This window comes from Balaenoptera ricei, chromosome 17 (genome assembly GCF_028023285.1).
Source record: "Balaenoptera ricei isolate mBalRic1 chromosome 17, mBalRic1.hap2, whole genome shotgun sequence".
NCBI classification, from domain to species: Eukaryota; Metazoa; Chordata; class Mammalia; order Artiodactyla; family Balaenopteridae; genus Balaenoptera; species Balaenoptera ricei.
The window spans coordinates 6227129-6299217 of record NC_082655.1 but is presented as its reverse complement, the minus strand read 5'-3'; positions in this window follow the sequence as shown (position 1 = coordinate 6299217).

Here is a 72089-nt window from a genome sequence, read left to right as displayed (position 1 = left end):
AGAACTGACAAAAAGGAAGAACAGGTGTCCCCTTTCCTGGAAGGCTGCTTTGACCTGTCTCTCTCCCTTTGGGCTGAGTAGTGAGCACTTCTGTTCTCCCTCAATGCTTTGCAAATGTCTCTCTCACAGTGCATTTATGTCCTTGCGTTATCATTACGTGTCTGTGATTCTTTCCCTCTACCACCACCCTCACTGTATTATCAGGACTTAGTACTAGGGGTGTTTATTTAGTTTACAAGTCTGGTGTGTAACACAGGACTTGGCTTAAAATCACTGCCAAACTGTTTGCTGAGTGAATAGGTGTATTCACGTACTACTGGAAGAGAGAAGCAAGAGATGCATACCTCTGTTCAGTGTACTAATGTTAAAATGTACTATTACAAGAGAAAACAACAACAACAACAAAAGAAACAGAATGAGTATGAAACTGCAAAGAATAAGTCAGACACAATTATTTTAAAGCTTTGGGGGTTTCCCTCAATATGGGTAGGAAGGAGAGAGAGAGCCGTGCCAGTGAAGGCCTGTCTCTGACAAAGGCAGAAGGCATGCAGTTACATAAAGTGATTGGTTTAAAAAATTACCTGTCACCTGCTCTGGATTGACTGGTTACAGGAGAGTTGGTGCTGCCGATGGCTGAGCCCAAAGCCCATTTGTCGAGTCCAGAGAGCACAGTCAACGAGTTTATCAGTCTGTTTTTCTGCTGTTTCTGGGCAACTTAATGAAAGTCTTGGGTTTCTTGTTCCAGGGTTCTGACCACTTGGCCTACACCTGTGTGAGTAATAATCCTTTGAAGTAATCATCTTCACTTGTGTGGAGTGTTCTGCTATTTGATGCCTCTAAAGGGAAGGGCCAAGACTAATCATTAACAGGTCATTGGCCAAAGCAACCATCCCACCACCATGTATTAGAGATGCACCAATGCCCACACTCTGCTATCAGACCCATGAGTGATGCAGCACAGGTTTCTATTAAAGCGGTGACCCCCTCACTTCACATGGTACCGATAAAGCTGGATGGAGTCGGGGTGGGAGGTGCCTGAGTCACCCTAGCTCTGTGCCTCCTTTTGCTTACTGCCTGGGTCCAAGGAACCCTGGAAGCCCATGGGTCTGTCCAGCACAGTTTGGAAACCAGCCCTGTGTGGCTCCTTCATATCCTCTGGCATTTTGTACAGCTCTGTCGACTTGACTGGAAAATAATCCCAGGTCAAAATCCAAGACTTATTAAGTTTAACTGTGCATGACTTGAGTCTTTTCAATTAACTTTTTTTTCCTGATAATCTTATTGTTTAGTAGATTACATTTAAAAAATCTGAAATAGCACAAAGAAGGCACATGTTAGAATAATCTAATATATATATATATATATATGTACCAAAGATAGGACAAAACTGAGAGGAAGCATAAAAATGTCCCTTAGAAACTGGACCTTGCAAATACAATACAGTGATCTTGTCTTCCTTGTTGAAATATCCAGTGGAGGTGCCTTTGCACTAATGGAGGGTTAGAGAAGCAAGTGGCAAACTGGAAGGTCTCAGACTTTAGAATCGGTTATCATTCTGAATTTTTGTTCTGCCATTGATTAGCTGTGTGATTTGGGCAAGATTTTGTTTATTCATTGATTTAAACATCCAAGCCTCAGTTTTCTCATATGCAAATTAAGAATGCAATATAGTATATTGTGTATATTTATTTCACATCCTTCCTTGGACAACACTCCTACCATCTCCATTTTGTCCTGATCATGACCCTACTTCCTTCCCACCCTTAGATGCCATGCTCACCACAGTAGAGAATGATCTCATCACCCTGACCATGAGAAAGTGTTAAAATAAAGTCACCTGCTCTAAGCAGGGCTCTGTCTCAGTGTCCTCCTTGAGATTGGTCTATGGACACTGGAAAAGAAAACAATTCTTTAATTTTGGATTATGAGTCATGAGGGTCTTGGGAATCCAGTGATGATGATTCTTCTCCTAGAAAGAGCTTGCCTAATGACAAAGCCAACACAGAAGGATAAAAGGCAGAAATATTGAAAGGCAAGCAAACGCTAAAGTCAAATTCAAAGCCTCATTTGAGCTTCTGAATCCAACCATGCCTGGTTTTGGTCCCAACCTTACACTTCACAAAATCGTCTCTTTTTGTGAGTTAGATTTGAGATCCTGTCATTTGCAATGGCTGGAGTCCCAATAAAAATACTTAACTTTCAGGGTTATTTTAATGATTTGAGGTATAACATGCTCAAGGCACATAATTATCATTCCCAAAATGGCAGGTCCTTTTATTGTTTCTTTAGATAAATGAAGTGGAATGCTCCCTTGACCAATTTGCCTTGGATTAATCTTGATTTTTTTTTTTCTCTATTTGTTGCCATTATTAATCCTCCAGGCCCATGGAAATGGGTATATTTTAGCAGACTACTCACACATTGAGATGTGTTTGTTTTTAATTTACACATTTAAATACATTTAATAGAAGTTCACATATTGTGATATTCAAGTTTCTATTCATACTCTATTACACTAATAAAAAGTATTTCCCTTAATTGGAAGCAAGAGGGTTATGAAGTTAATAATAGCTCTAATAATACTTCTGTTTATAATAGTCTTCAGCCTCTTTAATGAGGAAGGGGAATAACCAATATTTATTAGGTGAACATTATGTCTCAGAAAACTTACTAAATTTTAATGAATGTTTATCTCATTTGGGTCTCACTCTAAATCTCTAAAGTTGAGCTTTTCATCCTTATTACACAGATGAGGAGACTGAAGCTGAGAGATTTTCAGTAGTTTGACTAAGTTGATGGAAATAAAGAGAGATCAAGTTGATAGTCAAACCTAAGTATGTCTTCCTCCAAAGCCTGGGTTCTTTCTAATGTGCCAAAATGTTTCTCTAAAGAATAAAAAGAGAGGCATCTACTGGGAAATTAAGAAGCAGTAATGTTCTTCCAGAACATAATTTTGGAAACAGGATCTAGCTTCTACACGGCTGTCCAAGACAAATTTACCACGGGTTCCTTGCATTTAGCTAGGCTTGTTCTCACCTTGGAGTGTCTGCATCAGCTGCCCTCTCTGGCTAAAAGGCTTTTCCTACTGACCTTCTCAGGAAGCAGGGCGACCCCTGCTACATTCCTATCTCAACTCAAATGCCCCTGCTCAGCGAGGCCTTCCCTAACCACTCTCCCCCACTGCCCTTTATCTCTCCTTTTTTAAATTGAAGTATAGTTGATTTACAATGTTGTGTTGATTTCTGTCATACAGCAAAGTGATACAGTTTTATATATATATGTATGTATATATATATATTCTTTTCCATTATGGTTTATCACAGGATATTGAATATAGTTCTCTGTGCTACACAGTAAGACCTTGTTGTTTACCCATTCTGTATATAATAGTTTGCATCTGCTAACCCCAAACTCCTCTACCTCCCCTCCCCCTTGGCAATCTACAGATTTAATGTGATCCGTGTCAAATTACCCATGATGTTTTTCACAGAGCTAGAACAAATAATCCTAAAATTTAATATGGAACCATAAAAGACCCCAAATTGCCAAAACCCTCTATCTCTTTAGGCTGTTTTATTTTCTTCATAGAACTTAGCACTAACTGAACTTTTTGTTCATTCATGTCCATCTCCCCTCCACTAAAATTTTAATTTCATGACCAAAAGAAACCTTTTCGTCCTCTCTCCTCTGAATTTTCAGCTCCTTAAACAGCATCTGGTACATAGCATGTGCAAAGCACATATCTGTTGCATGTTGAACAAACCACATTTGTTGTGAGGATTCAGTGAGACAGCATGTGATACAGATGTTATTATTCTGCCCTTCCGGTGCCTCATCCATGGGGCACAGGTACATGGATGTGAGCGTCACTCTCCCGGTACCCACAGGGCTCATGGACACCTCCGGAGCAGGGATGGGTTGCGGGCTCTGCCGGGGCAGCTGAGCAGATTAGGTCCTGAAAACTTCCCTCTGAGCTATGTGGTCTCCAAGAGAAGTGATCATCCCCTAGTCTTCAGGGAAGACGGAGCAAACACAGGCCATTTGGGACCTTAACACTGTGCACAATTCTGGCCAGAGTCACTCAGTTGAGTCTGGGAGGCTGGCTGGTGGGCTGGAATCGGGCACCCCTGGATCCTGAGTGCCAGCTAGATAAGACATCTCATCTGAGGCAGTTCAAAGCAGGGAGGAAGAATGGGTTATCCCACCTGGGGTCACTGGGTAGAGGCAGAGTCAGAAGGCAGAGAGAACAGAAGCAACCATGGAGTCTGAGAGGGCAGGATGAGATTGGGACCATGAGATGGAGCCCAGGATCTGGAAGCTGCTTGGGACCCCAGATCCGTGGGTGAGCACGTTGTGAGCAAGTACAGAGGGTCATGCGTGATAGGCCACGTCACTGACCTGATCTGGTCACTATGCAGAACCTGGCCAGTGCAGGGCAGAGGTCAAGGGACAGTGGCAGGTGGGTCCTGACATTCACACGCAACCTGCTGGGGACCAGTACATTAGGGTTCTACACGTGGCACAAGAACACCATTGCCCTGCATACCTCTCTCCCTCTCAACACCCTTCACCCCAATGTTATCATTAAGTGTCAAGATCAACCTCTTAAAAATTTTAATCTTCTTTCCCAAATTTCCACTGTCTCTGTCTTGGCTAGGCCTGCCCTCCCGGGTTGCTGCAAAAATCTGTTAATTTCCTTGCTTCCTATAACAGCCTCCTCCAACAATCTTACAGTTTCCAGAGTGATAGTCTCTAAAAACTTTGAACTTATTCCTCCATGACCCCACATAAATGCCGTCAATAGCTTACCACTGCCCACAGGATAAAAACTAAGCCTCTTACTTTGGCATAAAAGATCCTTTATGATCCTTTATGGCCAGGATCCTCCCGCTTGTGCTATGCCCCTCTCCCCACTGAATAATAAATTGCTCGCAGCTCTGTGAGCACATTGTATTTCGCCCTTGTGATTTTCTATGCACTATTTCTTCTATGGGATATTCACTTCCCTCCACTGTCTGCCTGGTAAATTACTAGCACTCATCTGGCTCAGTACAGACATTACTTCCTCTCGGGCATCTTTTCTCTTCCCTCACTACCCTGGTTTACAGACTCCTGCCTGGTCTTTCCAGAGCACCCTGTACCTACCTCGATCACAGCCCTTCTCACTTTCTTCCATTAATGCTGTTTCCGTGTCAATAGACCTCACCAGCCTGTAGTCCACAGCTGGCAAGAGGCAGGGGCTCAGAAGAGCGTGGCTGAGTAAATGGGTGCTTATTCCACTTGAGAGGGTGGGGAAGATAGGGAAGTCATGAGCAAGATGTGAATAGGAAGCTCCCCAAGTCCAAAGTTCTCCATGGGAACTCAAGTCGTTACCAACAGAAAGGGCGCTCCGAAATCCCACACTAGGGAGTTTCGTTAGTTTCATGAATTCAGTGTCATTAGTTTCATTAGTCGAGAGCCATGCTGCTCAAAAGGCTTGTCCTCCAGCTGCTGGTTCCAGGGCGGTGATGGGAGCATGGGTCTGCGTCAGCATCCATGACACACACCCCCTCCTTGATCAACTAAGCCTTGCCAAGAAAAAATATGCCATCTGCAGTGTGCAATTGATTGCATTCAGACACAAACCCTTTTCTCACTGCAGAGTGAAAACACACTGTTTGGGGCTAGCAGAGGTCCTTGGGTCATGCTTCTAGAATCTTCTGACTGAGTTTGGGGGACCAGGCAGGATTTTAGGAGTCAGTTTTCACCTGGTATGAAAGCTTGGCATAAACATAAAACTATCATTTGTTTACTTACTTCTTCCCATGGCCCAAATTAATATCTACCTCCAGGCTTTAAAAAAGTAAAAAAGAGGGGCCATGCCTAAAAATAAAAGGAATAACTCAAAGTTTCAGCCAGCTCTGCCCCTCCCTGTCTTTGTGACCTTGGCCAAATTACATCCTCTCCTTTTTGCATTAGGAGGACTGATTAATCCCTGTCCCGTGGCATTTGTGAAGATTAAATGTGATAATGGTTGGAAAAGTGCTTGAAGAACTGTAAATTGATGTACAAATGGAAGGGATTAAGGGATTAGCTTCAATCCGGTAAAGATTTTCTCTTCTATAGAACAACCCACTAAACATCGGTCCCTATGAGTTGCCGGCACACACACGTAACACACACCCGAGCGATGTGTGCCCTAATGTTCCTTCCTGTCTCCCTAAGTGGTTTTCTCAAGCTTCCCCCTACAACACCCTTCTGCAACACATCAAGATCTTTATCCAACATGACTTTAGGGAAACTGTATAACGTTAAAGGCTTCTCATGCCTGAGGACAACGTGTATGATGAAATGTTGTGTGTGTGTGTGTGTGTGTGTGTCTGCAAGTGTTTGTGTTTTCTTTCATTTCTTGGTTGTTTGGATTGTTCAGTGGAAGAAGAAATCCCCAAAGGAAAAGTCTGAGAGAAACAGGAAAAGTTGCTCTTTTATTCTTCTTGACTAAGATTGTTTATAAACAGAAGGCTGATTACAAAATAGTATCCCCATCCTAAGCTATTTTGTCATATTCCTCATCTTTTTCAGAAGATGGTTATTGTCTGACTCTTTTTAAAATTTTAACAATTTTCCTCCAAGCATCTTGCAAATTATCCCTCTTGAGAGAGGATTGCTACTCCAACCCATCCGTTTGACAATTAAAGAATGGGCGATGACTTTCCCACTGATTAGCTGTTTGACCTCAGACATGAACTGGTCTAATACTGCCAAGAAAATGAACTGGTCTAATACTGCCAAGAAACTTGGGGGCCCCGATGTATTTGCAGACACTCTGAGATAACCCTTAAAATAGTGTATATCTTGTATGTGTCCATTTTTGTGCTTATCTCCCTTCCTAAAGGTGAGCTTCTTAAGGGCAGGGACTGTGTCTCTTCATCTCTATACCCCACACCTAACCCTGCTTAACATAGAAGCCCTCCTGTTTATTAAATGACTGAAGAAATATATGTACCTGTATGTTTACATACACCTAGCCTGTCCTTGTTCTCACATTTTCAGTGTTTATTTTTTATATTATATATGAAAAATTTACTCCTTTGTAATAATAAATAATTCTATCAGTATTTTTCTATAGAAATGCATACTCGATGCATAATTTAGAGATTATTCCTATTTACTCACATATGTATCTTTGAATTTTTATAGCAAAATATGCATTAGCTACAAGAAATGAAAAGCAAGAACAATGCAATTTCATTCTTATATGTTTTCAATTTAACTCCCATGGAGTAGACACAAATTGATTGCAAAGTGGATCCTGAGAAAGAACTCATTTTATGATTCTGTGTGACTTCACGTTCTATCTGCTACAGTTGGGCTGGGTAAGATGGGGAGGCTAGAGGTAGAAGATGAGATGAGAGGAGGAAAAATACTTGAAGGCAGCAGATAGGAAATCAACAAAATGAAAAGGTATGTTAGTTATGGGGTGTGCATTCCGGGCAGTAATCAGCCAGGAAAATGATTTTTTTTCCCTTGAAAACCCGGGGAGGGTAATTAAACTCCTCCCACTACAGTTACATAGCATTTCATAGAGGGTATTGTGATGCTTTTGCATTCAAGGAGAGCCACACGTTGAATTTTGTCATTTTCATGGATTTACAAAATAGCTGTTTGGGACAAAAATAACTAAAGACCTAGGCAGACTGTTTATAAATTCTGGGTAATCAAGGCACGATTCCTTTAAAGGCTAACGTTTGAGGAAATGTATCCTCAAAACCTAGCATTTTATTTAAAGCTAAGCCCAACTAATGTGCACTGTAAATAAATATAATATCAGTATTGGATTACACAGATCCAATACTGCCTTTACCATTCTAAGGGAATAATCAGTGTCACAGCAAGGTGAAACTGGTAAATAGTATGAGACCTACAGTTAGGTGATTCTTATACATTACTTTTAAATAACAGAGATTTGACCTAATATTTATTAAAGCCTATATAGACAAACTCTTACTACATTTGTGTGCGTTTGTGGACAACATTCGTATTCAATATATGGTTAAGTGGTATGTGGATCGTACTAATAAACATTTGTTGAATACCTCCATAAATCACAAGTTTGGGCAGAATATACTTTGTCCTATAGACTGGGTTCACTCTTGTTATCGTTAAAATTTTTCAAGGAAAAAACAACTTAATGTAAGCAACGCAATGCTGTTGGTATTTGTCACACTGTTTTTCAGATTCTATAGAGGAGTTGAGGAAACAATTCTCCTTGGTGTGTTGTAGGCTCTTCCAGGCTGAGTACCGGGACAATTTCTGCATTTCATTCAGAAGACTGAGCCCAGGTTTCACCCCATTACCAACTATGTGAGGTTGGCCAAGTCACAGATTTCTTTAGTCTTTATTTTCTTACATGTGTAAAGTAAGATCACATGTGAGGATTCCATTAAGAAATTTTTAAGTGTATTGTCTTTCTGTATATACGTGACGACTTATCTGAAGCTCCAGCAAACCCAATACCAAAACTGTCTTATGCACCAGTAAGCACTTTATATGAATTATCATATGTCATCCTCACAGACACACCTTATTTCTCCCAGGTATAAGACGGGAAGCTAAAGACTAGAAAGGTTAAGTGATTTATCCACGCTGAGGTAGCTGTTAAGGGGCGTATTGTAGATTTACAGTAACATCTTTCGGGACCTCAGGAAATTGAACACTTGGCCATAAAGTTTGCCATGATTTCTGCATTCTGCACTTTACTAGGTGGTATATACAGTTGTCACATCACCTTCAGAGGTTGTCCCTAAAAGACAAATACACGGTGTCTGCGTTTCAGATGACCAAGCTGAGAGTGAGTCAGCTCTGGAGAGAAGCGCGTGGCTCCCACTCCACTGGCCGCTGTGGTCTCATCGGAGTGGCTGGACTTGCAGGGGAAGGGATGGCTTCGCCCTTGAAGTCTGCAGAGCTCTTCCCTTCTGCTTACGTTAGTGTCACGCTCAGGGTCACTGACTCAGGCACGTCATTTATGTGTTTTGAGTCAGAGAAGCAAATAGAAACATGAATAGAAACACACATAGGGAAAGTCACAGATTTTATATATGTATATATTTAAAGTCCTAATAGTTGTTCCGCGGTGATGCGCAAACTACCATTACATCGACAGCCTCAGTCAAGTCTAGTTTTAGAAATGCATTGTCACGCTTCTCCGTTATGACTTTGTGTTTGGCACAGGTAATTAGGCACAAGCTTAACTTATCACAAGCATAAATTAAAAGCAGAATTACATAAGCTTTATTTTTTCCCTCATGCTGTGCAGTTGCGTCTATACCAATAATTAGGATGGGGAAATAGGCCGCCAGAGATTGGCTTTGCAAAGGCCCCACCTGCTCTGCCTCATCATACCTGGGGCTAGACTCTCTCTAGGGGCGAAAGGAGACAGATCCAAGAATAGCAGGTGGTGTTTAAATTCATCAGTCAAGAAAGTGCTGAGGAAAAATTATAAACAATGTAATAAGTTTACTCTGTCTTCAATGTATCATCCCTAACTTTTTGTTTACTTAAAAATTTTATTATGAAATAGATCACAAATAAAGACTAATTTAAAAATGAACCTCTGAGTACTCGGCATGTATTAAGAAAATAATATCACCAGTACGTTAGAAGGCCCTGTGGGCCCCTCCCCAGTTACATCCTGTTCACTAACTACCCTCCCCCCACCCTGCCCTTGTAACTGTTATCTGTCACGGTATCTAAATTTCCTTATTATCTTTATATCATCCCTAAATTTTTAACAGCACTCTACAATGTGGCTGATGGTAAGGATCTTCATGGGTGTAAGTCCTCTCACAGCATATCCTAGGAATTCCTGTTTGCCATTTGCAGGGGAAACTGGACTTGCTCCACACAGAGAAGGAAAATACAGTTAAAATAAATATCAAAATCAGAGAAATATATTATGGTATTTAGCTGATAGAGTTTGATGTAGCCACGAATGTCATATTGTAAAATATATACAATCTATTGTGAAGTACAAAATATTATAAAACAATATTCAATCATGTATAAATCATACATAGATGAGATTTGAAAAATACACGTATAGAAGATGAACAGGTATTTAGTTAAATGCTGGGAAGTTATCAGTGGCTACCTCTGGGCTGTACTCCCTATAGATGGGCAGCAAGTCTTTATTTGAAAAGGGATTAGGACAGCACAGAGCCGTGTCTAATATGGTCCACCCCTTGTCTGCTAAATGTCCTTCTGCATATGTATTTGGGGACCAGGATATCTAACTTGAAGAGCCCATAGATACAGGGATGGGAAACATATACTTATTTGTGAGTGCCATGTATCCCCCTAGACTCCCTGACCATACATGCTTCCTATTGGGAACACAGTGCCATATTAAGATTTTTGGTTCAAAGCATAGACTGGTTCCTGGAGGACAGCACCCAGCGCTCCTCAAGTAGTGTCTCCAAACTATTGTTTTCAGTTGTGCTTCATCAAGCCAGGTCAACATTCTACCAAGTCAGAAGCTTTTAGGTGGTGTGGTGTGCTACATCCGGAGGATTCCATACCTACACACTCACTCCCCTCAGCACCTTTTCTGTAAGGTGAATTCCCTGGATTCACATGACATTATTTGGAGCCTTTTGATTGTGGATCAAGTGCTCCGTAATCCCTTGAGGCTAGGGAAAGCAGGTCTGTACCTGGAGTATGTGTCCACTACTATGAGAACAAACTGCTGGTCCTTTCAGAATAGAAGGGCGCTTGTGTGTTCGATTGTCACCCAGTGGCTTCAGGGTCTCTCTGAGAAATTGTGTCCCATTGAGAGTTCCGCATTGGTTTCTGCTGCTGGTGGGTTTAACACTTGGTAGAGGCACTAGATCAACCTTGGTGAGCCTATCTTTGCTATAGGGCTGGCGAATAGCATCCATCTCTGCCACTGTGGCCACTCCACCCACGTGCCTGTTGTGGTAGCACTTGGGTAGCCAGTGACAGAGGGCAGCTGACATCAGATGGCTGGGTCCTTTTGGTACTTGGCAGGTGCTTCTTCCATAGAAAGTGCTCTCTGATGGACATTAATACGGGATACTAAGAACTTGAGACTTCATTACCCCTCCCATCCCAGATTTCCTCATTATCAATATTCTAATATTCTCTCTTGAAGCCCCTGAACAGGCAGCCAGAGCATTCACTGCTGCCCCTGACTCCTTATTTAATCTGCGTTTGGGCTACTTCTTTTTCCATACAAATTGGGTGACCATGAGCGCCATCTGAAGCTCTGCCCACTGGGAAGGCATTCCCTCACGTTTACCGTTGTCTTTAAGACCATCTCTGAAAGATTAATTTTTACATCTTTGAGGGATTTGGTATATGAAAACGAGAGAGAGAGACAGAGAGAGAGAGAGCTGTATGTGGTCTGCAACTTATACAATATTTACAGAAATATTTTCGCAGAAAACATTTGTCAATCTCTTTTCTATATCCTTAGTATTTTTTGTTTGCTTGATTTATAATTTTCTTACCAAGATGTGTTAACATCTTTCTGTTTAGTATTCTTTAGTTAATCAAATGTCCTTTCTACTTTAACTTTTAGCATCTATGTTTTTAAGTACTCATAGGTCCAGGATTATATTATCTTTCTGGTGAATTATTCATTTTATCATTTATAAAGGTCACCTTTCTCCATATTAATGCTTCCTGCATTCGCTTAATTAGTATCTGTCTGGCCTATATTAAAAGAAAGCTGGTGTCCAAATATTGATATCAGAGTTAACATTCTCATAAGGGATATGTTTAGTTGGGGTATTTATGGGAGAACCTTAGATTTTGGAAATGTTGTCTCAGAAAAATTTTGAATTTCCTTTCCCTGGATGTTCCAGGGGTGTTCCAGGTTTGAGATAAGTTAATTCGTTAATTTATTGGTTTAGAGATCACTGAGCATTTCAGATAGAGTAAAAGCAGCACTCCACGCAGGTTTGGGTGTTTAACAGTTTCTCATGAATGAATGACCTTCCGTATTTTTTCCTCTCAGCTAGAGCTCTGGCTAGAGACAATCTTCAATGCCTCTTTCCTTGGCTGTTGAACAGTATTTCTCTGGTCCCTCTTTCACTTAGGCATTTGGTTTTCTCAGGTCCTGAATCAACACAGGAAACCCATTTCAAAATCTCTGGATACTCATTTCAAACTCTCTGGATATCCTGGCCAAATAGCAAACCTTGTTCCCTTCTACAGGGTTAACATCCCTTAGGCCCCTAGAATGTCTGTCTAATGTGTATCTCTAGGCTCCGAAGACTTCAAGAGCAGGTCATGAACTGATAGCAATGGTTTCTAGCACCTGGAAGTGCCCCTTCCCTTTTGGATTTTTATGTTCACTTACATATTTGATCTTTAAAGAATTAATTTTATCCCTTACTTCTAAGTAAGATACAAGAGTGGCATCTATGTTACAGTATTAACTCAATCCACCATATGTCAGAACTTGAATCCAGCAATCTCATTTCTTCATCCCAGCAAACTTGTACATCATTATATTTTTATCCACACATCTAATAATGGGACACTTGAGCTTAACAACATTAGGTAATATCTCCATGGTCACACAGCTATTAAACAACGAATAAAAAATCTGTGTTCTTTCCATTTTACTGTGTTGCAACTCTGACATATTGCAAGACAAGGCATCATGTTATAAGGATTTCTGAATAAACATAATAGGTAGGTAGGATTATACTCACCAGCAGTCTCTAGATTGCCTATGATAGAAATAGCTCAAACTGTTTAATGGAAAAAATGGCTTATGTATCTGAAAGATCCATTATGAAGTGGCCGCCTCTGTTCTTTTAGCCAGGCCTGATTTTCTCTGCAGTGGCTTTGCTCTTGGGCAAGCTGGTCTAACATAGTAGAGAGATGGCCATAAACTGATTTCAGTCTGCATCTACAGTTGAATAGCTAGAAAGGGTCTCTTTCTCAACATTTCCAGCAAATTCCAAGGGATGTCATTCGTAAGATCAACTTTGGCCAGTGGGCACTTTGATGGATGATAGTGGCGAGGGTAGCTTGTTCCATGGATTAATTCTGAAACCCAGACCAGTGGAGGATCCAACCTCATAACAGTTTTTGGTTTTCAAGTTTACATTGATTATCAACATTCATCTGGCAGACGAATGAGGAAGTGGGAGAAGAGAGGATCATCCAGAAGGGTGTTAAGTGGGGTCAGGGCAAGATGAGATATAAATTGCTCCCACTATCAGCCAGACCTCAATGACAAACTCTTCCCTGCCATGGAAGCTATGTCTCAGAAACACCTCTACAGCATGGAACAGAAACACAATATTTTGTCAGAGAGGTACTGATCTTGGTCACAATAAAATTCGTTGACTGAATTCATAATCTCCATAATCTCAGCACACTTTGTTCCAAGTAAGATTGAGATATGAGAAACTCTGGAGCAGATTCTAGTTCCTGCTTTTATTTTTGGTTTCTTTTTTGGTTTTTATTCTCAGAATGAAAATTTGGATAATATTTTTGGATGTGGAGGAAACTGGGAGTCTCAGAAAATGTCAGGAACAGCAGGGCACAGCCAGGGCCCCTCTGAAGAATTTGAAGACTGTCTTAGGGTTGCTACAGTAGCCGATACGTTTCTGGAATGCTTTAAAGTGGCTGGTAATGGTTTCCTGGACCAGACACTTCTTTTCATCTATCTATCATTGACATATCTTTCTACTTTTTGGAAGATATCAGAAGATAAGGGAAAGGAAGGGAAAGAAATAGAAATAGCTTTTACTGAGCTTCTACAACGTGTCTAGTCCCATAGTAGTTACAATGCATAGATTACCTCATTCAATTGTTTCAATAACCCCATGGAGGTACATTAGAAAATTGATTCACATATAAAATAAAATAAAAACTGCAACAATGAGTTAACATTTAAAGCTGGTACCGTGTACCAGCGTTTTACATGGACGTTCTCCTTTAATCTCCTTGATAACCCAGTGAATTTGGATGTACAAGAGGTTAAAAGACGTGTTCAAGGTCATTCATGTGGTCAAGAGTAGAGAACAGGGACTTCCCTGGTGGTACAGTGGTTAGGACTCCACGCTTCCATTGCAGGGGGTACGGGTTCGGTCGCTGGTTGGGGAACTAAGATCCCACGTGCCACGTGGCACAGCCGAAAAAAAAAAGAGTAGAGAACAGGCAAGAATGTAGGCACGTCTTTAAGAGAGTTAAAAACCAGACTTGAGATTCAGCCAATTCCTGCCCTCTCCAACCAGGCTGGCACCTTTGGTCTTTGGTAACCTCTTATTGTTACTTGCATGCCCCCAAGTGGAGGAAAACCGAAGGTCACGTGGCACCTGAGTGGAATTAGCTGCAACAAAAAGGAATAAATTGCAAGAAGGAGGCACAAACGATATAGGGTAGTGTGCTGGCAGGGAGGGTCCGGGTGCATTGTGCCATGTGGTGTAGGAGCTCTCAGGTGACATATGTCTTTGTCTGACTATAATTCCACAATGTCTGTTACAACTTGTTGGTGCCCTGGTTCCAGGGTGATAAATCCATGCAGACAGTTCACTAGGCAGGTAGCTTCTGTGTATTTAAAGGAAACAACATGCATCCTTATGCAATGTGACACACTCACTCTCTATCTTGGTTTCAGGGCCAAATGTATATGTACATATACAGATACAGGTGTGTGTATACATATATGCATATACATATGCACACAAATATGTGCACATACAATGTGTGCATACATATATGTGTACACGTGTGCATAAGCCTCTATGTTTACAAGTGTACATAGCTACATATGTGTGTGAATATTCATAAGTGCATGCATGCATATATGTGTGTATGCATATGTGTGTATACACACACACATACACATACACACATCTTGCATCTCTCAGCTACTCCACTGGGAAAAAAATGCTTTCTTATTCTTAGTAATAACATTCTTTCTGAGGATTGAGAGGTTTAGGTAGTTACTCTTGGCTGAATCATTTTTCCCATCACTCCCTACTTTTTAAAAAAAAATAAATTTATTTATTTATCTTTTTATTTTGGCTGCGTTGGGTCTTTGTTGCTGCGCATGGGCTTTCTCTAGTTGCTGCGAGTGGGGACTACTCTTCGTTGCGGCGTTTTCTCTTGTTGCGGAGCACGGGCTCTAGACATGCGGGCTTTACTAGTTGTGGCTCACGGGCTCTAGAGCGCAGGCTCAGTAGTTGTGGCTCGCGGGCTTTGTTGCTCTGCGGCATGTGGGATCTTCCCGGACCAGGGCTCGAACCCGTGTCCCCTGCATTGGCAGGCGGATTCTTAACCACTGTGCCACCAGGGAAGTCCCCACTCTCTACTTTTTGATCTAAAAGAGACAAATACCAGGTGATAGGCTTTTTCAGTCCTTGAGGAAGACAACAGTAATCTTACCTTCCTCCAGGCTCTCAGCTCTAGTAGTGTTGTCCTTGTAAGTATTAACATATCGTATTAATCAGGGTTCTCCAGAGAGACAGAACCAATAGGAGACAGATAGGTAGATGATAGATAGATAGATGATAGATAGATGATAGATAGATAGATGATAGATAGATGATAGATAGATAGATAGATAGATATAGATAGATTTAAAAGGAGATTTATTATAGGAACTGGCTCATGGGGTTTTGGAGGTCAAGAAGTCCCACCATCTGCCATCTGCAAGCTGGAGAAGGTGGAAACCTGGTGGTATAATTCAGTTCGAGTCTGAAAGCCAAGAATTGGGGCTAGTGGTTTAAGTGCCACTCTGAGTCAGTAAACCCAAGAATCAGGAGTACCGATGTTGATGCAGGAGAAAATGGATGGCTCACTTCAAGCACAGAGAGAGAATGGTTTGCCCTTCCTCTGCCTTTTTGTTCTATTTGCCCCCTCAAAGGATTGAATGATGCCCACCCACGCTGGGGAGGATCTTCTGCTTTACTCAATTCACCAATTCAAATGCTAATCTTTTCTGGAAACACTCTCACACACAAACCCAGAAATAATGCCTTACCAGGTACCTGGGCATCACTTAACCCAGTCAAGTAGACACAGAAAAATTAACCATCACACATATGCAGTCCTGGTCTGAGCCCAAACCCAATTAGCCAGGGAGAAAATGAAATTTTGTTGAGTTCTTACTACATGCCACACACCAGTCCTTTTAGCTCCCTTATCTTAATCGATCCTGCCAATAACTTTGAAAGAGTGATAGAATTCTTCCCATTTATATATTTGGGGAATGAGGCTCTGACAACTTAAGTAACATGTTTTACAACCTACATCCAGTATGTGATAGAGCTAGGGTTGAATCCAGCTCTCACTCTCCCAAAGGCTAGGACATTTCCGTTCAGTCTGTGGGTTTCAAACTTTGGTTAACTTCAAAATCACCCATGCAGCCCTTTGAAAATGAAACTCTCTGAGGCCCGCCTTAACCCTGCTGAATCTTACTCTTTCCATAAGGCTCCATGTCCTTTTTAGAAAAAACAAACAAACGAACAAAACAAATATTGGTCATTAAAAACTCCAGTACCTTAGGAAGGTCAACTTATATATTCTTGAAGATTCCTTGCAGTCTTCAAAATCTGTATGAGTTATCTATTGCTGTACAACAAATTGCCCCCAAATTATCAGCTTCAAACAACAAGCATGTATGATCTCACGTGTAATGTGGGTCAAGGCATAACTTCACTGAGTGCCTCTGGCTCAAAGCCTTTCATGAGGTTTCAGTCAAGCTGTCAAGCAAGGCTGTGGTCTCATTTGAAGTCTTGATTTAGAGAAGAGCATTCACTTCCAAGCTCACATACGTGGCTGTTTGTAGGCCTTGATCTCTTACCCTGTGGGCCTCTTCACAGGACGCCCACACAGCATGACAGAGAAAGAGATTTCAAAGAGTGAAAGTGCCTAAGCTAGAAGCCACTACCTTTAAAACCTAATAAGGAGCAGCACCCTGTTGGTTCAGCTTCGTTCCATTTGTTAGAAATGGGTCAACAATTCCAGCTCATAGCTAGAGGGAGGGTATTATACAAGGTCATGAACATAGGCATGATCAAGGGTCACCTTGGAGGCTGTCCATCACTCCACACCTCAGGCTTCCTTTGGTGGGGCAGGTGAAGGAAGGATGGAGGCGGGGATGGTTTGAACTCCTCTGGAGATTGCCGTGTGACCAATAAACATTTGGATGAAAATAATGTCTGATCCAAATTGTTATATCTTTGCAAAAGCAAATTTGCAACAGAACTGGAGTTGATAGTCTCTGCTTAAAATATTAAAATAATAATGAAATATTGATGATTAACTATCTACATGCTACATTCTAAACTCTTTAGAGAAACAGTAAAGATGCGGTTATGATTACTCTTATGGCTTCTCTTTCATTATTGCCCCTTTTTTTGCTGGTTTGTAGAATACCGAAAAGCATCAGACTTGGGGGTAGGAAGCTTCCAGCTCTGACTCTGCCATTTTGGGCTCATTTTCCTAAGCCTCAGCTTCCTCACATGTAAAAGGAGAATCAAATCCCTTGTTTTACCCATCTCACCGGATTGTAAAGAGGATAATAATATAAAATAAATTATCCAGTCAACTAATCTATGACAAAGGAGGCAAGGATATACAATGGAGAAAAGACAGTCTCTTCAATAAGTGGTGCTGGGAAAACTGGACAGCTACATGTAAAAGAATGAAATTAGAACACTCCCTAACACCATACACAAAAATAAACTCAAAATGGATTAGAGACCTAAATGTAAGACAGGACACTATAAAACAAGAGGAAAACATAGGAAGAACACTCTTTGACATAATTCACAGCAAGATCTTTTTTTTTAACATCTTTATTGGGTATAATTGCTTTACAATGGTGTGTTAGTTTCTGCTTTATAACAAAGTGAATCAGCTATACATACACATATATCCCCATATCTCTTCCCTCTTGCATCTCCCTCCCACCCTCCCTATCCCACCCTTCTAGGTGGTCACAAAGCACCGAGTTGATCTCCCTGTGCTATGTGGCTGCTTCCCACTAGCTATCTAGTTTACATTTGGTAGTATATATGTCCATGCCACTCTCTCAGGAGAGGGTGTGGAGAAAAGGGAACCCTCTTGCACTGTTGGTGGGAATGTAAATTGATACAGCCACTATGGAGAACATTATGGAGGTTTCTTAAAAACTAAAAATAGAACTACCATATGACCCAGCAATCCCACTACTGGGCATCTACCCAGAGAAAACCATAATTCAAAAAAGACACATGCACCCCAATGTTCTTTGCAGCACTATTTACAATAGCCACGTCATGGAAGCAAACTAAATGTCCATTGACAGACGAATGGATAAAGGAGATGTGGTACATATATACAGTGGACTATTACTCAGCCATAAAAAGGAACGAAATTGGGTCATTTGTAGAGACGTGGATGGACCTAGAGACTGTCATACAGAGTGAAGTAAGTCAGAAAGAGAAAAACAAATATCGTATATTAACGTATATATGTGGAATCTAGGAAAATGGTACAGATGAACTGGTTTGCAGGGCAGAAATAGAGACACAGAAGTAGAGAACAAACGTATGGACACCAAGGGGGGAAAGCGGTGGGCGGTAGTGGTGCTGGTGTGATGAATTGGGCTATTGGGATTGACATGTATACACTGATGTGTATAAATGGATGACTAATAAGAATCTGCTGTATAAAAATAAATAAATAAAATAAAATTATAAATAAATAAATAATCTGAAAGCGTTTTGTGAAGAATTTATCGTAGTAGAGAGAGTGGCGTGTAGTGTGTAGCGGTTGTGGTAACAGAATCAAATGTCATGTCTCTTCTGGCAGAAATATCCCTCAGATGTGTATACATCTCTCCATCCAGGAGTCTTGTGCTGGTTCCATTACCTAGAGGTTTCTTTTCTTTGTTTCGCTTCCTATTGTTACAGACCGGTTGAAAAGGGATCACCCAATCACATCCTACTCCTTGGATTAGAATTCATCTTTGAACAGCTTTACTTTGTTTAGAAGTTGCATGCTACTTTGTTCTGGCAGGCTTACATCCTGGTGTCCCGTGTTATGTCTCTACCTGATTGTGCACATCCACAGAGCAGGGGCTGTCTCTCACTCATTCTGGTATATCCGTAACCCCTGACACAATTAAATATACTCTACTTCATTTCAATAAGCTTTGGGAGTAGATAATAAAAACTGAAACCTGAGAGAGGTTAAAGGAGTCATATTAATTTCTGAATTTCTAACAAAGGTATGCACACAGGAGGCATACAATCTTTTTGTTGCTATTGTCTTGTGCAGACACAGTGATGGTCGAGATGGTTTCTATTCGGGGGAAACCCATGTTGTCCTCTCTTCTTCACCATGCCTAGCATCTTCTCTTTTTTTTTTAATTAAAAAAAATTTTTTTTTAAACTTTGGGTTTATTTTATTTATTTATTTATTTATTTATGGCTGTGTTGGGTCTTCGTTTCTGTGCGAGGGCTTTCTCTAGTTGCGGCAAGTGGGGGCCACTCTTCATCGCGGTGCGCGGGCCTCTCACTATCGTGGCCTCCCTTGTTGCAGAGCACAGGCTCCAGACGTGCAGGCTCAGCAATTGTGGCTCATGGGCCCAGTTGCTCCGCGGCATGTGGGATCTTCCCAGACCAGGGCTCGAACCCGTGTCCCCTGCATTGGCAGGCAGACTCTCAACCAGTGAGCCACCAGGAAAGCCCCCTTTTTTTTGATTTTTAAAAGATTTTTGTTTTATATTGGCGCAGAGTTGATTAACAATGTTGTGTTAGTTTCAGGTGTACAGCAAAGTGATTCAGTTATACATGTGCATGTATCTATTCTTTTTCAGATTCTTTTCCCATTTAGGTTATTACAGAATATTGAGCAGAGTACCCTGTGCTATACAGTAGGTCCTTGTTGGTTATCTATTTTTTTTAAGTTTTTTAAAAATTAATTAATTAATTAATTAATTTTGGCTGTCTTGGGTCTTCGTTGCTGTGTGCAGGCTTTCTCTAGCTGCAGCGAGCGGGGGCTACTCTTCGTTGCGGTGCGTGGGCTTCTCATTGTGGTGGCTTCTCTTGTTGTGGAGCACGGCTCTAGGCGTGTGGGCTTCAGTAGTTGCGGCACGTGGGCTCAGTGGTTGTGGCTCACAGGCTCTAGAGCGCAGGCTCAGTAGTTGTGGCACACGGGCTTAGCTGCTCTGTGGCACGTGGGACCTTCCTGGACCAGAGCTTGAACCCGTGTCCCCTGCAGGTGGATTCTTAACCACTGCGTCACCAGGGAAGTCCCTGGTTATCTATTTTAAATATAGCAGTGTATATATATGTTATTCCCAAACTCCCAATCTATCCCTGTCCCCACTCCACCCCCTTTCCCCTTTGGTAACCATAAGTTTGTTTTCTAAGTCTGTGAGTCTGTTTCTGTTTTGTAAATAAGTTTATTTATACCATTTTTTTTTTAGATTCTGCATATAAGCTATATCATATGATATTTGTCTTTCTCTGTCTGACTTACTTCACTTAGTATGATCATCTCCAGGTCCACCCATGTTGCTGCAAATGGCATTATTTCATTCTTTTTAATGGCCGAGTAATATTCCATTGTATATATGTACCACATCTTCTTTATCCATTCATCCGTCGATGGACACTTAGGTTGCTCCCATGTCCTGGCCATTGTAAACAGCACTGCAGTGAACGCTGGGGGGGGCCTAGCATCTCCCTGTTGCCTAGTGCCCCAACCTCCATGAACTGATCCTGGCAAGTACCTGGCAGTAATGTCTAGGTGTGCATCAACACACAAGCTTCTGTTTTCCTTGTACTCCAGGGCAGACAACTGAACTTGCTTCTTCATTTCAGGCTTTATTTAGGTCTGTTAATATGGCTTTGGATGCTTTCATGGATTTTGCCGTTGGAAATGCAGCCTCTGTTAATTCTCCTTTGATTGTGCATCTCCCAAGCTGCAGTTTGAGGCACCATCTCGCCTCCACCACCTGATTTCTCCACCACGTCAGGTCCTAGTCCAGCAGGAGATTCAACTACGTGCGTGGTATAGATTTTATAGAGGTACTTCTTATTAATTTGTTCTCTTTCCTCTCAACCCAGCCCTAGGAGTGGATGAAACTATTAGACTGTGAATGTTTTGAATTAACTTACTTAATTATGAAGAATCCCTTAAACTTCCCCTTTAAATCTAATTCAGGCTTCTCTTTCCAGACTGATTCAATTAAGATTCATTTTAACTGTGGAACCCTGTCTTCCTAATTGTTCTTTTCAAGTCCTTTAAAAGACATGTATCAAATTCCCAAGTGCTGTCTGCCTTCTCAGTTTTACCTCCAATTCCTTACTTAATGAAGCTGAAAAGAGTGGGTGATTGACTACATTGTTCCTTTATTTTTATTGGACCTGCCCAGGAGAATTTGTCCAATTCTGCTGAAATACTACTAATTTGAAATTTTCACAAGGACTTAAGAAATATTCTGCATATGTATAGGATGTGGGAGAGTTATGCCCAAAGATTTTTTAAATTAAAAATACATTAATGGAAAAGAATATAAAAAGATTGTATATATGTGTATAACTGAGTCACTTTGCTGTACAGCAGAAATTAGCACAACATTGTAAATCAACTATCCTTCAATTAAAAAAAAACCACCATGCCACAGTAAAAAGAAAACATATAAATAAAAAATTCCAGAGCAAGTGTTTTAGCAGTCCTAATGCAAAAACAAACAAAACAAAACAAAATATATTAAGTGCCCATTATATGTCAGACACTCCTCAACATGCTGTTGTTTCAATGGTGAAAAAGACAGCTGTGGTACTTGCCTTTGGTTCCTCATTTCAGTCCAGTGAAAAAGATGCTGGGGCAGGTGGTGGTCCTATGATGCGATACATGTTGTGCCAGAGATATGCCCAGAAGATCGTGTTGGCAAAGAGACGGGACACTTCTTTCTGCTTAGGGAAGAGGTATCATGAAAGGCTTCCTGGAGGAGGTGACACTTAAGTTCTTCCAGAAAGATGAATACAAATATAAAATATCCAGAAGGATTAATTGGACATCATTCAGTTGCTAGGTAGAAATACCAAAAAGAATAAGTTTAAGCACAAAGAAAGAATTTACTGACTGCCACAAGTGAGGGGTTCAAGGGACTGCCCAGGTATGGGTGGAAGCCCGGTCTAGACAATGTCTACAATTCTCTTGTTCTTACACATATATTTTATTTTGTTTGTTGCTTTAGAATTTTTCTCCCATTCAGGCAAGTGGAATACGTTAAGTTGATCCAGGCTTGCATGGTCCTTGTACAAATGGGTACTCTGCCAGGATCCACATCAGTTCCCCAGAAAAGGACACTGCGTGGTCCTGTTTGGGCCACATTCTTATTCTCTTACTCACTCATGTGTTCAGGCATCCACTGCAGTTAATTAGAAGCACTGTTCTCGAGTTTATCTCTGGACTCTGAAATTTGTGCACCCAGGTCAGCCTGAATCACCAGACTCCCGTGAGGTTGGGGAGACCAGCCATATCATTAGCATTCCCACCGTGCTGGAGAAAGGAATCCCTTTAAAAATATTTCTGGACAAATTAAAAATGATGCTACATGTGTTACACCATGCAACGATAAGGGGGGTCATCCTGCATGAAGTCCGAGAGTTAGAGCCATCGGGGTCCATTAGGGCAATGCCTGCACACTTCCAGATGCACAGGAATCGCCTGCGGATATTGATTCAAGGTGGATTTGGATTCAGTAGATCTGGGGTGGAGCCTGAGACTCTGCAGCTCCCTGGTGAGCTGATACAGCTGGTCTGTGGGCTATGCTTTGAGCAGCAAGGCATCAGTAATCCAAGTCATTTAATACGGTTGGAGTTTAGGTGACAAGAAAGGGTCAAGCGGTAAAGGAGACGAGAGCGATGAGGAATATTGCAAGGTAAAGAGTAAAGGCTGAACCCCAGAAGGCCTGGACCCTCAGGTCCCTTGTTCAGTTACTCTCCGTTTGCCTGATAGATCCGTTTGTCACCTTACCTGGTGCCCTGGGAGGCTGGCCTGGTGGACTACATCGTCTGTGCAGCGCTTCTAGTTTCTAGTTGCCGGTGGGAGGCACCAGCAGATGATTGGAGCAAAAGTGGCCACAGTATTTGCTCTCACTGTTCTGTCCTTGTTTGACCGGAGCCTGGGTAGCAGCTGGTGCTTCTACCTATGGCCACAGCTCCCAGGTGGAGATGGTTCCCCTGCAGCTCCCATCAGGTTCCGGAACACTGCGCCCTCGCCCTGACCCTGGATCCAGGGGTGGTGGCTGGTTCCCGCTGTGGTTGGTCCCTGGGTGAACATCACCCCTTGATGTTGTCTGAGCCCTGCTGGAGTGTGCCATCTGTTCTCTGCTGGGACTCTCTGATGCACCTCTCATTCCAAGTCTGTAAAATGGGCTAATAATGGCTCTGCTGCCCGGTTCTTGTGAGATTTATAGAAAACAGTTTATCGAATGTGCCCGCCGTGGTGCCTGGACGTGTGGACTCTTCACAATTGAACACTAGGAAGGCTCATTGCTTCTCAGTGTTCACACACTCCTTCTTAGACAGTATCATTCACCCTTCTCCTGAGAATGTGCTGTTGGGACCCTTAGACTCTGGCCTCCAGGCCACAGCTGGTCAGGCCAGAGGTAAGTCAGTAACCCAAACTAGGCCAATCGGCCTCTGCCTGCAGGGAATCTGGAGTCCAGGTCTCGGAGCCTTGTAGGACTTTGTCGGGCTCTTCATCTGGAAGACCGCGTAAAGCTATGGATGTGAGGCCTCGCTTGTTTTCAGAGCAGGTAAGGAAGTTGGGAAGAGTGAGGAGGAGAGATTAAAAGGTAAGGGGAGAGAAAGACAGGGAGAGAGGGGGAGAGAGAGAGAGGTGCCTTGGCGTCTGATTGATTTCTTACTCCTATTTCTAATCCCTCCTGAGGTCCAGCTTCCTTTGCAAGACGTGAGACTTTCCCAGCATCCTCAAGGCTTTGTGAGTGACCGTCTACACAGAGAAGTGGGTGATGTGGTCATTTTCCCTTGAACCCCGTGGCAAAGGAGTAGCCCCCTGAACAGAACCCTCTGTTGGGTTAGGAAGGAATAAGGGGTAGCTGGCAAAGCAGAAACCAAGGCTAGTTAGAGTGAAGCAAGCACGTAATTCAGTGTAATTTGAGCCCTCGAGAAACAATCACTTCCCTGGGGTTTTTCCTGGGATGTTTACTGGCCCCCTCCCGAGCAGAATGGAAAAAACAAGAACAAGCTCTCTGACTCAAAGGGACAACTTGTCATTTCTCAGCATTCCTGTGATTTTGTGTTCAGCCAGCTCCAGTTCAAAGTGAATCTGTCTTTGGGCACAAAAATTCAGCTCCAGGTTCGTGAGTGTGAAGTGTAGCTGCTCAGCCAGCCCTGACTGTCCATCACCCTTTTTTTTTTTTTAAAAGGTTTCACATTATTTATTTATTTATTTATTTATGGCTGTGTTGGGTCTTCGTTTCTGTGCGAGGGCTTTCTCCAGTTGTGGCAAGCGGGGGCCACTCTTCATCGCGGTGCGCGGGCCTCTCACTGTCGCGGCCTCTCTTGTTGCGGAGCACAGGCTCCAGACGCGCAGGCTCAGTAGTTGTGGCGCACGGGCCCAGTTGCTCCGCGGCATGTGGGATCTTCCCAGACCAGGGCTCGAACCCGTGTGCCCTGCACTGGCAGGCAGATTCTCAACCACTGCGCCACCAGGGAAGCCCCATCACCCTTAACGTCAGCGTTCTGCTCGCGTGTCTGGAGCTCCAGCCTGGTTACCGGCAAAGCCCCTCGGCTTCTCCAGCATTACTGAGGACTCTCAGGGCGGAAAGAGGGCTCATATCCTGCCTGCCGATTGTTCTCTCACGATCTTCGTTTTTCTTAATTTTGCCACCACTCTGCTTTCCATGTGGCCTTCAGAAACTGCTGTACACTCTCTGTCTTGCTTTTGTTCCAAATGGAGAATATTCACATGACTTACACTTTCCAAAATTACTAACATGAAGCCATTGTATACAACAAACTTTTCCTGAGCGCTGAGGATGTTGGAGGATGATTACGGCTCAGAATAGAACAGGTGAGACATTACAATAGGCTGGGCCAGGACGTATATGCCCCCGTGAGCTGACTCTCATTGGCTGTCTTTCTCCATATGACCTGGCTGATCTTCCTGCTACTGGTGGCAGCCTTTTACCCTTTACCCTTTACCCTTTACCTTCAGCCCTTACTGAGCCTGTACCCCTCTTGTCCAACTGCCCTAGGGATCTTCAAAATCCTCTGTTTGGAGAACTCTGTCTTTGGAGACAGGGACTCTATTAATTTGTTATGCAGAAAAAATCCCCTCCTTAGGTATACCTCAAATCAGCTTCCGGCTCTCACTTTGTATTTTGAAAGATACCTATTCATGAGCTTTCCTAAACAAAGAACAATTGTCTTCCTAAGAGAATTCTTCTATCCTCCTAAAGCCAAGTGTCTAAGCTACAGTCAGCTTTAAAAATCCAACACATCCAGGGCACACAGACACACACAGGCTCAGGACATCCCACTTTTTCTCCATGTAGTATGAATGGGTTCAGTCACTTCCTTTCCAGCTTTAGTCTCTCATGAATTGATGAATGAAAAGCAAAGGTGCTGTCAACAACCAGTAACTGTGTTCCGTCCACCAACAGAATGGAGTAGTGCGTCAATCAAGCGATGATCTTATGCCCTGACTAGGACATATCACCACCTAGGCCCCCATATTTTAAGGGCAACTAAACAAGGTTTAGTGGGTGGATTCTTCCAAAGGAAGGAAGAAATGCCCTCGCGTTCCTGGGCTTAGTTAGCTTGCTTGCTTGTTTTGTTGTCAGGCCCTCAGTTTCCCCAGGTTTTTACATCAAGACATATATTCATGTCTTTACCGTGAGCCAATTATGAACCAATCAACTAGACAGAATCAGGTGAGCCACGTATGAGCGACTTTAGCCTCACCATCCTAGAGGGCCAGGGAGCGGGTCGTGAAGTGACCTGAGGACCTTTATCTGTGATTCCAGGGGTTGCCTTCAGACGGAGGTGGTCCTCTGCTTGCTGTGACATTCTCTGTTTCCTCCTCTCTCTGTTTCTCCCTCCCTAGGACTAGAAGTCTGCCTCACTTTCCCTCTAGCTCCTTACTAAGACTGAACGTTCTCTCTGAACGGTAGAATGGAGCCCAGAGACCACGCCTAGTGCTTTCCAGATTCTACTCTCAGGACTCCTCCAATCTCTATGCTGCTTCCCCTTCTCCGAACACACACACCAAGGACCATATGAAAGGGAATGTATCTCCTTCTCTCCGTATTTACTATCTTGGTGTGATACGTCGGCTTTGACCCATTGCTCGTACGGGTTCCAGCTCTCCCCCGCCATCTTCATTCTCTTACTTTTTACCCTCAGTGCACTTTAGTTTGGGTCATGAGTGCTACTACATATTCTAGTTACAGCTTTGACTATTTTCCACCCTAATTTGGGTTCTCCCTTTGCCAGTGTCTCCTGAACCTACAGTAGAGTTTGATTAGTCCCCAGCATCCACTTACCTTGGTGTTCTTTTCCTTCCAACGTGGTTTTCTCCATCTGTAGGGTCAGAGCTGGACATCTGCTTCCTGAACTATCCAGATGTACCAAACTATCCAAAGAGTCCTTGGCCCCAAATGGAGAGATTATTAGAATAGCATGTCAGGTTTCCTTCTGACTTCAGGTGTTACCTGTCACCTGGCCTTCTGTCACTGCCCTTCTAGGTCTGCCAAAACATCACTTTCTTGTTTTTTGTTTTTTGTTTTTAATTTTTTGGCCGCGCTGTGCAGCATGTGGGATCTTAGTTCTCCGACCAGGCCTTGAACCCGCGTCCCCTGTGGGTTGGGAGAGCAGAGTCTTAACCACTGGACTGACAGGGAAGTCCCTCTTTCTTGGTTTTAACCTCTGCTGGAATCATGCCTTTCATTGAATTCTACACTAATGTCACATTGTGAATGTGGCTATAGTTAATGTGGATTATGATATTTATTGCAACTCAAAAATATATCTGACTTTGTCCTTTGAGTACTTAGTAGGATTACACATCCCTGCTCCTTTGAAGTTAAACATGTGACCAATTTTAGCCAACAAAATGAAGCAAAAGTGATGAGCTTTGCTTCCTGGAAGGAAGTTTAAGACCCTGGGTACAATTTGCATTGTGCTAGTCCTCTGTGATGACAGTGTAAGCCCACGTGGGAGGAGAGCCTCTTATGGCCTATATGCCTGGCCGACCATGGTTTGGGTCATGTAGCCTAAGAGAGAAATAACTCCCCTCCTTTTTAAAGTACTGTAATGTGAGATTGCTTGTTGCTGCAGTATAACCTTGCCTTATCCTGACTAATACAGTGATTGCATCCTCTCTCTGGGCTCTAGTTTATTCATTTGTAAAAGGATGTAGTTGGACAAATTATCACTTAAGTTTCTTTCATCTCCAACATTCGAGCACTCTACATCTTATCTGACAGCATCCAGGCAAGAGTGGTGGCCCGTTATTTGTTCCTCTTGGAATGTTTCCATGAAGCTCATGAATGATTAAGATATGTGTCTGGATAACACCCAGTGGCAATAGAAATGAGACAGCTGGCTAAACAATTGTAAACTATAATCAGGGTGTATACTCCAGATGCTCAAATATTATTGTCAAATGTCCAAATTAATGCCCATCACAATTTGGATGCTGAGATTTTTCTTTTTCTTAACATGATTTTTACTGGCTGTCAAACTAATTTATGGAAAGCCCATAATGCAAGTGTCACATTGTTTTATTAGGGACATATGAGCATTGTGGAAAGTGTTTATGAAACCAAGCATGCAGGAGAGATTAATAATACACCAATAAAATACCAGAATCACAAGAGCAATTTTTTCAAGGGGAAGCACCTTATCATTGAAACAACTTTTTTATAATATTTACAAATATGGTTGACTATGTTTCCCTTGTGCTTAATATCAATTACTATTATTTTTTAAAATTTATTTATTTAATTTATTTACTTTTAGCTGTGTTGGGTCTTTGTTGCTGCGTGGGCTTTTCTGTAGTTGCGGCGAGCGGGGGCTACTCTTCCTTGCGGTGTGCAGGCTTCTCATTGCGGTGGCTCCTCTTGTTGCAGAGCACGGGCTCTAGGCGTGTGGGCTTCAGCAGTTGTGGCTCGCGGGTTCTAGAGTGCAGGCTCAGTAGTTGTGGTGCACGGGCTTAGTTGTTCCACGGCCTGTGGGATCTTCCCGGACCAGGGCTTGAACCCATGTCCCCTCCATTGGCAGGCAGATTCTTAACCACTGTGCCACCAGGAAAGCCCCATTATTATTTTTTGACTAAGTAAGAGTAACATGGAGAAAATCTATTTACAGACTTCCTTGATTTGATTATTTTACAGCAGATTCCATGCAGAAATTTTGGAATCAGACTGACTGACTTAGAATTTTGATTTTGCCATTGTTCATAATGTGACTTAAGCTCTCTGAGCCTTAGTTTCTTGATTTGTAAAACAAAGATGCTGTTAGTTATATTTCAAAATAAATTGAGGATAAAATTAGAGTTCGCATATATAGTCACTAGCGGAGCAATATTGACATCATCCTTGCCGTTACCATTGCCCTCATAGAAAAGACATACACACTGGCCTCTGATGACTTCACACGGCATTGATAACACACTTTAACATTATCAGATTCTACTGACATCCAACAGCCACAAGGTAAGATTAACTGCCCTTAATGCTGCACTCTGTCATTTTCAAGACGACTTCACCCACAGATTATCACAGGGGCTTTCTCACAAAACCCAGCTTAGTGAGTTAATCAACCTTCGAGAGGTATTAGAGGACAGAATGGATGTACATTTCAAAGGAGCTTTAGCCCTAAATCGTCCCAAATCACATGTCTGAACAATTTTCTTCTCCATCACAGTTAATTTGTTGGTCACAATTTATTGAATAGCTTTTACCTACTTCAGTTCTGGAATAATCCTTGCCATCCATCCCTCATCAATTTAACAAGTGCTTCCCTCTCTTCCTAAGGTTGTCCGTGAAAGGGGAGGGACTTCATTTCACTTGTAAAGATTTAAGTGTTTGAATGGTGGTTATCTTCCAGAATTTAAAAGAAATCCCATTCTTTGAAAAAAGAATCAAGAAGTATCAATATTTATCATGGGTAAATTTTATCTAGCATCAAAATAGTATAATAATAGCTAATAATTATTGAGTTCTTACTATTTTCCAAGCACTGCTATGTGCTTTACATAGAGAAATCATAATTGCCCTATGAGTTTCTGTCTAGTGATATCCTTTTTATTTAAAATTTATTTTTTATGAGGTAACATTGGTTTACAGCATAAGTTCCGTGTGTACAACATTATTTTTCTACTTCTGTGTATGTACAGCATGCTCTCCACCAAAATTTTTGTTCCCATCAAGCACCATATAGTGAATCCCCTTTACCTGTTTCACCTTCTCCCTAACCCTTCGCTTCTGGTAACCACTACTCTGTTCTCTGCATCTATGTATTTGCTTTTGTTTGGTTTGGTTTGTTCATTTATTTAGTTTTGTTGTTGTTGCTTATATTCCACATATGAGTGAAGCAAAATTTCATCTTTCTTTATGGCTGAGTAGTATTCCACTGTATATAAGTATATATTATCCTTTTATCCATTGATGGGCACTTAGGTTGTTTTCAAATCTTGGCTATTGTAAATAATGCTGCAATGAACTTAGAGGTGCATATATCTTTTTCAGTTAGTGTTTTCATATTCTTTGGATAGATACACAGAAGTGGGATATCTGAATCATATGGTAGTTCTATTCTTAATTTTTTTGAGGAATCTCCATAATGTTTTCCATAGCGATTGCACCAATTTACATTCCCACCAACAGTGTGTAAGCGTTCCCTTTTCTCCACATCCTCACCAATACTTGTCATTTTCTGCCTTTTTGATCATATCCATCCTAACAGGTGTGAGGTGCTATCCCACTATGGTTTTGATTTGCATTTCCCTGATTATTAGTGATGTTGAACATCTTTGCATGTGCCTGTTGGCCATCTGTATGTCTTCTTTGAAGACATGTCCATTCCGCTCCTCTGCCCACTTTTTATCTTCTTTTTAAAACTGTGGAAAGAGTTCAGTGGGTTTGGGCAACCCTCCTAAGATCTTTTAGCTGGTAAGTGAAGAGTTGATATTCAAAACCAGATTGGCTGACTCTATAGTTTGCACTTTAATCCCTGTGTACACTTCTGTCCCAAACGTAAGAGATGTTCCATGATGGAAGAAGAGGAAACAGCCAAATCCAGTCCAAGTGCCTGGGCTGCGTCATCAGACTTGGACTATATATAATGAATTATATATCAATACATAGTAAGATATACATTACATTATATTATATATACTGAGATATATATATATCTCACTATGTTATAACTTTTTCATCCTAAGAAATGAATAGAAGACACTGAATAATTGGTACATCTCTGAACTTTTGAGTATAAGGTGACTCCTTGGTGTTTTAGAGGAAGCATACAATTTATAGGTAATTCATTTAGCTGTAAGTTCTTTCTTGGATGCTTACTTTCAAGTATTTTTCAAGTGTCTTTTCTTACTGCAATATAAATTTCATGAAGGCAAAAATTTCGGGTCTGTTTTATTTGCTTATTTGTCACTGTGCTAAAATAGTGCTTTGTATGTGCTCAGTAAATATTTGCTGACTAAATAAATACATTGTCTCGACCTCTTCCTGTTTGTAGCATCTGCTATCTGTCCCCCTTAGTGGGTGCTGTCCTCTTGTGGTTTTTCATTTCTGACTATGAGCTCACTTTCAGTGGGTGTTAAGTCTGTTGGAGAATTATCTGGGCCCCCATTTGTGGAGCATTCATTTAGACAGATTTAGACAGATTTGTGTCTATATCTGCTTCAGAGAATTGGGAGAGTATGATTTCATTGATCCTAGAGCAGTTTTAAAATATTAATTTATTTAATATGCAGACCATATACTCTTACAGGGCAGGCCTGAGTTCTGCATATCAGGCATGACTGTACGCTTTCTCCCTTCTTTCTTTGGCCAGCGGGTAGAGTTTTTGTTCCGTTTCACATAAAGACTGGGCATTCGTACTTTTTGGTTCTCTAACAGGTAGCTCTCATGTGCACAGGAACCCTGGCTGGTACTTCATGACCTTTCCTGATGCTAAAGATCTCTCCCCCAGGCATGGAATTGCAGATTTGGTCCTGATTCTCCCATAAATCCTTTAGGTTTGTCATCTCGTTACCAATGTGTTTGCTCTTCATCCCTTTATTGGATTAACTTCACTTTATGTATGAAAAAATAGTAAATTTTGGTTAGGTTCTATCCAGCATTCTACTTGTTTTAGCTTGGAGATAGAGAATTCTTACGTCAGCTCAGTCTGTTATATTGAATAGAAATCCTCAGCAGCACTGTGCATAATGAAAGTCTTGCTGAGGATGATAGTATTAAAATTGTCCGTTTTCTCACGAGTTCCCACCTCAATTCAACCCTGTTCTCATGCTGGCTGGGGCTGTGTTCTATCCCTGGAGCACAGCACCGCACTCAGCATATTAGAGGTCACAGGAAATGTTGACAATTGGGTGAATCAGCATTCATGCATTCATTTTCTTTCATTCTCTACCCAGTTTCTGATTCCCTACACCTCCCTCCATTATGGCTTTAGTACCTGCTGCCCCTCCCCCAGTCCCAGCAGACTCCGGGATATGTCCCAAGGCCTTGAGTATTTTTATTCAACTTTTTCTATTTTTCCCCCAAACTAATATTCAAGGTACCATCTACTCCTGCTGCACCATGACTGTACCTCCCTAAATCTTCTGGACCCACAACTTTGGTTCTTTTCTAGAATAACCTGTGGCTTGGAATGCCCTCCAAGCAAACTGGATTCTGAATTAGAGTGGGGTGCAGAGAATACAGTGTCTAGGTTGTATGGGGTATAAAGGGTGAATGGAAAAAGGTGAGTCCAGACAACAGTTAGGAATATACAAACCATGCCTAGGATGGAAATTCTAAGGGTAAGGTATTATATGTATCTTGAGGGCACTGGGAATTTGGGGCTCATGCACAGAGAAGGAAACTAGAGTCTAGTTATTAGGACTGGGGTATAGAGTTAAAGCTAATGTGGCAGAAAATGAGTTGACAACAGAGGTAACTAGAGTGTGTGTGTGTGTGTGTACACATATGTGTGCATGTACATATCCTGCTTCAGGCAAGAAGAAGTTAAAACACACACACACACACACATACGTATACATATATAAATACATATATTTTTTTCTCTTAAGATTTTGAGATTTTGATGGTCAGACCTTCAGGTACGTCAGACTCACTAGTGGGAGTAGAAGGACGTAAAACCTGGGAACCAGGTGGTCCTGTTTGCACTATGTGCCATGAAGAATTTAGCCATGCGCAAGCATGGTTCCTTCCCTTCTCACCTCCAATCAAAGGTAGTTAGAACCACTTATGTGTGATCAGAGGAGGCCCTGGCTGGAAACAAGGAGGAATTGCCTTTATACGTGGGCTGAAAAGAAGAAATTGAGGGTGTATTTTTCCTCCCCACCTGCCCTGATTTTGCTGGGGAAACCTTATTAGGTTGTTACAGTCTCAGCAGATAAATCTGAGAATTCATTTTTATTTATATGTGTTTTCTCGGCATTTCCTCTGATAGACTTCAGTTGTAAAGAGAGTTATAAATGCTGTTTCTGCGGGCTGTTTTTACCGCACTGTATCTGTGTTATTTCAGAGGGCCCCACTGAGACTTGATTCCAAAAGGTCTTGTTGTTGGATAGAGGTCTGCTCCTTGTTAGCTGCAGCTCAGAGAATTCTTGATTGGCATTCTGGAGCAGCTCCAATTACCCAGAGCGGTCAGGGAAAGCAACACACTGTGGATACAGCTCAGCTCATTCACTTCTATGCACTCAGTATCTGCGGAGTTATTCATTCATTCATGTATTTAATAGGAGTATGAATACAAATCTAAATAGAAATATATTGTATATGTGTGTCTATATACACATAATATACTTATATACACACACACATACACATACATATCATATTATGATATGATCCAAACTGTTTTACGATCCAAACTATTTTAAACATGTGGGACACAATGTAGAACAAAAACAAATAAAAACACTCTCTCCTCTTGGAGCTTACATTATTATAGAAGTTGGGTGTAGGAGTAATACACTACCATAAACTATTATATCAATTGATCAATACATAATATAATTTCAGATAGAGATGATTGCAATAAGAATAATGCAGAGCGGTGGCTTGAAGGGTGATGAGGAGGAGAGAGAGGTGGAGGGCAGGAGGCTGTTTAAGTTGGAGCGGCCCGAGTAGGCTTCCCTGAGGACCTGAAATTTTCCTGGAAACCCGGGAACTGAGAGAGCAAGCTGTGCAAAAGAATGTTCTAAGCAGAAGGGAGAACCTGTAGAAAGGCTCTGGGGTGGGAACAGGCTTGACATTTTTTAATTGAAACAAGATGGCCACCATGGCAATAGTGCAGTGACCACCAGGTGGGTCGTAGGAGGTGAGCAGGGGGGAGACAGGCAGGGACAAGGTTATGTAGGATGTTGTAAGACCTTGTAACAAATTTTATGGGTTTTGAGTTTTATTCTAATGGTAAATGTTCTGAGCAGGAAAATGACATGAAAAGATTTATGATTTTAAAGAATGCTCCGGAACTTGGCTGTAGGGGAGAAATGTGCCAGCAAGGAACCAATTCAGAAGCTATGACATTGATGCAAGTGAGAGATGAGGGCAGTGTGGGGCCGGATTAGCAGCAATGGGAGTGATGAGCACTTTTTTTTTGGATGAGGAAAATTAAGCTTAAGTTCTCGACCCAAGATCATAAGGTGAAAAGTTGGTGGAACAGGATGCAAAGCCAGGTCTATCAGACTATTTTATTTCCACTGCAGCATCCCTGGAGACCTAAGTTTTACCACACAGGAATATGCTTATATGAGCAAAGACCAAGCATCCTAGTCAGTTTGAGCTGCTACAGCGAAGCATCACAGATCAGGTGTCTTATAAACAACAGAAATTTATTTTTCACAGGCTTGGGGCTGGAAATCTGAGATCAAGGTGCCATCACCATGAGGTTCTAGTGGGGTCTCTTTTCCAGTTTGCAGACTACCAACTCCTCCCTACATTCTCACATGGCGGAAAGAGCAGAGAGAGAGAGCACTCGGGGGTCCCTTTTATAAGGGCACTGATTCCATTCATGAGGGTTCCACCCTTGTGACCTACTTACCTCCCAAAGACCCCACCTCTTAATACCAGCACATTGGGTGTTAGGATTTCAACCTATGAATTTTGGGGAGCAAACCAACCCATTCAGTCTGTATGCCAAGGATGATATTCTTTATACATATCATTTCATATCTCATTCATCCTAAAGGCTTAATGGTCACCTACGGACTGATTGACCTGACCATGACACAGGTCAGTGTGGATACTTTTGATTTTTTAAATTGCTTTGATAGAATTTTAATCATTTCCTCTCCTTTCCTCCATCTCTCTCTCCCTCCCTCTCTCCCTCTCTGTCTCTCTCATGAAGAAATAGTGCCATGCTTTGTCTGAAAAACCTCTTCCACTTTAGCTTTAACTCTGCGTCTCAGGAATGGAGCCCTCAGAGTTGGCAGGCAAATCCTGGTCCCTTTGGCAGATGTGGCTCCTCAGTATTGTGCACATTGGCAAGCTGCACCTTAACGGTTCCTCACGGTGCACGGTGCCAACAGCTCACAGATCAAGTGTTCCCTAAACAGTAGTATTCCCTGACATGATGGATCATTATAGTTTCATTACAGTCTTTTGAGTCAATGACGTGGGAAGAATGGGCTATCCTTTTCAGCCCCTTGGGAAGAGAGCTATTTTGGCTCCCAGTGGAACCACCTGACATTTTATCCATGTCCACCATTTTAGAGTTTCTCCCTCAGGCTCTAGTACCTGCATTGGGCTATCACACACAAGGAGCCACATTTTTTATGATTTTCAGTGATATAACAATTACCTTAGCATTTTCCAGTGCATTTATGGTGTGAGGAAAGAGCACCAAACTGATAAATCAGAATAGCTAGCAACTGGTTGGGAGTCTGGTCATGCCATTTGCTCTGTGATTTTAGAAGAGTAACTATTTAATATTGATTGTTATTGAAGTTATTCCTACTCCCTTTAAATTCTGATTTAGAAAAATTCTACAAGCATTGATGTTGTTAATATTTTTATCTATGTTCTGTCATATAGCAAAAGAGGGATGTTGAAATCCCTGTATTTGACTGTAGATTTGTCTATATGTCCCTTTAGTTCTGTCAATTTTTGCTTTTTAAAACTTTTTGAAGCTCTGTTATTAGTTTAATACAGAGTATGATCACTACACAGTCTTGATTAATGTAATCTTTAACCATTGTTAAATGCATTTGCTTAGTAATATTCTTTCCTTTTGAAGTATACTTTGATGACTATTAATAGAGTCACATCTTTTTCTGTCCAAGTTTTTACAATGTATTTTTTTCTATCCTTTTATTATCAGCCTGTTTGAAGTTTCTTGTTAATATCCGGTAACCAGGTCTTGCTTTGTATCCAATTTTACAACTTCTGCCTTTTAATTGGTTTGCTTAGTCTCTTTATTTTTAATATAAAGATATATGTTTGGGCTTAATCCTACTGTATTTCCTATTTGTTTTCTATTTATCCCATTTACTTTTTGTTTCTCTGCATCTCAGTCCTTTCTTCTATTTTTGAATTTTTAGTATTTAGTATTTTAAAATTTTTGAATTTACCTCATTGACTTATTTGTTATAGCTCATATTTTTCAGTGGTTGCTCTAGATATTACAACATGCATGCTAACATTTTACATTTTTCTTCAAACAAAATTATACTACCACATGAAAAATGTAAGATTCCTATAATAGTATATTTCCATTTTACCTCTCCCACTCGGAGTCAGGAGAAAGGTGAAGTGAGTGAGGTACAAACATGACCCTGAGGGTGAGTGCCTCCTTAAGTTTTGTGTCCTAGGTGCCTCACTCTAGTCTCAGCCCTCCTCCCACCCTGATTTCTGATATTTTATGCTATGGACCTACAAATTGCTATTATACAAATTTTAAACACTCAATGGTCTTTAAAGAAATTATAAAAACACATAATTGTGTGTGTGTGTAAATAAAAAGGTATATTGGCCCTTTTGTTTCTTTTTAGTATTTCCTGCGATCTGACTTTCATATGGTATCCTTTAGCATTTTTGTGGTTTAGGTCAGCTGTAGACAAATATTCTCACCTTTCATCCATCTGAAAGTGTCTTTACTTTGCTTTCCTTTTTGAAGAGTAATTTCGCTATATAAAAAATTCTGAGTTGATATTTTTTTTCTTTCAGCACTTTAAAGATCTCACAATTCGACTATAAAATATGTATGTGTGATTTCCTTTGTATTTATATTGTTTGTGATTTGCTGAGCTTCTCGGTTCTGTGAGTTGATATTTTTTTCAAAAAATTTGAAAAATTATTGGAAACTCTCCAATTCTCTATCTTCTTTCCTCTGATACACCAATTACATGTGTTATATTATTAATTTTGTTCCAAAGGTCTTGGATGCTAGAACTCATTTTTACTGAATCTCTTTTTCTCTTTGTGTTTTATGTTGAGAAATGTCTATTGACCTGTCTTCTGGTTCAGTGATCCTTTCCTTGATGTACTCAGATTGTTTTGAAGCCCACGAAATAATATCATATTTTTTATTTCTAGCATTTCACTTAATCCTTTTATTAGTTTCACCTCCCTGCTGGAATTCTCCATCAGTTCCTACATGTGAACTTTTCCCACTAGATCTTTAATATATTTTTGCATACTTATTTTGAATTCATAATGTGCTAATTCCAACATTAGAGCCAACATAGACCTGCTTCTATTGACTAAGTTCTCTCTAGGTCATGAGTCATATTTTCTTACATTTTTCATATGTTCCTAATTTTTAATCACTTGCCAGACATTCTGTACAAAATACAGCAGCTAAGGAAATAGATGATATTTACCTCCAGAAGAGGGTACACTCTTTCTTCCATCAGGCCACTCATGAGTTGGCTTGAGTCAAACTACTCTGAAGTTGAACTGAGTTTGGCTACTGTGTGGAGAATGATGTTACGATTGCAGGAGAATGAGAGTGGCATCAGGAAGGCCATGTGGAAGGCTTTTCTGTTCCCCAGAAAAAGAGCGAATGGTGGCTGAAACCAGGGTGTTAGCAGTGGAGGGGACAGTGGTCCAATTTTAGGCATGAACAAATATGGGCAGAAATGAGGGCACACTGTGAGTACAAACCATCCCTAACCTGGGACAGAACAGATGTGCAAGTGAGAAGGATGGAAGGATTGAGGAATGATGACCTCAGGGTTTACCGGCTGGCTCTGCCTCTTCAGGATTGATCACATGGCAAACACATCACCCATTTCTCCCACAAGCCCAAACACAAAAGATGGCACATAGTAGGTGTACACACAAAAAAATGCCTACTGAATCACACAAATCCTGCCTGATCTGCCATATCTTTGAAGCCTACCTCAGTGTTCCCTGAGCTCTCTTTGGCTAGCCCCATCTACCAGTAGCTTGCTGTAAATAAAAGATGTAAAATTATTTCAGGGGCAGCGGAGTGATCTTAATATCCTGTGATATTAATATCCTGTCAAAGACGCTGCCACCCAGTGAAACTCTATGGCTTGCTTTACTTAATTCTGTAAGAAGAAAAGCCACAGTGGCCTTGATGAATCCTCACCTGTAGTTCTGAGACATCTAAATATTTCAAACCCCTTGTGCACACCATAATCCTGCCCGGTAAGTAGCAAATAGTCCTCAGTATTTTCTTTGTTCAAACTGCATTATACATTTCTGGACTTACAGATCATAGCTCTGCTACCTATGCATGACAGGCAGGGAGATTAGCACAGAAAGGAACTGATAAAAATGTTTGCAGAGACATGTTCATTCTTAGCAAGACAGAGGGCATTTGGGTCATGATTATCAGTGTCCAAAGATGGGGGTGGGGGGCAGGTGGAAACTAGATTGGGTGTACAGGGTCTGGAAATATTGAGCTGCTTTAAGTTACAACATATCCTCGGCTTTCCTCCAATTACTGTTTCCTTACTAGGCAGGCTCTCTGTGAATGCCTCAAGCCACAGGGGTTTTCCCTCCTCATTTTCTTTCCAAGTATTAGCAAATTACCCAAGGAAGGGCAGTTACTGGGCTCATGACAAAACTCCTTTAAAACCAGCCAAGCCACACTCTGAAGGAACTGCCACCTCTCTTACAATTAAAACCAGCGTCTTCAAAGCCATCCATGTGAAACAGCATTATTTGGGAGGTCTAGCTTCTGTCTGTCTCTGCTTCCACACTGGCCTCGGGGCAGGGACAGTGTTGCTTTTTTGAGCCTCTAGACCAAGAATGGACACTCAGTATAACCACTTATGTAGTGGAACAAGGCTGACACATTTAAGTGAGAGTTTACTAAAGGCTTGGTGTTAATCAAACAATGAACACCGAAAGTCATGTACCACTCAATAATCTGATTTTCAAGGTGTGGCTTGCTTTCTAGGGCTTACGGGCTAGATATTTCTCACCATTCACAGACTCCCTCTCATGTGGTAGGTGTTATTTCTACACTGTCTCCCCAGAGCCTAAATACCTAAGGTCCTGGCAGTCTGGACCTAAAAGATGAGGGCACAAATCCAAAGAGAGAGGCAGGATCTTTGTCTCCCATCTACTGAAGGATTCCTTTCTGAAGCCAGGGTTATATCGTGCAGTTCTGTCCTCATTTGTGCAAACTATTCTCATTCTTCACCAAAATTAGGTTCTTTCAACGCAAGTTTATCCAGAAAAACACAGTGGAAACCCAAAATTTTCCCTAGAGCTACCACAGATGCTGCAAGGATCAGGATTGAGAGTGAGTCTGGACCCCTAAGAGTGGCTCCCTTTAATGTAATCTGCCCACATATTCATAACTTCCCGCAGTGACTAACATCTAATGAGTACCAGTGATGGAGCCCATGTCCTCCAGCTGAAGACTACAGGGACACACTGGTGTCTAACAATGCTGGATTTATGAGTTGCTGAAAGAAGGGTACCACACACCTTAGGGAACCATGGGACCTTCAGTAAGACGGTGTTAGGAGGCACTAGTTACAGGATTTGGACTTGTGTTAGGTGACTTGGGGAAAGTTCAAGGGATTTTCTCTGTTGTGTCTTGCTGTCAGGAGCTTGGAGTAATACAATGATTGGATGCCAATAATTTTTAGTCTAGGCAGTAGGAGGAATGAAGTGGCTCACAGCTAAAAGCTAAGAGCTGTCACAACTACACAACTACTTCTTTTTTTTTTTGTCCCCTCTTTTGGATGAGGGTAGATAGGTCAGGCTGTAGGCATTTATTCAGGGTATCCAGATCTTCATCGTTGCCATCTTCTGCTATCATGAATGTTTTAGAGAATGTTTTTTGGTAATTGGGCTGGAATTCATTCCTCCTGTTTCTTGGTTGCAGGATAAATCATTGAATCATCTGGTATAAAAATGGCTTTGCAGTTGCATTTAAGGGTCTGAACAAGAGGCACCGGCCAATCGTAACACAAGTGATTACCAGAAACAAAATGGCTATCAGTTCTTGTAGGAGATCCTAAAGCCAGGAGCTTAGATTACCAAACCCAGGCTACAAGAACATGTCTCAAATCCCAGCTAGGGTTGTTCTAGAGAGCCAGATGGCTTTTTCTTTTATCTTAGCCACAGACTGTTCTACTTGACTGGCTATATTTATATAGGTGCAGCAAGACGTGTTTCTAGGACAAACTCCTTCTTGGCTAGCTGAAGGAACAAGTAGCTACATGATCCTTCATCACAACTTTTGTTTGTCAAGTCTTCAGGGAAGCTGCTGTGTCATGTATGACTTCTGCGTGGGTCAGAGATGACTTCTGAATCTCTTTTTTCCAGCTGTAGTATTATTCCTGTCATAGGAATTCAAGCTCCCTATCAATTAGAGCTCAAGGTGAATCCTTCTTTTTGGTCCATGATGTGGTCATGAAGAGGACCAGTTAAGTTAGCTATATCAACATGAGTGATCTTATCCAAGAAATCTCTCTAGACTTTTCTATAATTCCAGTCTGCGCTTGTATAAACACTTTGCCTTTAAAAATGCACACCTATCACTCAGCAGAAGCCACAGGACTGGTTGATCTTGAAAAAGCTATAAACATGAGTTGGCACCCAACCAAAAACCTTCTGTTGCCTCTTTAGAGAGACAGGAAGCATAAAACAATGCATTTCATTTTGAAAGAAAGGAAAGAGAATGGATTATTTGAACAACTACTCTGTGCTACCTGCTAAGATAATTTGCAATCATTTATTTTAATTCTCCCAACAACTTCATGAGGCTCAAGTGCTAGATTTTCAGGAAAAAATAGGTAGAATGGACTCTGCTCTTTGTGTCTGCCCTGTAAATTATGCCTCTATCATTTGGAAGCAGCACTCATAATAATTCCCTTTGGGAAATTAACCTTCTCCTTGTCCATGGGATTCTGATGGAGTTAATCTCATCAGTTACTGTTAAGGGTGGGTGTATGGACCAGAACTGACCCATCAGAGTGGTTGGTTTGATGTGGCACATGAGACCCAATTTGGTCTAATCAGAGTGCATCTTGAAAATGTCTTTTCGAGCAAGTAAGACAGTGAGGACTTTTTCCTTTTGGAATTCTGGGCAATAGGGATAATGTACAAGTGGAGATACCAGAGGTCACCGTCTCAGAAGCCCTCTGGAGAAAAACAAAGGAGCACAAAGCAGTGATGGAGAAAGTGTGACACTAAATCTTCTGAATATATGTGAATATGAAGACAGCTGTGCTTGAAGCCATTTTCCACCTGACTTCTCAGTCCTGCAAGCCAGTGAAACTTTTCTTTGTTTTCCCTTCAACAATTTGGGTCAGGTCTTTTTCTCACTGAAAACCTGTAACCTTGGAGCTGTTATAGGGGGTGGTGAGGAGGGTCGGCAAGGTGCAGTTTCTTGCCTAAATGGAAGCTAGTATTAGGACAACTAGAGTCTGACAAATTAGTTTGACTCAGAGGTCCATGCTGTGCCCGTGCCTGGTGACACAGAGAGTGGAGTGGGTGCTCGGAAAACGCAGGTGAAAAGGAAGCTTCGTGAAGAAGACATGAAGGATTGGTAAAGCTTTGATAAACTATGGTGAGTAGAATGTCCTTTGGCATTTTTTATTGTGCTACACTGTCCCTGGTGATCACAATTAAACTTGTCTCTCTTTGTGGCAGGAACACCATTCTAAGGACAAAGGCAAGCATTGTCAATAAACTGGGAGGCAAGCCACATTACTCACGTGTTTTGCAACCCCTGGATTTTGAGATGGTCAAGCCTATTCAAGAGTCACTTTTTTAAAAAAAATTTGAATCATCTCAAGGGGAAACACAGTTACCACAGACTGACAAGCTCCCCACTAATTATGTTAATTTTACTTTATATCCCCAGTATTTAGCATGGTGCCTGATATATAGAATATCCTCAATAAATGTTTGCTTAGTGAGTGTATAAGTAATTAATTCTACCTGGGGCATAACCTCCAATGACCTCTTTCTCAGCTGTTTGCTATCAATTTCCTGAGTCCAGCAGCTCCTTTCGCTGATAAATGGTCTCCTTGTTCCTTCAACTGTAGATCAAAGAACATCTGTCCTACAGGAAAGCAAAGGCAGTCTCCTAACAGTCTGAGTTTCCATTATGCTCACAAGAGCAAGTTTGGATCACTCCCTAAAATGCTATGGATAACAATATGCTCTCCCTTCATGATGCGAACGGGGAGGGCAGCAGACTTAAAATATAAATAACGACCCGAAAGCCAGGTAATTTGGAACTATTTCATAGCTGATGAGCCATTATTCCTCCCTGTCATCAATGCCTCTAAAACAGGCTCTCCTATCACCTTGTCCAACCTCCATCATAAAATTAATTACCTCTGGATAGACCCCATTTAATTGCTCATAAAATTGATCTTACTTCTCAGATTTTATGGCAACTAGTATGTCATCAACAAAAGTGCCTAGAATAAATGGGATGCTCATTATCTACCTTGAAATAAAATAAAATAAACCCATGATGGATGCAGGCGCATTTGACACCTGTGTCTCTTGTACTGTAATGGATAATTGCACAGCACCCCAGAGATCTCTGCTGGGCGGCTTCTTCACTTTCAAAAAATAGTAAAAAGGCATGTTCTTTCAATTAGAAAATTCAACACATTTCATTTTTAAAAAGTGCTCTCGTTAATGCATTTGTTTGTCTCTCTGTTTATTCAGTTATTCAATCTGGAAGGAGTGTGGTTATAGAAAGAACGTGCAACTTGGAACGAGAAGAACCTGGATTCTGATCTTACTTCCTCCGTGTAATAACCATTTACCTCAGAAAAATTACCTTTTCTCAACTATAGGTTTCTCCTCAGCAAATTAAGCATCATGATATTTATTTCATAGGCTGTTGTTAGGTTTAAGGGCGATGATGAATACAGAGCACCTAATAAAGCCCCTGGTCCAAAGAAGACGTTTAATCAATGTTAGATGCTATTATATGACTATCGTTGCTATTAATAAACCAACCAGGAAGCAAACATGCATTCAGTGAGGCAGTATGATGGAAAGAGGATGGATTTCGGTAGATCAGTGCTTAGATTCTGTGATTTATAATCTATATATCCTTAAGTGAGTTACTTAATCTCTCTTATCACCCACATCCTAAAATGTAAGTGGGAATTTTAACATTTAACTTGCAGGATCAGAAGAGATGGTGGGTGAGAGCGAGTCCAGAGCAGCGCTTATTGTAGAGACCCTGCATGTACAGTAGCCCTGGCTTCGGCCTCATACTTCTCCTCCTGTGTCCATTCTGAGTGGCGTTGCTGAGGCTCCTGATATACACCTGGAGTTTACTTAACTTGCTGAAGGTCCGGGCAGAAGGGCAGGACTCTGACCCGCGGCAAAGATCTGCAATGCCTGCAGCTGAACGGAGCTCGTGAATCCGATGATGTTTCCTCTCCATTCTCAGCGAGGACTGGTCCAGGAGGCTGGCCTGGCCAAGCGTCCACCCCTAGGTTGCTGGCCCAGGAAACATTTTCTTCCCTTTCATCTGAAGCCTCACACCCTGTTTCTCAGCTCCTCAAAATACATGTTTCAGTTAATGGAAGTTATTTCTGTTCTAAGATCACCTTCTCTCTCTTAGCTCAAACTCTTACCCGTGTGGTTCCATCTGTCTGGAACACAACGCTCTGCTTCCACTTCTATGTTCTTTCACTTAGATGGTCCTATTCACCCCGTAGTTTAGAGTATGTGCTGTTTCCTCTAAACTTGGATCTTCTCCTAACCCCCAGGTCTGGGTTAGATGCCCTTCTTTATCTGCACGTTATTCCCTTCCCATAATGCTTGCCGTGCTGCCTGTTTGTCTAGCTTTAATTTATAAATAAACTGTGTGAACGTACATGTCTCTCCTATTCATCTCTCTATATACAGTGTGGGCTTCCAGTAAAGACGTGTTGAAATGTTGGATAAACTATAGGCCAATATGGGAAGTTCTTAGGTCAGAGACCAGGTGATGAGTCTTTGAAGGGTACCTCACTCAGCTCAGCCCAAACCAGATAATCCAAAAGCCTTGGTCAAGTGAGTCAAGGGAAATATCCCAGCTAAAGAGCAAGAGGTCAGAGAAGCTAAAGAGAGGTAGAGCAGGAAAAGCAATGGAAGCACCCTGGAGAAAAGACTTAGATGGGATGTGGACCTCTGCTACTCATATTACAAAGTCTCCTGTTGGTTGTGGTGTGGGGCAGATAGGGCAAGTCTTAGAGGTTTTACATCAAGGGCTTGAACAAGGGACTGAGAAGGAAAAAGAAATAGCTTCCTATTGGCATTTTCCATGTATTTCCACAGGAAGTAAACACACAGTATATTTTATCAAGGACATTCATTAGAGAGAAAAGATGGTTTTGTGTCTAAGTGAGTTTGGAATTTTCATTATCTGAGTTAAGCCATGTTAACTATAATATTGCCAGACATCTTAGAATCTTTACAAAGAACATGAATTTCTAAGCTCAGACCATTTTCCAAACTACACAACCATATCATCTTTATTTTTAAAGGATAATTTCATTGAGCTTGTATCCCCCGAGGCATTGGTTTAGAAAACACAGCTTCTTACTATTCTTTGTGGTTTGTATTATTTTTACGGCTTCTATCATTTCAGGTATTTATTTATACTTGCCTTGTTTTTAGAAAAGATCTAAAGCAATCAGTACACTAATGATCATTACAGTTTTGCTTTGTTTGGGGCTTTTTACACTAATGGTTTTGTTTGACCTGGAATCTAAATCCTCCTTCATGAATTCTACTGAATGAATCAGAGGTTATTACTTCCCTCTGGCAAAGAGAAGTAGAGAGAGCTACCTTCAGAAGGTGGAGAGATGAACGAGCATTTGCAGAAGCTAGTCTGGGAGCTTTTGATCTAGGATGCAACAGACCCATGGAGCCTCACAGGGCAGGGCCGGGAAGGAGAATGGACATGACATGGGAGATTTTGAGTCGCAGTGACTTAAAAACTTGCTTAACCTTCTGGGGTCTCAATTGTATTGAGTGCGTGGCTTCAGATAATAATATCTATATCAAAAGGTTGTTGAGAAGATTAAATGAAGTGAAGTTTATGGACCCCCTAGCACAGAGAAGCTCTGTGAGCACAGAGCAGCTCTGAGGGTATGATGATGATTTGGTAATGGCACAGATTCTCATCTCTAAGATTTCCTCCCATCAGAGTTTCGTGGCTCCTTTCTATTTTGGTCAATCTCTTATTCTTCCCTGAATATTCTCTTTCTCCATTTGCTAGTATAAGGTTTCCTACCTTTTCTCCCAGATGTCCCCAGAACCCTGAGGAAAAGTATAAATTTTGTCTGTACCTGTTCTGCTAAGGTAGTGTTCTCAATTCTTCAGCTAAGACAAGCTAAGTGCGGGGACAGGGATTTAACAAAGCTGCCCCCCAGGGAACACCTGTGCAATGTGCTGATGGATAGAGACAGTTTTGTGTCTGATCCCTGGTGTGGCGGGGAGAGGGAGGAAGGGGAAAGGACTAGCAGTTTTCTGCATGGAAATAAAAGTAAAATAAAATAAAATAAAATAGTACATTCTCCCTATGAGCTGCACACACCCAACTGGTCTCAAGCCAGTCACAGAAAGACAAATACTGCATAATTCTACTTAAATGAGATATCTAAAATGGTCAGACTCAGAGAAGCAGAGAATAGAATGGTGGTTGTCACGGGCTAGGAGGAGGGAGAAATGGGGAATTGCTTTTCAGTGGATATAAAGTTTTGTTACACAAGATAAGTTCCAGACCTCTGCTGTACAGCACAGTACCTACAGTTAATGATAGGGTATTGTGCACTTCAAACTGTGTTAACCGGGTAGATCTCTTGTTAACGTATTCTTACCAAAGGGGGCAAAACACACAAAAGAGTGCAAGGACATTTTTGGAGGTAATGGATATGTTTAATACCTTAGCTGTGGTGAGAGTATGCATATACCCAAGCTCATCGAAATATATACATGAAATGTGTACAATTTTTGTATATTATATTTCAATAAAGCTTAAAAAAACCCACAGATATGCTCACATTCGTTCTAATATAAAAAATAATATTCCCTCTTCTATATTTCTTGCTAGTGAGGTTGTCTGCCCACTATTTGAGTAAAAATGTTGATCCAGGAAATTCTGACTTTGCATATCTCCCACACTTTGCAGTTTTCTGCATTTACCTCTGCGTGGAAACATGGACCCAACCACTGGAGGGTTGTGAAGAGAAAATGTGAAGAGGTGTTAGCAGAGCATCTGGTATATAGTAGGTGCAAAAGAAATGGCAAGTGTTGCTGTTACAAAATGTGTTATAATATAGGATATTATTTTGTATCACATCGGGAGTAGGAAGGTATAGAAACTTTGTGCATGGACAAGAGAAAGAAACAGGGAAATGGTCCCGTGGTACCCAGTCTGTGTAACTCAATGTACCTAGGGCTTTATTACCAGAAAGTTGAATTTGTAGGACTTGTGGAGTCTAATGAAAACTGCTTTATTGTTTTGCATCTAACTATCTCTTTTTAACCTATTTAGTGTTGGCCATCTTTCCTCTGCCCTTGGATGGAAACTCAGTTTCCCGACTTTGTTGGGTACACCTAAAATCTAATGTCTCAAGACAGCAACTGAAAATGTCTAGTCCCAGTGGATTATAACTTGGAAAGTTGAAAGGGGTCTAGTGCTCACTCATATTCAGCTCTCTCCTTCCTGGGCACATAGGAAGACAGCATTTTCCAGCTTCTGGTGCAATTATGCTTGCTACCATGTTGGTGAATTCTGGCCATTGGGATATGGAGAAAAGCCATTTATGCCATGTATACTGTTCCAGGTCACTTTATAAAAGCCCATGTGCAACACTCCAGCTCTCTCTTGCTGTGCTTCAGAAACCCTGGAAGTCATTTGTTGAGGTAGTAATGATGAGATGGAATCTCAGTCAGTGAGGTTCCCTATGTGAATATGTGAAAGAGCACCTCCACCCCCCAAACCTAGGCATACACACACCCACTGTTATAACTGAGACGTGTGGATGAGAAGAAATAAAAAAAATTGTGGTGTGAATTAATTGGAATCGTGGGTTTATTTGTTACCTCATTATAGCCTCTCCTATCCTGACCAATTTTCTGAACTTGATTTAGTTTTAAATCTTCTGCTCTCTACATGCTGCCAATGGGTTTATGCTGCTCATTTAAAACAAAAGAGGTTGGTATAATCCTCCTACTCTCTTTTCTACCTGGAATTTCTCCTCCTCCAGACTCATGAAATAATTTTCTGACCCCACCAAGCAGAGGGTAGGGAGGAGAGATAGGGGAATGAGAAAGTTCTTATCTAGTGTTGTGCTAAGATTTTCTTACTTGGCAGATGATGAGAGTTGCCCTCTCCTTTGTGAGTGCCATGGTGAGTTCTTCAGAATCTCCCCTGCTGAGACCCCGCCACTGCAATTCCTATGACGTGACTTCCTTCCCAAATCTCCTCTGGGCTTCTGTCTTAGCAGAAAACTCCACATCTTATTACTGCTGAGTCTTATCAGCCCGGAAGGTGGCCCTTTGGGGCAGGAGTCCTTTGGAAATTACTCCAAGCTTCCATCCCTACCTCATGTGGTCCCAAAGCTCCATGCCTGTTTGATTGACTCTCAGAAGGAGTGCAATTACTTCCAAGATGTTACTCTCCATCCTTGAAGCCCAAGGTTACTCTAACTTTCTCAGGTGTAGATCAGCACCCATCCCTGGGTACATATCAAATCTGCCTGTGCTCATAAAGCCTTCTTACCAGGCTCCTCCCCCTTCACATTCTCATTGGCCCCAAGGCCTCTCCCCAAAGCCCCCGTTGCAGAATCCTCCCGATCACTCCTCCACCTACTCTTTTATATCCATGTTTTATGACAGTCATATAAGCAGTTATTTTTTTCATGGTGTTCTGTCTCCAACTCACTTTGGAATGTAACATCTGTTGAATTCATGCCTCATGAAGCGTGAAGAGCACCATTTTAACATCCCTTTACACATACATTGTCTCATTTAAACTCGATACGCGCCTTGTGAGTTATCTTGACCCTTACTTCGTAAGTGAGAAACCGAACTTTCAGGCGGGTTAATCAGGTCACATATGTAATATAAGCCAGAGCGTAGGTGCCATGAGGGAAAGGAATCTGTCCTGTTCACTCTTGCATCACTGAATATAGAACAGTACCTGGCACATGGTAAATGCTTAAGAATTTGTCCTGTATGAATACATGATATCAGGGATTTACAGATCTGCTGCTATTTACTCTATACCAGGTTACTCAATCTGGGCACTGCTGATATATGGGGAGAGTTCATTTTTGTTGCGGGGCAGGGGGAGGGCTGTCTGGTGTATTGTAGGGTACTCAGCAGTATCCCTGGCTTCTACCCGTGAGATGTCAGTAGCGGCCCTCGCCCTACTTGTGACCACCAAAAGAGCCTTCAGACATTGACAAATGTCACCTGGGAAGTAGTCATGGGGTTGAGAATTGAAACTCTACACTGGTGTTTTTCCCACGTATGTCTGAGGTGCACGGCAGGTAGGAGGGTATTCTTGGACTTAACTGTAGTTTTCAGGTTCCTTGCAATCAGGCATATCCCTGGGACCAGTAAGGAAATTTCTTCAAGGCCTCGTACCTGGGGACTGCTTATGCACGATTCCTCATTCTCTTTTACCCACAGATTGGTTGATACTGAGATGAACACCAGGTGATTTTGTAAGTTGCATGTTGAAGGCCACTGAGATACAAGTTGGAAGAAATTGGATCCTGAATCAGTGCATAGAGGCCAGTTGCACAAGAGAGTTTCCTGGAGAATATCCATCTTCGGAATGTTTCACAGAAAGAAATAAACTTTTATTCTAAGCCAATGAGATTTGAGGATTTGTCACATAGCAGCTGTTGTCACCATAACTAATACACTCTTCACAAAGATTTACATATGTAAAAATATGAGTAGATATAAAGAAAAAATATTTATTTAATTATATCTCAGGTGATCCTTGGAGGTGGTAAAACTCAAAAGTAATACCAATAATGGATCAGTTAGACTCAATAGAGACAAGGATATGAGCAAGACCATCTCACCTATCAGGGGTTCTTTTCTACTGAAAACTGTCCTGGTTGACTTCAGAAAATAAGGGAAAATATAATAAAACTCTTTTCTTTGACAAGACCTTAGGGATATAGTTTTGCCATAAAATAATTAAAATTCGTGTCATGCAGTGTAGCTGTATTCCATTTTATATTGCGACATAACAAAATACCACGAATTAGCAACTTGACATGTCTTCATTACCTCACAATTTCTGTAGGTCAGAAGTCTTGGTATAACTTAACTATACCCTCTGCTCAGGGTCTCCCAAGGCTGAAATCCAGGTGTCAGCCAGGCTGTGTCCTCACCTGGAGGCGCAACTAGAGTAGAATCTACTTCCAAACTCCATCAGGATGTTGGCAGCCTCATTTCCTTGTGTCTATAGAATTCATGTCAGCTTGTGTCTTCAGAGCCAACAGTAGAAAGTCTGCTGCTTCAAGACTCTAACATCTAGACCCCTGTATATAGGATCCATGTGATTAGGTCCTTCTCACACAGGATAAAATCCCTTTTGATTAACTTAAAGTCAATTGATTAGAGACTTTAATAATTACATCTGCAAAATTCCTTCACTTTGCCAAATAGCATAAACCACAGTCCAATGTGGGTCAGCAAGAGAACTCTGCATTGTTAAAGATATTTGGGAACAAAACTCTTTCCATTTTTGGCTCCACTTACATCCAACTCCTTCAAAATTTCTACATTAAGCTAACAGATGGAAACAGAGAATTGAAAATTATCTATGGAAAATTTATATTTTAATGGGTCAGACCTAAAAGTATAAGTAAATTACTTCAATTCATATTCCACTGGCTAATTGCTGGGAGGGTGAAAAATATAGTCTAGTTATGGGCCCAAGGAGAAGAGAAAATGTGGAATTGTTTTCAGTTTACCCTTCTGGTCACTGCCAAAGCATCTGTTTCATTCTTCTGTCGCACAGAAGAGCTCTCATACCCTCCCCAGGAGAGCCAAGCCGGGTTTCTTGTGTCCCACTGCATACAGCTCAGAGTCTGCTGGATGCTCAGTGTCCCAGTGGTTCCCCGTGGCTATGTCTCCTCATGGTTCAATAATTTACAAATAAAAAGGAAGTTGTCTGTTTCCCCATCCTCCTCCTATGCAAAGAAATTTTACGGACAGCAGGCACTGGTCCATATCTCCTCCGAAGTCCTGCAGGGCAGGCTTTAAGAAGGTCCTCTAACTTGAAAATTGGTGATGTTTCTTAGTTAAATCCTGCTCTGATGTTTGGGAGAATACTCATTGCCCCTCGTTCTCCATGGATCTTTGCTCTATTCTCTGGGAGTTCTATTCTTGTTCATTATCCTCCAGGGTGCATTATTATAGGTCTGCAAAGTTTCTGTAACCCTGTAAAAGCCCACTTCTGTGGGTGCAAGTATGGTATGGAGTCTCAAAGGCCCTTTTAGGTCTCAAAGAGTCAGAGGATCTTTGGTAGTGTTTTGACAATGTAATTTATCCCCAGACTTAGGAAGCTTCTGATCTATTTCTCTCCAGTCAGTTACACGTGCCAGTCATCACAACCCAGACACAATTCTGAAGCTGGATACACTTTGTTGCTTCCTTTTTTATGTCTCCTATCCTCCACTTAATGGGTTGACAGTATGAGGCACCTTGTGTAAAGCTTCTCAGAAGGTCTTGGGATGACTGGGCACCTGACACCCACAGGAGTGGCCAATGTTCTTAAATTGGATTTTCCTCCTTCCCTGCATGGCTTTCCTAGTCTTTCATTCTTATTCAGATAAGACACATGGACATACAACATTGTCTTGGGCTCTGTTTTCAAGACAACTAGGCTGAGACACTACTACTTTTTGCAGAAAGGCTGAGTCTTTATTTGTCTTTGTCAATCCAAGCTTTTCCAACCTTGTTTCCTACTGTTGAGAGCCTAGAAATACTCATTTTGCCAACTTTTTGATGTCTCAAATTTCTGAACTGTCTCTTGTCTCTTTCTTTTTCCTCTTACATATAAGCCAACCATTGACCAAGCTCTTCACTTTTTTTTAATCCTTTCCTAATGTCAGCCACTCACACTGACCCCTTCTAGCTACTTTCTCTAGGACTTATGGGCTCAGCCAGCCCATGGTCTGCCCCGAGTTAGAGCAAGTAGTATTTTTCCTTGAAAGTTTTATTGAGATAATTGTAGATTCACATATAATTGTAATAAAAATCAATACTACATAGATATCCCTTGACTACTTTTCCCAGTTTCTCTCTGTAGCAAAATTTTGCCAAACTATATTAAATATCGTAGGGCAAATGACTTTAATACAATCCTCTGATCTCATCCCAATTTTCCCAGTTCTACTTTACGCATGTATGTGTATGTTAAGTTCTATACAATTTTATCATCTTTGTAGGTTCCTGTATCCACCACCACAGTCAAGATATTGAATAGTTCTAACTACTGCTTCATGTTGGATCTCTCATGTTGCACTATTATAACTGTCCCCATCTCCTACCATGCCCACCCCACTTGGCTCTGGAATGAAGTCCTGACCACTAAAAAGCTGTCCCTTTCTAAAATCTGGTCATTTAAAAATGTTATATAAATGGAATAATACAAAATGTAACCTTTTGGAATTGACTCTTTTCACTCAGCATAATTCCCTGGAGACTTATCCAAGTTGTTTATTCCTTTTTATTGATGAGCAGTAGTATTCCATGAAACTTACGTAACACACGTTGTTAACCATTCACCTGCTGAAGCACAGCCAAGCTGATTCCAGTTTTTCGCCATTGCAAATAAGGCTACTATGAATTCTCATGTACAGGTTTTTGTGTGAACATAAATTTCCCTTACTCTGGGATAAATGCCCAGGTATGAAATTGCCTGGTCATATGGTAATTTTAAATTTAGTTTTACAAGAAGCCAATAACCATTTTAATGAGTGGCTATACTATTTTACATTTCCAGCAGCAATGTGTGAGTGATTCATTTTCTTTGCATTTTCTTTGGTATTTTTTGTTTTTAACTTCCTCCATTCTGATAGGTATGTAGTGATAGCAGATTGTGGTTTTAATTTGCATTTCTCTGATGGTTAATAATGTTGAATACCTTTTTTGTGTGCTGCTATTTGTTATGTGTATATCTTCAGTGAAATGTCTCTTTTTTTTTTTTTTTTTTACTGTTGTTTAGAGAGTTCATTATATATTCTAAATACTGATTTTTGGCCAGATATGAGGTTTGAAAACATTTTTTCCCAGTCTATAAATTGTCTTTCCTTCCTCTTCACATGGACTGTCAAAATACAAACTTCTTAAAGTTTTTATGAGGTCCAATTTATCAGTTTTCCCTTTATTGCAACATATTTTTAATGTCAAGTTGAAGAACTCTCAGATTAGCCCTAGATCCTGAAGACTTTCTCCTCTGTTGCTATTGTTTTTGTGGAAAGTTTTATATTTTTATATTTTATATTTGTCTATGATCAATTGTGAGTTAATTTTTATATAGTGTGTTGAGAGTAGGTTAAGATAATTTCTTCTTTTCTTGCCTATGGGTGCCCAGATGCTCCAGCACTATGTGTTTAAAAAGCTATCTTTCCTCCACTGAATTACCTTTGTACCCACGTCAAAAATCAGTTGAGCACATTTATGTGAGTCTCTCGGTAGGATCTCTATTTTGTTCCATTGATCTGTGTTCCATTGATCTGTGTGTCAATCACACAGTCTTGATTGACAAGTCATTTCTACTTTACTGTTTGAGTTCATCCAGTAAGACTTTTCTATTTCTGTTACTGCATTTTTTAGCTTCTTAACTTCCATTTGGTTCTTTATATATTTCTATAAAACTTTTATTCTTTTGCTGTAATTTCTATTTTTTCATTTGTTTCAGGAGAATCTATAATTGAATTTCGAAGCATTTTTTACAGCTACTGCCTTAAAATCCTTCTCTTACAATGATATAATTCCCACGTCTGATTCGTCCTCGTACGCCATCAGTTGATTGTCTTCTCTCATTGAAGTTGTGATTTCCTTGGTTTTTGGTATCCTAGTGATTTTCAATTGCGTCCTGGACAGCGTCTGTATGTTAGAATACTTTGGGTCCTATTAAAATCTTTTCTTTTAGCAAGTCACCAAGCTTAGGTTTAGAATGCAGGCTTCGGCTGACTTTGTGGAGTATGGTTCTAACGGCAGTTTAACCCTCAGAACGTGCGCAGGGTGATTTTCACCTGCTTGGCTTGGTGCTGCTGAGCCTTCCCGGTCCTGGCTGGGGCTGCCGAGGGCGCAGAGGGGGCTTCCCCAAGTCTGCTGTCAGACGCCTTCCCCTGGTGAGGGGCGTGGTTCAGGTCCACCTACTGGACCCCAGTCCCACCCCTTCTGCTCCCCTGGTGTCTCTGAGTGGGAAAGGGGAAGCTCAGCTAAGCCTGGGAGGACAGAGGGGCTTCCTGGATACGGCCACTGGTTGTCCTGTATTTTTCTTGCATTCTCCCTGACCCCTCAGAACCTTTCAGCAGAAAGAGGGAGTCTCAGGCCCAGTGGGGGAAGAGTTCTTTGTTTATCCTCTGGTTATTCATGGTGTCTGAGTAACCTGATGTATCCAGAGAGACTCCTGTTCGATCCGGGGACAGAATGCATCTGCCTGCATGTTATTCTGTTGGTGGGTCAGGGATCAGGGAACGTCAGGCCTGGGTGACTTTGTTCTGTTGGGCGAAAGAAGACAAGATGCCCCGCCCCTGAGCTGTTCCTCCAGTCCTGGAGCCCCAGCCTGCTGGCCTTCTTACACCTCTCACAGTTCTCCTTGGTTGTCTCCTGCACCCATTCTAGGGTTTATGGTGATGCTGAGTGAGGAGGGACAAGGAAAAACACACCTATGCCACCCTGCTCAGACCAGAAGACCGAGCAACATTTGTTCCAAGACATCTCACAATCAGACCTTCGTTTCCCTATTTTTATCATTAATTCCTCCCACATATGCACCTTATAGAATTACTGATTTGCTGAACTTAACTGACTTTCTTGCCTTTGTTTAAATTGTTCCCTCAACCTGGAATGCCCTGTCGTCTCCACTTCTTTACAAATGCTCGTGGGATTTTACGGAGTGTTTTCAATGATTGGGGAAGTCAGGGTTGACTCATTAAGGGTAGCGGATGCTAAGGGAAGGTGTTTGGACTGCAGGCTACAGGTAAAAACAATTCCCTTGCTGGCCTCAATCCTCTGAGAACCCTTATTAGTGGTTATTGAGGCTGTACTCTTCTGGGTTACTTGATTTGTAAAGAGGGAAGCACACCTCACTGCTTTGTGGTAGAAGTCGGTTGACATTCAGTTATTAGACTAATTCAAACTGTGTTTTCCAATGAATGTCTCCAGGGACGGCTTCCAAGTCACTTTGGCTACTTAAGAGTAGTCGTCAGAGTAAATTAAGGGCTCAGCTCTTACTCAGGCAGTGGATGCCTCTAAAATAACACCTGTTGGCCTCTCTGGATGAACAGAATACTCTTGTTTGCAGTCTGGTTTGGCCACATAACCATAGAGACAGTGGTTCTTTTGTAAGAAAATAACAAGCCATCCAAAAACACCTGCAATGCATTTAGGTACCTATTATATTTGACACTAGATGCTAGGAAGTACATGAGAATGCTCACCAAAAAAAGCTCCTGTGTGCAGCAAGTGTAAAATGTTTATTCATTCACTCACGTATTTACTTATTCAATCACCTTTGCACTTATTGTTTCAATATTTACAGTTATATGCCAGTGATTTGGCTAAGTACTGGTATCATAATAAACAAATCATTACATCCCTTGGGAAGCTAACCACCAAATCAGAAGACAGGCTTCTAAAGAGATTCTTACAAAACCACGTGATCAGGGCAGTGGCTTACTGCCCCTCCCCCTGGCCCCAGTCACCAGAGGCCCATGGAACCCCATAAAAATGTAGAGGAGATACCTACCTCAAAATGCAGGAAAACGGGGCATCATGGAAAAGTCCTAGAGGAAGTTTTAAAGGGTGAGTAGGAATGAAGGCAGAGAGGAAAGCACTCAGGGCAGAAGGAAAGAAAGACACCAAGTATGTTCTACGTACTGCATAGCAGATGCCACTGGGGAGGGGGGTGGGGAAGAGTTATTGACAAACCTTAATGGCTCTGATTTGCATAGTGTTTTACTGTTTACAACTTGCATGGTTTGATTATCACACAAAAATCCTTGATAATTAATTCCACTCAGGAGTCCCAATACACAAGGGTAATATGAGGCTCCGTTAAATGGAGTGCCTACCTAACTGCCTTCTTTCCTTCCCTCTTTTTTCATCTCATTTCCCTCTCATTTGTCCATTAGTTTATTTGTTCCTCCCTCCTTCTCTCTCTCTTTCTCCCTCCTTCTCTTCCCTCCCACCCACCCTTCCTTCCTTCCTTCTTTCATTTCCTTATTGTCACTGTTGTTTTTCCCAAACAAATATTTATTGATTACCTACTAAGTACCATGAACAATGTTAGGTAATGAGGACAAACCCGAACAACAACAACAATGATAAAAGAAACCAATATCTGACTTTATACATTTTGCATTTTAGCCTAGAAAAAACATATTCAAGCAAACAGGCACATATTTATATGTTTAAAAAGCATTGTGAACTAAAATACATGTTATGAAGGAAAAAATAGAGGTTGAAATAGTGTCCAAAAGAATGGGTTTTATTTTGTTAAGTCTGCATAAGGAAACCTCTCCAAGAAAGTGACATTTAAACTGACACTCAGAGGAAGAAAGGGAGCCCCCCGGGACATGGCTGTGGAGGGAACAGCGTGTTCTGAACGTCGGCGTGTAGAGCAAGATGGTCTGAGTGAGACTGGTGCAAACAAAGACGAAAGTGGCAAACAGAAGACTGACCATCAAGTTCATAATATTATTCTGCCAATTGTAAACCCAGGTCTATGGATGGCGCAGTCCTGGCTATTGGTTTTGTTTCAGATTAACCATCTGTTACTGAGTCTCTCCTGGACACTCAGAAGCTTCGGTATAGCCATGAACCAACAATTCAATTTATCCTAATCTCAACTACACTGGAGGAAGAAATCCCTCAGAATTCCCTCTCTCTCTCTCTCTCTCTCTCTCTTTCACACACACACACACACACACACACACACACACACACACACACACAGAGGGGCAGGGAAGGGGAGAGGGGGGCAGAGAGAGAGGTAAAAAACATCGACGCACTTATTCAGTTGGATTGTAGATGGAGCGCTAGTAGGTATCAGCTTAGCTAAGTCAATCAATCATTTTGTCAGATCTCCTTGGATAAGCATCCGTTTTACAAGAGGGTAGGTAGCAGGAAGGGCAGAAACCCTAGTCTGGAAGAGACATATGGAGGCACCAATCAGCATGATGTGCTGAGATGCGTGGTGTTAGAGTTTAAAATTGCAGAGGGTGCAGCAAAGACGGAGTTTACCTACATTGCACAGAGTCACACGGTTAGTGGCAGATGGGAGATTTGAATTCAGCTCGCTCAGTGACTCGAAGTCCAGGGATTTCGCCTCTATGGATGCTTTTCTTGTCTTCAGTTTTCTTACAGGAATGAAGATGAAAATTCATCCTCCCTCCCTCAGGAGTATGACTTGACTTTATCAATTCTTTTTAAAAATGTGGCTACTCAAAAAAATAAGAAGTACACGTATGGCTCCCATTCTATTTCTATCTTGTGGTGCTGCACTGGATTGTTTGCTCTAAGACAAAATCTGTCCACTGAAAATCTGAGCCCTGGCATGTGCTCGGCTCAAAGCGAGTCCTGACACCACGGGGGTCAGGGGCAAAGGTTATCAGAGAGTCTGGAATTCAACTCCCTGCCTACCTCTCTGGTGGCTCTCAGACCCTGGGCTCTGTTTCCTCATCTGTAAAATTCAGGTTGCTGTGAAGAATAAATAAAAATTTTGTAAAAGCCATTAGACTAGTACCTGCTATGGTGTGTGTTAGCTCCTGATATGAACAAGCTGTGGGACCTTAAGGAAGTGATGTAAGGTCCCCTGGTCTTTATAAAAAGCCCAGGGTGGGCAGGGGTGCAGCTCTATCAGTCTACCATCCTGGCAGGAGGACAGGTTAGCTTTCCTCTGGGTCAGTGAGCCCAAGCTAGTTGTGTGAACTTGGGCAAATTATGTAATGACTCTCTCCTTTATTTTTCTCATCTAAATACGTGGATGATAAAACCTCATACGGTTGTTGGGAGAATTCAGTAAGGTTCTGCAAGCGTTTATCACCGTGCCTGGCATACAGCAAGCACTGAGTAAATGTTTATGATGATGATGATGATGATGGTGATGATGATGACGACGATGATGATGATATCAAAAAGAGCTTAAAAGGAGCACAATTCCATTTGTTCCTCTGCCTCTTGATCACAAAAGTGATGCAGCAGCAAATGGCAGGTGTGACTGTGAAGCCCAACCAGCGTGGCAGGTCCCAGGCTGAGCAGATAGCCTCCTGCCCAGTGCAGAGCTGCTAGTGAGGCTGCTGGGAAGTGACAGGGCGTTTGCTAAAGGGGGGTTCAACACGTGGTGACAGCTCGCGCATGAAGCGCCTCTCCACAGCTTGGGATGCTGTCACCTTGTGGCAGTGTTTATGGGAACAGCTATGACTGGAGAAACCGGATGACCTGAGGAATCGGGACCGAGGCTAAGCGACTCTTCACCTCCTCCACAGCCTGCACCACGCAGGTGAGCACCAGCGCTCTGACACCTACGCCGCCTGGCTGCCGGTCACAGGCGCTGTCTTGGCATGGAAGGTCGGCGAGCATCGTGTTCATCTTTGCAGCCCGTCTCTGTGGCCGTCCTGTCTCAGGCCCTCCTGCCTTTGACGTGTCAGCGCCAGCACAATGCCACCTTCACCTCCTGCACCAGCCTCCTATTGCTCGGGAACGATGAGGAGATCGGGGACCCCAAGCTAAAACTAAAATAGCATTTTGATGGAAGTTTGACCGAGAGGCAGGAAGATTTTATAAGTCCTTGTTTCATCTATTCTCCCTCTACCTGACCCTGCTGATTTTCCAAATGTATGTGCTGCCCTCTCCCTGCCACTGAGTCTGTGCGAGCCGCGCTGGCCTTCTTGCTTGTTCCCCCAGCAAGCCAAGCACGTTCCTGCCTCAGAGACTTTCCACTTAGTCTTACTGCCTGAAATCCTCCCTCCCCAGACGTCCTCATGTCCTACTTTCTCCTTCTAGTCACTGAGCTCAGTATTATCTCATCAGTGAGCACTTACCTGACCTCCCTGCGGTATATAACAGCAGCCCCCAGGCACCGTGTTCCCTCTTTCTCCATAGGACTTACATACGGAATCATATTTACTCAGCCCTTGTTTTCTTCTACTAGAGTATAACTTTGTGTAGGCAAAGTCTCAGTCACTGTGTCTCCAGAGCCAAGATCGATTTCACAAAATACGCGCATGATGAATATTTGTAAAATAAGTGGATAGAATGAATGAGGGACCCAGGAGCAATGTCTTAGTGGGTTCCTCTACCTTTGGTGACCTCTATATCATGTCTACCCACCATGTGCTTTTTTAAAGCAGATCTTCCTATATCAGTCCCCACTTAAGTGCCTTCAATGGCTTCCTATTGCTCAGGAATGACGGCAAGATTGGGGACATCAGAGTAATAGAACTACTACTCTATAGTCTATATTTTTACCAAGTGACATAGTAGTATTCATATCTCCCTTTACCCCACCACTCTTTTCCCTGTGAAGTCCTGAGATGGGCACACATGCAGAAGAAAACAAAGAAAATTACCCTCTGTGTTGGCCCCAGACTTCAATGAAAACCATCAGACAAAGGACTAATATACAAGGCTGAACTTATGGAAAACTTCATTTTGCTAAAACTAAACGTTTTTACCAAGACTAAGGCCAACTCTGCCTATTTTCCCGTCTGTTTCCCAATCCCTTTTCTAACACCCAATCTGATGTCTTAGATTTTCTAACCATAATGTGAGGAAATAGTAACCCAGTGAGCACCCACCAATGTCACAGAAAAAGGAGCTAGAACCGTAAAGTGGTGATTAGTGTAGAAAGCTGCTCCTGGGTCTGACCTTTCCCCAGAACCAGCTAATGTATCCCACTTGGGGTTCGCCAAATATATCATACTCTTGTGGTTCAGACTATTAAGTACTTTAAACACTTCACTTCTAGTTAAAGTGGCCCTCCAAAAATGTCCTCAATCTTAAACCCTATGTGAATCTAAAAGGCCAGAGTTGGGGGTGGGATGTGATAAGAATGAGCGCTTTCTAGAAGTCACCATGTCTTTGAGTTTTTGTTTTCCTGTTAACCCACTGGTCTTGATAGTGAGGTCTCTGGTTGATTGATCAGGGTTGGCAACAGAAGTGTGTTTTCTCATTCTAGTTCTGGAGGCTAGAAGTCTGAGCTCAAGCTGACGGCAGGGATGGTTTCTTATGAGGCCTCTTTCTCTGGTTTTGTAGATGGCTGTGTTCCTCTAGTGTCTCTGCATGATCTTCCCTCTGGGCCTGTCTGTATCTTAATCTCCTCTTTATATAAAGACATCGGCAGCATTGGACTAGGGCCCACCCCAGTGACCTAATTTAACCTTAATTACCTCTTTAAAGGCCCAGTCCCAAATACAGTCACATTCTGTGGTCCTGGGTGTTAGGGCTTCAACATATGAATTTGGGGGCTGAGACCCAATTCAGCCACCAAGGGATTTCCTGTGTCAGAACCGCAACGTAAATAAGGTAATATTAGCACCACGAATGCCTGAAATGTGAACAATATTAAATCACCCATTAGTGATATTTCATTGTAAGATTAAACTCTCCAAACAGAAAAGCTCCATTCTTTTCAGAGAAGTTGAAATTTCCAAATCTCTTGTTCTTCGTGTGCTCTCAGCTCCGGGTGGTAGAGTCTTACCCAGATGCCTGCGTGGAGTCTGTGCTCCATTTTCAGCATCTGAAGGCATTTCTACACCATTTCTACAGAAATGACGGATCCATTGATGTTCCATCATTAAAGCCTGGTTATTCCAAACTCGGGCTTCTCTGCCTCTTAAAACAGAAGTCATTTAAGATGGCAGATGAGTCCCTCCATTATCCAATCATTCCTCTCTCCACCCTTCCCTCCTTCATTCCTTATTGCTCCTTATTTTCAGGATCTCTTTGCTTCTCACCTGGATCTTTACAGAAATCTCCTCTGTCTGCCAGCACTCAGTCAATCTTTCCGGTGCAGCCAGAAGGGTCTTTCAAAAATATAAACAAGATGTCCTTGCTTTAAAGACTTTCTTTAATTCTTCTTTACCTTTAGAATAAATTTCAAACATTTTACTGTAAGAGGCTCTTTATTCCCTAATGCCTGTCAATTACTGCAGCCTCATTTCCTGCCAACCCCTCCTCAAAACATATATTCCAGCAATTTTGAGCTACTTCCCTTTTCCCAAATAGTCTACATTTTCCTCCTCATGTTCCCCATTTCACTTAAGAAACTGACAATATCCCAGGTTGTTCCAAAACGAAATTCTGGAAGCAATATTAGATTTCTACTTTTCTTTCTGACCCCCCTCCACATACAAGAGCTTTCTAAGACCTCTGGATTTTGTCAAAAGTCTGTCTTCATGTTTTCTGCCCTCTCCCGGTTTACAACCTCGTTATTTACTTTTATGGATTGTCGAAACAAGAGCAAAGTCAGATGCCATCTTTCCATTGTTGGTATTGCCACCAGAGAAACCAGTTTACACATCTGCATTGAGTGAGTTCTCATCGCCTTTGGTTAAACACGTACTGACCTACGGTGGGGCCTGGGGTGAGTCTAAGCAGCTGATTCTCCTAACTAGAGAACCCACTGATGCAAGTCTGGGCACTTGGGCGGACATGTGGGGCTGGCCTGCCATAGCCTCTCTGTGTGAGCTTTGAGGAACCTACTGAGAAAGAACTCCTGCTGACAAAAAGGCATGCAATGAACTTGATCTGGTAAGACGGCCTTAGCCATCAAAAGGAAGGCTGATTCTGAGGCCAGCATGGTGGCTATCCGTGGCCAGACCAGACCTACACCTCCTCTGCCTTCACCTCTCACCCCGCCCCCATATACACTCGGAATCACCCACATACACACTCTTCATCCATGCTCTGGTGTCTTTCTGTTCTTCAAGGTCAACTAATGCTACTCTGTCTCCAATGTCGTACGGTATGCAAAAAGTGCTCTCTGCATGCCCTCTCTGCCCCAATTTTCAAACCCAACTTTGCAACTGAGCCTCCATAGATTCTGCTTACCAGTGAGAATGAATGTGTCCCCATTCTCTGGGGCAAGATGGAGGGAGGGCAGGGAGGGAGGAAGGAACATACGCTGATTATCTGTCATATAGCAAATTCATTGTCTACATTATTGTATTTAATTCTCAAAAGCATGCTGTACAGCTGTAATTCTTTCCCCCACTTTCAAGGTGATCAAGCTGAGAGTGAGATGTTGAGTTGTTAATCTACTTACTACAGCCAGTAGGTGGAAGAACAGGAATAAAATCTAGTCTTTTCACAACCAAAGCGGATGATACTCTCTTCACATCTTGCATCCAGCTATAAGCTGGACATGGGTTTTCTCTGTGTTTGTGGAAAGCAGTGGAGCAGACACTGATGGTAGCTAACTCCACATCTGTTCCACACAGCCTGCTTCCCCTTTCTCCCCAGAGTTCTGAGTTTGCTTCAACACCTACTTCTACCCCTTCTAGTGGATGGTGACTCCATGACCTGCCCCAGAGTTTAGGTTCTGATTTCCCTAAACCAATCAGTGTATGACGTTCCCCTGTGATTGCTAGGACTCAGGGGAATGCCTTAATTATCACAAGAAAACTGAAGGATATGTCCAAGCACTCATGACTGAGGGCGGGATTTCTGGGCTGTGCCCCTGAACGTGAACAAGACAGCATGCGTAGAAGTCATGCTACCTCTGGAAGCCCTCTTGGTTCTACAGGGGAGGCCAGGATCTGATTCAGGAGGAATCTGGAGCTGAGGCTAGGAGAGAGGGACAGAGTGAGAGAGAGAAGGAGAGACTGATTGAAGGAATCTGAGTCTATGTTACATTACGCATGTGCTTCTCCTAGAGGCTGCCCAACTTCTGGGTTTCCAGTTATATGAGGTAATAAATTTCTTTATTGTTCATACTCACTTGAGTTTGTCCAAGATTTCTGTTATTTGCCTCTAAAGCATTATGAGTGCCACGGGCCATCATGGGTCTTATTTGTCTCTCTACTTCTCTACACACAGCCACCAGCACTGTGACAGAGGACACAGGTGCTTCTCCTAGCTAGAGAACCCACCTTGTCACCTGGTTCCCTCCACCTCATCCTCATGTCCTTTCCTAAATATCACTTCCTCAGGGACACATTTGCTGACATTCAGAATGGATGAGAGCCCCTGATTATACATTCTTTTCACAGTCTGTATTTTTCCTCCTTGTATTTATCAAATCTTGACTGATTATTTGCGTGATTATTCACTGTGTGGATCATTCACTAGATTATGAGCTTCCTCGAGGTAGGGCAACGTTGGTTAAGCTCTACCCATATTTCTGGGCACACAAAACATTTGTACATCGAGTGATGAATGAATAAATAAATGAAGAGCCAGCCTTTAATGAATGTGTGTTGAATTGGAATTGAGATTTAGTATATCTGTACATAATGTGGACTCAGCAGTGACATTGCCAATTAATATACACTGAGCACCTCGGATGTCTCCTATGAATCTAATACATTGGTTTCACTCTGGTGTCTTTGAAGGTGGTGGCTGGAGTTCATTTGAAATGGTGTATTTGCCAATTTCACTTTATTTCCTCAGCCTGGATTTCAGAGGCAAGCAGCATGCCTTTCATTTATCCAACTTACCCAGAGCCTATTCAATAGAACAATCAACTCCCAGTGTGTTCCACACTTGCTGCTTGTCAAAGCCTCTTACAGTCATGGAATGTAAGTAATCAGTGCAGTGTACTTGGCAACACATGAAATGAGAGGTTCAGAATTTTAATTTCGTTCTTCCTTTAAGAACGAGTCTCTATCTGGGCCAGCCAGAGTGGCCTTTCTGCTTTCATCTGTTCAACGATGAGAGAGCATGGGGTCAGCCTCTAAGTGAAGCCTCCCTCTGCACTTCCCTCATACCCTTCCCTTCCCTTCCTTTACTTCTCACTACCAGATGTTATGATGCTCAATGATGAAACCTTTGACTTATTCACCTCGGTCCCCAGTACCCCAGACAGGGGCTACAGTTCAACTCAGTTCCATATAACAATGTTTCCTGGAGGCTTGTTATGGACCAGACACCGTGGTGGGCATGGTGAAAACACAACAGGACACATACACCCTGCAGCAGTGGTGATCAGAGAGGCTTCGTGAAGGAAATGCCTGAGGGAATGAGTGAGAGTTATGCCGAAGACAATGTAGAGAACTCAAGAAATATGCGTGCTGTGGTGTGAATCAAGAAATGAATTAGATGGATGAAAGGACAGAGGACTGATGAATATTAAAGTACTTTGAACAAAAATGAGTCGTCTGTCAAGTCACAGCCTATGTCATATTTAAAAGAAACACCAGTCTGACATCTAAAAAGAGATAGAAGTAATTAAGAATTTACCAGGTCTCTTAGTGTAATGGAAAAGGAAGATCTGGCATAATCTTAAATACAGTCTACCGATCCTGTCAAAATCCAGCATACAGTATGGTGATGACCCCCACTCAAGCCTCGTATTCTCAATCTAACCAAATATCTTTTTGTCTTTTCTCTGTTGCTCCCAAACTCTCCTTGGACTCTGTCTGTTGTGGCCCTCGTGTATCCCCTTCCCCTTCCCATAAATCTTGGATTAATTTATTTCTTCCAGGGGTGGCTTGATGATCTTTCTCATTAAACAAATGAAACCCTTTCTATTAGCTTCTGAAATATTGATTCTTTATGTATTTTTTTTTTTTTACAGCATAATAAAAGACCTCTGTATCTAATTGGCAAACACAGAGTATTCTTCAGAAAGATGGAAAAGAGCAAAAGACTTGGTTACCTTTTGTCCCAGTGATGCTAGAGAGACGATTAGGTTTGGAGTCTGAAATTCAGTTTCTCTTAACTCGGTAGTTAATTGCTATGTCATTTGGTACCAGTTATTTTTGGTTTCCTTTAGACCTCATTTTTCTCATCTGAAAAATGGAACAGTGGGAAATGGCGTTGGGAGTAGTCCAGAATATGTCTAAAGTTCTTTCCTAATTTTTCTATTTTTTACTTGCAAAAGGTAAGTTAAAGTTCCTACGGACTTTTTTCTTCTTTTCTTGACACTTTTCACAACCAGACGTCAGGAAAAGACACTCTCCCGGGGAGGAGATTCATAATGAAGAGTTCTAAGCCGAAAATCACCCTTTCAGATGATGACCTTGACGGCATCAACCGGAATCTGCAAGGGAGTGATTGGATAAATAGTTCTCTTGTTACTCAACAAAGGATTGCCTCCAGCGTGCCCAGCTCCAGTGCTCCGGAGGTGATGACAACAGCACTGAAATCCCCTGGGGACAGGAAATGCATCGGTAACGAGAAGGGGTGGGCTTCACAATAGGCTTCCAGTCTCTGGAAAATACAGCTGGAGAGAATTGAGGTATTTGAAAGAGCATTTCCTCTGGACTCAGGCAGACCTGGCTTGATTCCCACATCAGCTGGTTATTAGCTGTGTATCCTTGGGCGAGTTACTAAGCTTCTCTGAGGCCGAATATCCTCTCTGTAAAAGGAGAACAGTTGCTTGCCTCATGGTATCTTTACAAGGATTAAACAAGGTAACTTGGGTGGATATCCTGCTACGATACCTGGCTTATGAGTAGGTAGTTAAATACGAACAAAATGACAGCACATTAAAGTTACTTTAGTCTCAGTTTCATATAGGTTCTAATATAATAGGTGTTAACTTTTAAAAGGAGAAGCAACAGAGGACTGTGCTGTGCCTATGAAAGAAGGGGGCAGAAGGAGGCCCTTGCCTCTAGCCCAGAGCTCACCAGCTTTGTCTGTGAAGCACATGATGGTAAATGGCGTAGGTTCGTGAACCACTTGGACTCTGGTGCATCTACTCAGCTCCGCTGTTGAAAAGCAGACACAGCCTCAGACAATACGTCAACATGAATGAGACTGGCTGTGTTGCAATAACACTTTGTTTATTACAACAGGTAGTGGGCAGGATTTGGCTGGAAGGCCATAATTTACTGACCCCTGCTCTGAACTAGGAAAGATGTTGGAGCAGCTGAAAAAATGTTGGTGGTTAGAAGAGGGTTTTGGGATAAGGCCTCTCATCTACCTTAATATCTCACTCCATCCTCTCCACAACCAGGCTCAGTGTGGGTGGCGTGGGAAGCATTCTCCTTCCACCTCAGGTGAAAGAGGGGGGTTGAAGGGATCACTCAGAGAAGGGCTGTCAGTGAACTAGTGTCTGAATCACACCTGAGACTTTTAAATGACAAGGGACTAGCTGACTCACGGCTCTAGGGAAGGAGAAAGTGGCTGAATTGGGACTGACTTGAACTCTCAGAATTTCTAAGGACAAAGATTATGTTGTGGCCTCCCTTAGACCCACGTGGGCTCCTTGCAAGAGAGTTGCCTTAGATCTTGCTCGAGCGGGGCGAGTGAACTTGCGTAGAAGGAAACCAGAGGCATACCACAGGTGGCTTAAGGCTAAAAGAGAAGTCCTGTGTGATCAGCTGAAATAGAGACGCATTGATGGACCTGGAGGGAAGGGCAAGGAGGGAAGGGAAAGCCACAGAGAAGAAGGAGCTTATCTGAGAAATTCACAGCTGGTTCCAGAGAGAGAAGTGTGCTTAAACACTCGCCAACCCCAAGGAGGACCTCAGTCCTCCCTCCACAGTTCAGCCAAGTGAGACATTTCCTACCTTTTTCCTCCTCTCCTTCTGCCCCATCCCTATTCCTGAGCCCTGGTGGGGGGGGGGGGTCTGGACTCAGGACTAGGAAGATAGGATAATAAAAGAGCAATGTGGAGAAAGAAAAAGGGAGTCAACCATGAATCTTCCCCCAAGTACAGCTGGCCAGCTGGCAGTAAGCCAGTCCAGGAAAGAGAAGTATTAGCTACAACTTGAATGAAATTTAAAGTCTTGATTATTTCACTGGAACAGACAAGTTGTTTCTTGATTACCTGTATGTTAATTACTCATACATGACCAGAAGGAGTGTCAGACTGACCCTAAATGTAATCCAGGAGCAGTGCATAACTACCCTCACAGAATATATGCAGAGAGACGATAGAAGACTAACAATAGTTACCTTATGATTTATCCCACAAGTACGTTTTTTCAGTGAAATGCATACAAATTTTAGCATCCTCTTTACATCCAAGAATGTGCAACTTAGTCAAAACTGAGCCAATAACTCTATACTGCATCATGGGTATTGAACTTTCATCTACTGAAAGAAGCATTTCAATGGAAATCTCCATTCCTCAAACACCATCATTAGATTATAAAAGCAGATTGTCAAACAGATTGGGAATTTAAGCTTAAGTTTAAAACTTAGTTCCTTACCTTCAACACAGTAAATTTCCATGCTCTGGACACACTGAATCTATAAATGTACATTATGGCACTTTAACATCTTAGAATGGCAGCATTATGGTATTGTAAAATCATAGAAGTCTTATTTCCTAGAATAGAGTTTATTAGAAACATAACCTCATGATGCCCTAGAATCTAAGTTTAAAGCCTCTTAAGATCTTAGCATCATAGAAGCTTAGAAAAGTAGTCTTAGATTTAAAGTAGCTTAGGATAATATATAGAATCCCAGGAATTTAGAATTGTAGCTTCTTAGAATCATAACACATAAAATCTTTTAGATCTTATAATCTAGGGATCATAGACTTGTTAAAGGTCAGAATCCTAGCACGTTAGAAACCTGAATAATAGAATTTTTGAGAGATGCAATTCAAACTTGGTGGGATCTTAAGCGTTACCTATTTTAACTTCTAAGATTAACAGAGACTCTTTTATGAGGGCGTTTCTCAAATAGCATTGCAATTGACATTTTGGACTAGATAATTCTTTGTTAGGGTGGGAAGGAGGGGTTACCGTCCTGTGCACCATAGTATGTTTAGCAGAATTTCTAGCCTTTCCCCAGCAGTTTGCTGTAGCACCGCCTCCGTCGTAACAATGAAAATTATCTTCATCCATTGCCAAGTGTCCCAAGCACTGCTTTATAACACCTGTTGGATGATCATCCCTGAGGGAGGAAATTATCTTCTGAGGATTTCCCCAGCACTTAAAATTTAGTGTGTATTCTCTGCTAGGTTTGATCTCATTTGAACCTCACGGTTATTATCTTTCCACTTTACAAGCGAGAAGGCAAAGGTTTAGAGAAGTTGAGTTCCTGGGAGTCGCACAGCTGATGAGGGGTTGGGGAAGGATTTGAAGTCACATATTGGACATTTCTCTAAATGCTGAAACTTCCCCACCTTTAGTGTTGGCAGTTCTAACTGTAGGAAAGCATTTCTTTTGTTGAACTGATTCCGACTTCTTTTTCCGGTCTTATTCATAACATAATTATCATATGGTTATGGATTTTCTACTAAAGGGCAGTATTGTCAAAGAGTCAGACTGTAGAGGCAGACGCTCTTGAGTCCAATCCGAGATCCACGACATGTCATCAGTGTGATCTTGGAAGGTCTTCACATTTTCTGCCTCTGTTTCTTCAAGTGGTATTTGGGTTCTTTACTGCTGTGTGCAAACTGTTCCAAAACTGTTGTCTTAAATCAACATCTATTTTAATATATTGCATAATTTTGTGGGTCAGAAACATAGGAGAACTTGGCTGAGTTATACTTCTGTTCTACGTGGTGTCAAAGGAGGTCACTTGATGGTATTCAGTTGGCAGATGGCTGGTCCTGAGGATCCCAGACGAGTTTGCTGACATGTTTGGCAGTTTGGCAGGAGTGATGAGGAGGCTGGGTGTATATGGAACTGTTGACCAAAAGGAGGGCACCAATTTCCCGGCACGGTGGTCTTGGAGTGGTCAGACATCTTACATGGTGGTTCTGGACTCCAAGAGTGAGACTTCCAACAATCAAGGTGGACTCAGTGTGGCTTTTGTATGACACGTTTCTGGAGCCACTGAGCACCTTGTGTGTCATTTCTCTATTAGCCAACACAGTCAGAGCCCACCCAGATTTGAGGGAAAGAGACACAGACCCTACCTCACCTTGGAAGGACCGTCTGTCTAAGAATTCACAGCCATGTTTAAAAACCACTGCACAATAAAAAGAGACAAGAATAATTCTTATCTCATTGAGTTGTGTGAGTCTTAGGCTATACTGTAAAATGCTCAGCATATAATGAATAATCCAACACGTGAGTTGTTTTTATTTACACGTGGCCTCTAATTACAGGATTATCTCTGTGCTTGCAAAATCACCGAATCCTTCTCCCTTTCCCAGAGCAGTGGAAACCTTGAGGGCTGCGTGTGAGCCAGGGCACTTAAGGACACCGCGTTAATTTAGACACAGCTCCCGCGACAGGGGCTGTGAGATAAAAACATTTCCATTTTAGAGGGTGAAAGAGCTGCTTCCATAAGTGATTGAGGCAGAAGGGCTGGCCTGGATTTATTCATGTCCGTATTGGAAGTGACGGCACATGTGTGCTGCCCTTACGTAGCTACTGTGCTGGGCACAAGCGACAAATACACTTATGAGGCGAAATAATAAATCATTAGCAACTGTGAGCCTCTCCTTGCAATGAACCATGAGGGGGGAGGATCCCCCAAGCAATTCAAACTCAATTACTCTGCTCACAGGGTGTTTGAAATGGAAACAAATGAAGAAGGCAACCTCAGAGGCAGGGGGCATTCATCAGTGCGGCTGAAGGCGTTTTATCCTGGGCCACTGGTTAGATTTTGTTAAATGAAAACAGGAGGAAAAATAATAAGAGGAACCCCTCACATTTGTAGAGCATGTCTGAGTTAGCAAATTGATTTGCTGTCCGCCATCCCCTTGAGCTGTCCTGGAAGGCTCAGATGGCTAACTCCATTTTACCAATGAGGTGACTGAAGTTTATATGCATCAGTGGCCTTGCCCAGCATGACAGGGTACCAACTCCCAGTCCCGTGGGTCCTTGCCTGGGCTTATTTCCAGTGTTCTGGTGTGGGTAGGATATAGCTATAGAGCAGGTGAGGCATTTCTTCTGCTGGAGACTCTGTCTTCTCTTTCATCCAAGTGCCCTCTATTCTGCAGGGTCTCTTGAGGCCTGGGTCTGGAAGAGGGTTATTCCTCTGCAGTTGTGGCCCGTGGAGTTCCGGAGCTTATGACACAGTGACCATATTATTTGTTAGGACTGCCATAACACAGTACCAAACACTGTGTGGCTTAAACAACAGGGGTTTATTTTCTCACAGCTCTGGAGGGCTGGAAGTCCAAGACCAAGGTGTCAGCAGCGTTGGTTCTGCAGCCTCTCTCCTTGGCTCGTGAACGACCATCTCTCTGTGGCTTCACATGGTCTCCCCTCTGTGTTCGCATCACCTCTTATAAGGACACTGGTCACAGTAGATTAGAGCCTTCCCTAATGACCTCATTTTAACTTAATCACCTCTTCAAAGACCCTGTCTCCAAATACAGTCACGTCATGAGGTACTAGAGGTTAGGACGTCAACATATGAATTTTGTGGGACACAATTCAGCCTATAACAGTGACCTTCAGAGTGGACTTACCCACCTGTCTCCACGCCCATCTGAGCACATTCATTCATGTGTTGGGTACTGGTCCTAAAGTGATCAGTCTCTGTGTTTAGGGCCTCACAGACAGCAGGGTACAATGAAACCACTAGCTCCACTTTAGAATCTCACTATGTGAATAATAGGCAGCTCTTTTTTTCCAGTTTGTAAACCAGCCTTTAGAATTTTCACCTCTAAAATGGGATAGTAGGAAAAGTCTATTCAATACATAGTGAGAGAATGGCTCAGCTTCTGCTCTTCTTTCCATAGAGGAGAACAACCTAATTATGAGGACGGTCTCAGGGAGCACAGAGCCTAGGGTCCCAGAGACAGCAATCACTCCTTCTGGAAGGCTAGCTCAGAGGTGTCAGTTGTAACTACTTCAGACCTACTTGTGACCAGAGGTCACCTGAAGAGACACAACGGGACAAGTCCAGTGTGACTCTGATTGTGTCTTTAGGATCAGGTGTTAGAAAAATCCTTGGCCAGTATCTGAGTTAAGCTCAAGTCTGCGGGAGTGCTCTCTTTGGTTGAGTTCAGCCCTCAGTGATAAGAAATGGAAATTGTGGACCATGGGCCTTATCTGGGACCATATCTAGAAGGGAATCAAGAAACAGTCATTGGGGCTTCCCTGGTGGCGCAGCAGTTGAGAATCTGCCTGCCAATGCAGGGGACACGGGTTCGAGCCCTGGTCTGGGAAGATCCCACATGCCGCAGAGCAACTAGGCCCGTGAGCCACAGCTGCTGAGCCTGTGCGTCTGGAGCCTGTGCTCCGCAACAAGAGAGGCCACGATAGTGAGAGGCCCACGCACCGCGATGAAGAGTGGCCCCCGCTCGCCGCAACTAGAGAGAGCCCTCGCACAGAAACGAAGACCCAACACAGCCAAAAATAAATAAATAAATAAATAATTCCCATTTAAAAAAAAAAAAAAAAAACAAGAAGCAGTCACTGAAGGCAGAAGAGAAGGGACTTGTGAAACCAAGCCAAAGACAACTCCATTGTTTGGCTTGAACGATTGATATCTTACTGAAATGAGATGAGAGATGAGAGGAGAGAGGGTTTTAGAGAGGGGAAGATTAAGAATGGTATTCAGGTCCTTGAGTTACTCATTAGACATCCACATAGAGATGCCTCATGGACAGCTGGGTCTAAGAGTCTGGACTTCTAGGGAGAGGTCAGAGCTGGAAGCTCTAGATTAGGGAACCACTGGTGTCACAATGGTGCTTAAAGCCGTGGGCTGCTGGGATTATCTGAGGAGAGTGTATGGAAAGATTGACAAATGTAGGATGGGGCAGTCCAGATCCTATGCTGACACTCTCACAAGCAGAGCTGGAACGGAGAAAGAACCAGTGAAGAGGCTGAAAAAAAGTGACCAGAAATACGATATGTAAACAGGAGAGGGTGGAGCTCTGGAAGTAACAACACAAAAGAGTGTTTTGAGGCAGAAGGAGGGCTTACTGTATTTAATGCTGCCGTAACCTAAGAAAAGAACAGAAAAGCAACTGTTGGGTTTAGCAAAATGTAGGACATTGTGTCCTTGATAAGAACAGATTTAGTGGAGAAGTAGAGGCAAAATCCTGAATGACGTTACTTGAAAGGAGAAGTGAGGTAAGCAAGTAAAAATGGGGACTATGGTCAATGCTTTCAGTACTAATTTTGAATGAATGGGACTCATTTCAAATAACTAGGAACTTGGCTGCCGCAGCATGATGCTGCCATTTCGCCACTTTGCGTCTAAGGAGGGATAGCACTGGCCCTTAATTAATGTTCCCAGTTCCGATTCAAAACCTCCTTGTTGGGACCCCACCTTGGGTTAATTAATCACGGCCAAGGACTCTGAAAGAATGTGGCAGCTTCCAGATACATCTCAATTTGGGATGGACAAAAAAAGATGCAGGTAGGCAAGAGGAAGAGGGTTGTTCCCAAAATGGGGAGGAATGATGCTGGTAAACAAAGCATAATATAAGTTAGCTCATTAAATCTACATGGCAACCGTGTGAGGTAGACAGAGGTGTTACTCCCAGTGTACAAAGGATGAAAACTTGGGCCCCTCCAGCTCATCAGTACAGAGTGTAAATTCACACTCAGATCTAATGGGCTCCCAAGAGCTTGTGCTAATTCCAAATAATTATATGATGCCATGCACTGAAAGTCAACACTTAAATACTGAAGCAGTAGAAGCAGCTGTTTCTGGAAACTCTCCTGGCCCCTTTATGGTTGTGCCACATGGGCACTATCTTCTCTGCCCACACATAAAGGCCACCTAAGGGTCAGAAGAAGTGACATTCTTTTCTAGGAATATCAGAAGAATTCTTTGGGTCCTTGGATTCTCATATGCCTCTACTAAAAATGCTAAACCTTGAGAAGTGATTTTTGGCTTAAAGAAACTTTTTTCAGCTTCTTTTGGGTTGGCCATTCTCCCCTTCTGTTAATTTAGCAAACAGCCTAAGATGATAAGTCTTCCTGACTTGGTCAAGCATAGGTCCTTCTCTACGCATGGGGGGAAAAAGGGAAAAGGGAAAAACCTCTTGGTAGGTTCTGGCTCATTATTAAGTGTCTGTGAGTATCTATGTGTATGGGTGTGTGTGGGGCGTCTGTTTCTCTAGGCAGCAATATTATAATGCAATCATTTATACACAAGAATAAACCTGTGACAGTGGCAGTATTATTTTAAAGAGGACCAT